This window comes from Ovis canadensis, chromosome 12, assembly GCF_042477335.2.
Source record: "Ovis canadensis isolate MfBH-ARS-UI-01 breed Bighorn chromosome 12, ARS-UI_OviCan_v2, whole genome shotgun sequence".
In the NCBI taxonomy this organism is placed as follows: Eukaryota; Metazoa; Chordata; class Mammalia; order Artiodactyla; family Bovidae; genus Ovis; species Ovis canadensis.
Window position 1 is genome coordinate 55,155,074 of NC_091256.1, and position 71,252 is coordinate 55,226,325.

General features: G+C 45.9%; 1 protein-coding gene and 2 non-coding genes across 4 annotated transcripts; all 3 read left to right on the plus strand.

The window, feature by feature from the left end:
• The first annotated feature begins 15,713 nt into the window (after positions 1-15,713).
• ENO1 (enolase 1) lies at positions 15,714-31,156 on the plus strand. Of its 2 annotated transcripts, none has more exons than XM_069545777.1 (12): positions 15,714-17,335; positions 19,545-19,638; positions 22,326-22,421; positions 23,315-23,373; positions 25,327-25,396; positions 25,856-25,989; positions 26,375-26,597; positions 27,775-27,972; positions 28,562-28,763; positions 29,161-29,269; positions 29,483-29,541; positions 30,742-31,156. In XM_069545777.1, exons 1-12 carry the CDS (start codon positions 16,817-16,819, stop codon positions 30,809-30,811), a joined length of 1,833 nt encoding a protein of 610 aa, XP_069401878.1. In that variant the 5' UTR covers positions 15,714-16,816; the 3' UTR covers positions 30,812-31,156. The 2 variants fall into 2 exon arrangements, with proteins under 2 accessions (XP_069401878.1, XP_069401877.1); XM_069545776.1 differs by lacking the exon at positions 23,315-23,373 and adding an exon at positions 23,678-23,736.
• A 12,852-nt stretch (positions 31,157-44,008) lies between these two features.
• On the plus strand, positions 44,009-44,112 carry LOC138416748 (U6 spliceosomal RNA). The gene has a single exon (XR_011247861.1). It is a non-coding gene; the product is annotated as a U6 spliceosomal RNA (small nuclear RNA).
• Positions 44,113-54,774: 10,662 nt separating this feature from the next.
• Positions 54,775-54,881, plus strand: LOC138416731 (U6 spliceosomal RNA). Its single transcript, XR_011247845.1, has one exon. It is a non-coding gene; the product is annotated as a U6 spliceosomal RNA (small nuclear RNA).
• Positions 54,882-71,252: the final 16,371 nt, after the last annotated feature.

The window sequence follows — 71,252 nt, forward strand, 5'->3', positions numbered from 1 at the left end:
CTTGCTTTGTTTCTTTTGTCCTGATTATGGTTCACAAACTTCAGACTGCTTTCAGAAAACAAAAGGATTTTTTCCTTCATGTGATACCAGTCAATAAACATTTATTAAGGTCTTATTGGGTCTTACCATACACTCTGAAAAAAGTGAAAATGTTAGTCATTCATGCCCAACTCTTTGTAACACCATGGACTATAGCCTACCAGGCTCCTCTGTTGATGGAATTCTGCAGGCAAGAATAATGGAATGGATAGCCATTCCCTTTTCCAGGGGATTGTCCCAACCCAGGGATAGAACCCGTGTCTCCTGAGTCTCCTGCCTTGCAGGCAGATTCTTTACCTGCTGAACTATCAGGGAAGACTTTTCATCTCACAGACTAGCAAAAAATAAAATACTGGCATTACCAAATGTTGGGAAATATGAACTCTGTTTTGATGACAGTGAAGTCATGGAAATTGATATGGTTGTTGCTGGACAAAATTTTGGCTTTCTCTGCCCATCAAAGCCAAATAAAAAATATCAAGAGTGTGATGAGGAACAAAGGTGTTAGGCTCTTTCTTTCTTTCTCTGGGCTTGTTTCAATGACAGTCATAGGCTGGCGTCAGTAACCCAGTAATTGAGTCTGGCAGTTTGGTGGCCCTGCAGAACTTCCTTCTGATGTGTAACTACAAGGGGAAGGGTGTTGTAAGGGTAAACACCAGATACAGGATGTATTTAGCATAGAGTCAAAGGTTAACAGGTTCGAAGTGTAGCTCCTGCATAGTTATGGGGCAGAAAAGCAAACTTATTTACAGACATTCAGAGTTAGGAGCAGTTAAAGCAAAAAAACTAGGAATGTTCAGGCCTTCTCACTGTTCTCTTTATCTCCTTTATTCCCAGGAAAAGAAAAGGAAAAAAGAACTCATCTGTCTTCTTTTTCCTCTTCACTGCAACATGGTCACCTGAGCAATGTCTGTGAAAATGCTATATATTTGGACCAATTGACTCAGCAGTTCAAATTCTAGAAATCTGCTGTACAGAAACACTTGGGCATGCAGGAGGTTTGTTGCAGCCCTACCGTAAGAATGAAAATGTGGGAACAACATCACTGTCCATTGTCAGCACACTAATTAAATCCTGAGTGACATTTAAATTGTGATATTCAGGGTAGCCTTCAGAAGAGCAAGGACAGATGAACTGCAGAGGTATTCCTCTGAAGATAGGAATGATACATGGAGGGTGTGGGGAAGACAGCAAATTGCAGAACGTGTCTACCATTATTCTGTTTTGATTTTTTTTTAAGTAGGCAACCACCTCTGTATGAATATGAATATGTTTCTTGGAACATGCATAGAAAAAAATATCTAGACTTTTAACAGTGGGAAGAAAAATAGGAAGGAAAGGGAAGGAGTATATTTCTGTTTTGAAATTTTTTATAACCAGCATAGAGTATTTCTGTTATTTTAAAAAGCAAGTGTCTGGGACTTTCCTGCTGATCCACTGGTTGAGAGTCTGCCCGCCAATGCAGGAGACACAGGTTTGAGCCCTGGTCTGGGGAGATTCCACTTGCTATGGGGCAACAAAAAACCCATGGTGCCGCAACTACTGAAGCCCACACACCCTAGAGGCCGTGCTCAGCAACAAAAGAAGCCACAGCAGTGAGAAGCCCTCACATTGCTGCTAGGGAGTAGCCCCTGCTAACAACTGGAGAAACCCTCACAGAAACAAAGACCCAGTGCAGCTAAACATAAATACATTTGAAATAATAATTTTTAAAAAAGTAGTAAGACACTCAATTGCTTCTTTTCTGCCCTTAAAAAAAAAGAAACTGGGAGCATCTTTAAAAATATAAACTGCTAGAATTTTGTATTGAGAATTGTCATATGGATCACATAACATACTACTCATACACATGCTGCCCACCCCCAGCACTTCCTTTCCCCCTGAGAACTGTTCAGTGATCTCTGTAGATTTTACCATCAACTGATCATCTATGTATTTACAGGTGTATTTTCTATTTCTGCACCAGAGTATAAGCAACCTGAGGGCCAGAACTTTGCCTTCTGGCAGACAGTTTTGTTTTCTGTTCTAACTCCAATTCCTGGTTTATAGCAGGACCTCAGTAAATATTTGTTGAATGAACCTTGACCTGCAGAGGAAGGGCAAGGTAACTTCAGGGTATGCAGCTTGCATATTTCATCACAAATCAAAAATGAAAGGATTTGTTACCCCAGCAATGACATTGTCAGGAAAGAAAACTTTACTCTCGTGTTCCGTGATTGTGTGTGTGAAAGTTGCTCAGCTGTGTCCACTTTTTGCAACCCCATGGATTGTAGCCTGCCAGGTTCCTCTGTCCATGGAATTCTCCAGGCAAGAATACTGGAGTGGGTTGCCATTTCCTTCTCCAGGGGATCTTCCTGACCCAGGGATTGAAGTCAAGGCTCCTGCATCTCCTGCATTGGCAGGCAGATTCTTTCATGTCTGAGCCGCTAGTTCTGTAATTGGTGGTGGTGGTGTTGGTTTAGTCACTAAGTCATGTCCGATTCTTTCGACCCCATGGACAGAGGAGCCTGGCAGGCTACACAGTCCATGGCATTCTCCAGGCAAGAATGCTGGAGTGGGTCCTGCAAATTAAAACTGACAAACAACAGATTAGCAAGAAAAAAAGGTTTCTATTCCCATATATAGGGGAATTTGCAAAAAAACGTAACTCAAAGTGATTAGCGCTGGGGGCTTATATACCATCTTAATAGGGAAAGAGAAGGGAGGGAAGGGAGAGTAGATGGAATATATGACAGTTTTATGACAATGTCTGTTTATAAGAGTCGATCGTCCCTGGTTAACCCTAAGGAGAGAATTTATGAAAAACTGAGTTATTTGGGGGAGGTTCTGCTTTGGGACAGATAAGAGAGTTCAGAAGAAAAAAAATCCTGTTCTCAAATGCCTTCAGCTCAAAATAATTCTCATGCCGCAGTGGTTTATGGTGGACTCCTTCAACATTTAATTTTGCGTCTACTCAGCCAGCTCAGGGCCCTGAAGCGAGGAACCATATCTGACTCATCTTAGAATCCCCAGCAGTGAGCTAGTAGGTGGAAGGTTATTTAATAAACATCACTGCATGAGAAGCTTTTCTGAATAACTCATCTGTAAGGCAAGCAAGAAAGGGGTGCTCTCTTCCCTACCTACATCTAAGAACAACCTAAAACTCTGAATATACACGTAAATGTACTTCTTTACTGGGCAAGAATCCCAAATTCAAAAGGGGTATAAAACCCTCCCTCAAAAGGTGAAAAATACCAGTTTGGCTGGTAGTGTCAACTAAAAAACTATGTGCAACACAAAAGTTGAGTTAGGTTTTATTCGGTGGGAATGTTAGGACTCCAGCCTAGAGGCAGTATCTCTGGTGACTCCGAAGAGGCAGGGGAGGTGCCAGTCCATATGCAAGTTTGCAAAAAGGAGCAGGTAATCTGAATATTAAAAGATTACTGTTAATTAAGAGAAAACGAAATCTCTCATGTGAAGAGATTTAGCGATCTTTTATGAATGGGAAGATGCAAGCATCTGGGCTTGCTGAAATCATTTCTTTCATATGCATGTAGCTACTGGGGCCAATCCTATTTCCTTTATTGTTCACATATTAATTCCTTATTAACCTTAAGAGATGGCGAATGTAGCCTGTGGCCACCTCTCACAACCCCCTAGCTCTTCAGCGCTTCCCAGGGAGGAAGTAGCTGTTGCCTTCCAAATAGCTGGCTTTGTTTCACCTGGGCTCAGAAATTTGCATTTGGAAAAGCCTTTTACTGGTAGGGCAGAAAATATTTCATTTCACAGTAGAAATTGATGTCTTTTCTTTCCCCTTTTGGCTATATTCCTCCAGCATATTTATTATAGATTCTGACCCAAAGCATTGCTGCAAATCAAATAAGCAGGGGGGTAATTCTTCCTGCTAAGAAGGGGGACCCCTCCCTACCTCCTTCCATAAGATGCTGTGCTAAGCTCCTGACTGTTTTTCAAGGGAGCAAAATGCCAGAATCAAAGACTTTGATGTACACTTAGAGCTATACACACCCTACACCCAACACACATGCAACACTTGCCTGGCACAGGCAAGGGCTGGGAGCCAGGACAACCCACGTGAGAGACCTCGCCTCCTCCTTCCAAGGACTTCTCCTGAGAAGCTGAGAGAAGAGGAGAGAAAATGAATGGGTTCTTTCAGAGGGTGTGGAGAGCTTCGCGGCTCATGTAACAGAATTCCTGAGCTTAAAGTGGAAAACTATGATGACCTGAGGTGACAGAATAGTGACAGTTTACAGAACTCATAGAAAAGTTAATTCATTTGTTCCAGTGATACAGATATGCCAAGACAGAATTAATCAGGGTGACCTTGGAAGCGGATGGGGCCATGGACCTCTTCAGGAATTTAAAGCAGAAGCCTTAGCCACAGGAAATATGCACAGCTACCTCACATTTGTACAGTTTGGGGCATTCCTTGGACCTCTGACAGCTCGTTCATGGGACTCTTGCCCAGATTAAGAAACTGTGCTTTGCAGTAAATGGGACATAGTATATTGACTCTTCTGAGGAATATGAATAAATTAAACTCATAGTACAAGAAGCACTGCCAAGACATAAGCCCCTGTCTGTGGAGCTGGTATCTATGGGTCTGGCAGGACTAAAACTCTGTCCAGTGTAAACCCAAAGACACCATTAAGATGGAACCAAGAGACGCCCTTGGCATCGCATTAGCAAGACCCGGGACCAGGTCCAGCGGGGTGGACTTTAATTGAAAACAGAAGCATCTTTGTCTTTGCTGAATCATCTTTGTCTTTCCTGGATTCAAAAAGCTGTTTGCAATGAATGGAATAAGAGGCAGGAGACTGGAATGTTAATTCTCAGCCTTGGTTTTCTTGGTGTTTTTTTTTAAACTTTTTTTAATGGTTTTTATGTTGTTGAGTTATATATATATATATATATATATATAACACATACATACATATATATAGAGAGAGAGAGATCAGCCTTGGGGTTATGTTTATCTTTTCTTTTTGTCACGCAAGTGTATGTTCCTCAATTTTTTGTCTCGTCACAACAAAGATTTGGAGAGACGAACATTAAAGCCCCCTCGGCGAGTCACAGCTCTCAGGTCTTGGATAGACTGTGTTACAGCTCTCAGGTCTCGAATAGACCATGCTATAGCTCTTAGACAAATCCGTGTAACAGCTCAGTGTTACAGCTCTGTTTTATTTAGAAGATAGCAGGAAAATCCATCTTTGAGGCGTGAGGGCACGTCGACCTAAAAACATGAGGAGAAGAGCGCCCCAGCACACAGGAGAGAAAGAGCTAGCTTTGGCTCCTCTATTTATATGTTTCTCTCTCCCTGGGCCTTTCCTATGTAAATTGGGCCAGCCAGGAGTGTTGTTTGTTTTACCTGAGGTCCTCACCCCATCCTCGGACCTTCTTTTGTTTCATTTTCGCGGGCTTTTCCCTTCCTAGTCTTGTAGCCACCACCATTTTGGACTCCTTTTCCCTGTTCTACCTACCTAACTTTTTTTTTTTAAGCTCAAAGTAAGTTTCACAGATGATTTAAAGATATTCTAAAAATCTCAAAAGGAATGAAAGTAAATTAATTTTAATTCACCTTAAGCATATATATATATATATATTTGCATACTATGGAACAAATGCAGACCCCAGACTCTCCCCAAACAGCTCCCAGTGGCAGGAACTGCATGTTGTTTTGGAATAAGATTCTATTTTGCTGTGATTCATGGGGTCGCAAAGAGTCGGACACGACTGAGCGACTGAACTGAACTGAACTGAAATGAAGCACTTGCCTTAGGCAAAAAATGTAAGAGTGCCAAGAACCTCAGAAATCAAGAGAGTTCATATTTTGAAACATCAACACCAAAAATCCACAATGAGCAAAATATCAAAATTTTAAATAAGAACTTGAGGCAAGAGGAAATATGTATAGCCCCCATTACATTTTAATGTATTCTTAATAGCTGATTTTTTTTTCCAAATATCAAAATGGTTGAAAAAAAAATACAAAAATTGGAAACTAGGTTTATTAAAACTCACATAACTTTACGTTCACATATTTTACTCAAACCAAAGAAATTTATTATACTTTCCTGGCTGTAATGGAGGCAACCTCATCAATAATCTTTTCCAAATCTTGTATTATATGCACACTATTGTTAGGAGAAGCACAGTCTGCAACTCCCCACCGTGGCCAGGCATCATAGTAACCATCTGTGTGAGCTGTTTTATGACAGGAGGTCCTGCTAAGGGACATGGAATGAATAAGCCACCACCAATTGGAACAGTTCTGGAAAGGTCAAAAGGTGATACCATGTGTCCAACCATCTCCCAGAATCCTTCTCGCAGACATCCATCCTGCCTGAGCAATGCATGCGCCACCAGGAAGGACCCTGAGTCAGAGTGATTGGTCAGAGACAACTCAGAAACTAATCCCTTCACCATAAAACCCGAGACTGTGAGCCACGTGGCAGAGCAGTCTTCCTGGGTTCCCTTCCCCTACTGCTTTCCGCCCAGGCATCCTTTTCCCAATAAAATCTCTTGCTTTGTCAGCACATGTGTCTCCTCAAACAATTCATTTCAGAGTATTGATAAGAGCCCACTCTCAGGCCTTGGAAGGAGTCCCCCTTACTGCAACAGTGTTATGAAGACCAATCACACACCCCCCCCAAGGCTTACACTGAACTAAGTTTGAAAGCAGGGTCATCGCATGGATACCCTCACACTGCAACACACAAGGGTACTGCCTCTAAAGAGGCATCATTTCCAGCACAGCCATCTTTCTTATTCTGACATTTTGATGTTTTTATTACAACTATAGAATCCTAAGATGGAAGCAAAAAGTCTCGAGGAAGAGGTGGCTTTTTGTGATCCCCACACAGGTGCCCTCTGGCCCAAGGGCAGCCCTGCTCCCATGAGTTTTTGTCCCATTGATGCCTGCTTGCCCCTCTCCTTTGATACTTGGTCCTTATCTTCCCAGTCTTATTTAGTATTTATTGATTTTATCCACAAACTCTCTTCAAGGAATCTCAGACTCTTTTTGGAAGTAGGTGGGGTAGAAATAAATAATTCTATGCTTTGCCTACATTCAGATCATCTGCGAAAACCATCAGCTCAGCTTGCAAGTACATCTGGAATCCAAACGCTTCTCATCAGGGACCAGCCCAGGAACCAGTGACGCCACCATCATCTCTCCCCTAGACAGGCCAGAGACCACTGCTGATACCAGCAGTGCTGCTACCAGCACTGCTACCAGCCCAGGGACCAGTGGAGCCACCATCATCTCTCCCCTAGACAGGCCTCCTGTTTCCAGCCCTGCCCCCATGGAAGGCTATTTCCTTGGTGGCCCCAATAAGCCAATCTCCTAGTATCCACTCTGGTAGGTAGCCCCTCCCACACTGATACTAGGCTTGACCATATGACCTGCTTCAGTCAATGGGATATCAGCAAGAGGTATCTCCATCAGCTCTTCACACTGAGACTTGTCCTTTTGATGGATGCTTCTTGGGCTACAGCTACCATCAAAGAAGTAGGGACAGACAAGGGGTGGGCTAAATTTCTCTATAAAGTTTAGATTGGGAATTGCAAGTCTGTTGCAACTACTCAGCTTTGCCACTGTAGCTTGAAAGCAGCCACAGACAATACGTAAAAAAAGGTGCATGGCTGTGTTTCGATAAAACTTTACTTACAAAAACAGATTTGGCCCACGGGCCATAGTTTGTCAACTCCTGAGCTAGACTACTGAATGAGGAGGGGCTGCAGGGAGATACCCTGCAAGGTAGGAGTTTGTACCAGGTTGCATAGTGTCCCCCAAACTTCATGTCTGCATAGAACCTGCGAATGTGACCTTCTTTGGAAATACAATCTTTGCAGATGTAATCAAATTATGATAAGGTCATATTGGGTTAAGGGGGGCTTTAAGTACAATGTGAATTGCTTATAAAAAGAGAGAAGAGGAATGGTGCTAATCCTCGGTCCACTCAGTTGTATTGAGGTGGCCAAAGCCTGACCAGTCTGTGAAGCCCTTTCAAAGGCTCTGTGAGAGTGGCAGGCACACATAAACCCCTCTAAAGGGGGCACTTTATTGGTCTGGCAGCCAGCTTAGCTGTCTGCTGCAAATCCTGAGTCAGCCCTTCACTAGGGCAGCTGTCTGGCCCAGCTCTGCTGATCTGTGAATTTACGGCTGCCTGTTCTTGCCACCCTCGTCCAGGGGCAAGCCTTCAGTCTTAGATCAGCCCCTTAGGAGACCCATGCAGCCGGGTCTCAATCCCCGCAGTCTGCATTGCTCTTCTGGCCACAAGAATATCCCAACAGACTCTGACAAATGCTGTCCTGAAATCTATTCGCTCCTCCCCACTTGCCTGGCTACCAGGAAACAAACAAACAAAAAAATATATCAGTCAGGGAATTCCAAAACAGAAGCTCTGCTGACTTCGCTTCATGGGAACTGTCAAGGGTTGGAGAAGATCAGAGTTTCTACCCTTTTGTTTAGGATGGCAGCAATGCCACCACAAGTGTGGGATTGGGGACATTTTGTAACTGGAACTCAAACTGCGATACAGTGTAACCGCCACTCCCACTCTGCAGGCTGCTCTCTTCTTCCGACTGCAAACCTTTAGAGAGAACACCACAGATATGAGGTCTTCCTGAGTCCTATTTCTCAAAACCTGATGCTGCTGTGGTTAAATTCTGTGCATGGCCATAGTTTGGAGAAGAAAATAGCAACCCACTCTGTTATTCTTGCCTGGGAAATCCCATGGACAGAGGAGCCTGGCGGGCTATAGTCCATGGGGTCACAAGAGTTGAACACGACTGAGCAAATAAACCACCACCAGAAACATGCTTATAGTCGTGGGGGGGATGTGCAAATTAAGGGAAGGATTTTTGTACTGAATGTTGTGGCATCTCATTCAGATCCAAGGGCAAGTGGAACTTCATCTTGGGAAAGCAGGATGCTGAGTGGTTGGGGGCGAAGGTTGGGAGCCAGGTTCGTCCACCGCAGCTATTCACTAGTTTTGGGTTTAGTCAGCTCAGCTCACCTCTCTGAACTTTGAAGAGCAGAAATGACCACATGGAACAGGATAATATGGGCTACAGAGTTACACCTGGCAGATAACAAGGCCTCCCCTAATGTTATCAACCACTGATAGGAGGAGGAAGCATTTTCTCATTTTCAGGCCATCCATGCAAAGCCTCCACGGAAACCCTACTGTCAGTGAATCACAAAGGGTCACTTCCTTTTTTTTAAAATTGGCTGCACCAGGTCTTAGTTGCACCATGTACAATATAATTCCCCAATCAAGGATCGAACCTGGGCCTCCTGCCTTGGGAGTGTGGAATGTTAGCCACTGGACCACCACGGAATTCCCTCCACTTGCTTCTGGAGGAAAAACCTGGCTCTTGTTTGCTGTCTAGAGCTCACATACTGCACCACTTGACTGTTACCAAGGGAAAGTTTAGGTGCTTGACACACAGTGAGGCCAAACAATACATGTTGGAGTTTGTAACAGAGGAAGGTTAGTGCAGGGCCATGCAAGGAGACAGGTGGCTCATGCCCCTCAAAAGCTGGAACTCCAGGGTTTCAGAAAAGCGTTTTTAAAAACAAGGTGAGGAAGGGGCGTGGTTAGTTGATACACTCTTCTTGGTGTAGAAATCCTTTGTTCTAGTAGTTGTCCACATAGGTCAGGCCATGATGTTCTTCTAAATGTCCAAAAAGACAAATGTTTGTCTCTATTCCGCAACTTTTAATCTCTGTATAAGTGAAAAGTGTTATATCCTTAAGGTCAGAGCCTTGAGAATGGATTAGCCTGTATATTTCAGGCTACAGACAACATTGTTTTCTTTTTTGGCCATGCCACATGGCTTGCAGAATCTTACATCCCCAACCAGGGAGCAAACCTAGGCCTTGGAAGTGAAAATGCCAACCACCAAGTCCTAACCATTGGACTGCCAGGGAATCCCCTATAGGCAACAATCTTAAAGCAAAGCAAAAGCAATAGAATATAGACGTTAAAGAAACAGATCTAATATGGAGTCAGACTTATTCTTCCCTATTACATGACTTCTCTTTCCTTCACAGTGACTGGCATTTTGGAGTCTGCCGTCCGAGGGTCCCGTACCCCAGTTGAGATGGGCCTGGGACCTGGGACCCTTGGCAGCAATGCTGCAATGCTGGTACCTGGACAAACCTCTCCTCCTCAAGCTACAAAATACAAAGAAACTATATGGTACTGAAAATAACTGTGTGCATGGGCAATTGGGGCAAATTTAGGACCACAAGATACAAAAACACAAAAAACCCAATAGCCATTTCTGAGGAGCCAGGAGCAAAAGTTGGGTGTTGGGAGCAAAAGCAGGGCACTGCACATGGCTCCTGCACACACCACCACCTAATGGGTGGGCAGAACGACTAAGCCACCACTGTGGTCAGACCCCGGGGCACACCCCTACCCTCATCCCATATAAGAAACGAGCTTGCCCCTGCGGCTGCTTTTTGCTCCCTCTTGCAGCCAGTGTAATAAAGCCCAATAAAGCCTTGCATGAATTTCCTGTCTGGCCTCTAGTCCATTTCTATTGTTTGGGGAAGGCCAAGGACTCTGGTTGGTATCACAGCCTCTAGGAGAGCCACCAGCCTGGCTGATAGATCAAGGTTTCTTCTCCCCTGGGCTGCAGCTACTCTGGGCCTCCCTTCAAGAGAAAACCTTAAAAACTGTGAGGAAAAGGGGATGGGAAAGGATAGAGATGAAAAGGGAAAACTGCTGGGGCAGGGGGCCAAATGCAGCTGCTATTTAGAGCTATCAGTGCCTTGCAGGCCTCCATTCCAGCAGTAAGCAATGATTCCCAAACGGATGATAAGAGCCACCTGGGGCAGTGACAGCTCAAAACTGCCTCCAGAGGGTGGTCTTTTCACACCCATTTCAAAGATAAAGGAGCTGAGGCACAGACAGCAGATCCTCACAGAATCGTTTTGACACAAGACAGCAATCCTCCACTGAGATTTTCTCTGGCTGGTGCACAGCTCCTCTTAGTTCCCATTTGCCTCCCCACCTTCATTAGCTGCTCTCAGTCCTCAGTCCTGGGGTTTCTTTATTTAACCCCTCTGCTCCTTACTCCCCTCATTTGGGAACCACTGATAAGTGCCTCCCCAAACATCTGCCTTATCCACACCCTACCTCCACAGCTGACTTTGGAAGGCAAAGGAGGGGCTGTGGACAGACAGCAGGGAGCCCTAAGAGATGCCTTCAAAACCATGATGGGGTAGAATGCTGACTGTAATTTACAGAGTTTACATTGGTTTCCTTAAACAAAATACTTGGAAAGGGGGTTATTGAAAATTGATCAAATTTCTAGAAAAATATTGCAAAGGAAGAGCTGAATTTTATTTTTTCCATCCAGGTCAAAACTCATGTACACTTCTGGTTGTGCACTTAAAACACGTTCACAACCTGAATGTTGAGAGTTATGCTTTCTTTAGTGGGAATTTTTAGGACTTCAAGCCCAGGAGAAGCATTTCAAATGACCCTGAGAGAACTGCTCTGAGGAGGTGAGGAGGGGAGCCAAGTTATATAGAAGTTTTGTAACAAAGGGCAAGTGATCTGAACATCAAAAGGTTATTGCTAATTAAAGAAAACCAGATATCTTAAGTTAAGGAATTTAGTCCTTTACTATGTGTGGGAAGACGGAAGAGTCTGGTCTCACAGAAATTATTTCTTTGCTGTTCACCTCAGCTCTCTGGGGCCAGTATCCTGCTTTCACATCCTGGGCTAGCTCAGGGCTCTGCAGGCAGCCTCTGGAGTCTGAAGGCTGCTCAACTGCAGGTGCTCTTTCCTTCCTGAGTCCCCTCAAGGCTCACCAGCCGTGGTGGCTGCAGCTGTCGGTGACTGTGACATCCTTGTTTGCTGACGCGGCCGGAAATAGTCCATCTCTCATGAAAACACAAAGACTTTGTTGGGTTTTGAAAAATATTTATTTACTTGGCTGCACCAGGTCTCAGCTGCAGCATGGGGGATCTTTAGCTGTGGCATGGCTTGAACCTGGGCCTGCTGCATTTGGAGCGTGGAGTCTTAGCCACTGGACTGAGGCAGGAAGTACATGGGTCACCCCATGGTAAAGCGATTGGAGATTCATTCCCTGAGGGCCCAAACTCCAAGACAAGAATAGCAGGACAATTAAGGGAGAAGGCTGGGCCGGCCTCAGACCACATATTTCTCATTCCTGAAGTCAGGAGACCTCCTTGACCACATGTGAGCAGAAAAGCTCCTTGGAGGTCAAAAGGGGAGCAACCTCTAAGGATGCTCTGAGGAGAAAGTGTTAGTCGTTCAGTTATGTCTGACTCTTTGCAATCCCATGGTCTGTCCATGGGATTCTTGAGGCAAGAATACTGGAGTGGGTAGTCATGCCCTCCTCCAGGGATCTTCCCAACCCAGGGATCGAACCCAGGTCTCCTGCATTGCAGGCATATTCTTTACCATCTGAACTACCAGGGAAGCACAAAGGATGCCCTACCCCTAGGCTTTTCTGGTAGAATCTGCCTTGGCTAAGAGGTGCATGCACACACATGGAAGGATCCTGAGATATACCAAATATGGAATGCGAACCAGGCAAGTCGAAGCGGCCGACCAAAGAAAACTGGAGGAGATGCCCCACATAAGCGATTAAACAGCCAGGATGGTGCAGCTCAGTGACTCTGTCTCTAAGTCTGCCCGTGTGTCTGTCTACATGCGCTGTACTCTTTTATTCTCCTAATAGATACTTTACTTGCTTAACTACTGTCTTTGTGGAATTTCTTTTCTGCAAAACTGAAGGGCCAGAGCCCTTGTCACTGATCACTGGCTAGGATTTGGTGCTCACACCATTACGACCTGGCCTAAGTCTCTCCCTGGGAACCCAAGCTCTGCTCCAAGCCACTACAGGCCGAGGCCACTGGAGATCAGGACCACTAGGGAAGTCTCGGAGAAGGCAATGGCACCCTACTCCAGTACTCTTGCCTGGAAAATCCCATGGATGGAGGAGCCGGGTAGGCTGCAGTCCATGGGGTCGCTAAGAGTCAGACACGACTAAGTGGCTTCCCTTTCACTTTTCACTTTCATGCATTGGAGAAGAAAATGGGCAACCCACTCCAGTGTTCTCGTGTGGAGAATCCCGGCGAAGGGGGAGACTGGTGGGCTGCAGTCTATGGGGTCGCACAGAGTCAGACACGACTGAAGCGACTTAGCAGCAGCAGGGAAGTCTCAAAAGAATACTTTGGAAAACAAAGTCCTAAGTACTTGTCCTAGAGAAACTCTTGCACCTGTACGCAAGAGATATTTGAAACCAAGTTCGTAGCAGCAATGTTGTTATTAGCAAGACAGAAAGAATCAGGAAACTCAAATGTACATTGATAGGAAAATGTGGATAGTCACAATGGAATACTATTCAGCACTGAAACAATCTATCTCCAGCACACAAATGTTAAATGGAGCAAAAAAAAATATTGTAGCAAAGGCCACAAACAGTACAATGCCATTTATATAAAGTTCAATACATATTTAAATACTGCAGAGAAAAGCCAGGTGAAAGTAAACACAAAATTTAGGATCGTGGCTACCTCTGGGGCCAGGGAAGAATATACAGGGGACACGAATGGCATTGCCAGTACCCCATTTTTTAAGCTGGTAAGTTAGGTACACAGACATTTATTATTTTTTTACATCAGATATATTTTATGCAGTCTTTGGTATATGTGAAATACTTAGTGTGTAGGATGGGAAAAATGCACTACCGAAAAGTTGAGGATTATGTTTTATTCAGTGGATTTACTGAGGACTTAAGCCCAGGATACAGCCTCTCAGATAGCTCTGAGGGACTATTCCAAAGGGGTATGGGAGATGCCAGGATATATAAGAGTTTTTGAAAAATCAAAAACAACTCAGGTAACCAAACATCAAGATTACTGCTAATTAAAGAAAAATGGGACATCTCAAGGTAATGAATTCAGCACTTTCCTATGTATAAGAAGATACAAGAGTCCAGGCTGAATGAAATTTTTCCTTTGAGATGCACCATAACTCTCTAGGACAGGTATCCTATTCTTCTCCATCCTGAATCCCCTCTTGAGTGCTGAGGTGGCTGCAGTGTCTGATGGCTCGATAGCTGTAACATCCTTTGTTGTTCAGTCGATCAGTTGTGTCCAACTCTTTATGACCCCATAAACTGCAGCACGCCAGGCTTCCCTATTTCCCAGAGCTTGCACAAACTCATGTCCATTGAGTTGGTGATACCACCCAACCATCTCATCCTCTGTCATTCCCTTCTCCTCCTGCCTTCAATCTTTCCCAGCATCAGGGACTTTTCCAATGAGTCAGCTATTCACATCAGATGACCAAAGTGTTGGAGCTTCAGCTTCAGCATCAACCCTTCCAACGAATATTCAGGGTTGATTTCCTTTAGGATTGATTGGTTTGATCTCCTTGCTGTCCAAGGGACTCTCAAGAGTCTTCTCCAGCACTGCAGTATGAAGGCATCAATTCTTCGGTGCTTAGCCTTCTTTATTTTTCAGCTCTCATATCCGTATATGACTATTGGAAAAAATCATAGCTTTGACTATATGGATATTTGTTGCAAAGTAACATCCTTTGGTTACTGATAAGGCAGGTGACATTCCTTGTCCACAGAGGTAAACACAGAAAGTTTCTAGACTGTTAGGAGGGGCGATCTGCCTAGATACCCTGAGGTCCTTCTACACTACTCTGAACTCTTATCTCCCTAGGCCTTCTTCTCTAACCCTGGATTTTCCTATCTGGCTAAAGACCTGCCTTCCAAAAAGGGTGTGCCACCTATTCCACTGACCAGCAGTTTTCAACCAGGGGTGCACAGACCACAGACAGAATCACTACGACCCAGGTGGATCACATGCTGCTGAAGATTCACCTTCCCTCAATCCTGGCATTGCCTCTGCAAATGTCATGCAGTCCCTACCTGGAGGGTAGGTATCGTCTGATAAGAGCCTTGTACACACATTTTTTCTCCTTGCCCACCAGCAAGGAGGAAAGCGGCCTTTGGTCTGCCACTGCACTGAAACTGCTCACCCAGCATACTGTCAGTGATAAATAATAACTAAACGCCTGTAACAAAGTAGACGGCTTGCAATGGACTGAAGGCACCATGAGTTCCACAGCCTGCTAACAAATCCTCAGGAGCCATGGAGACTGGCAGGGCATTTGGCAGCCTGTGAGTTTTGGAAAGGATAGGAGGACATCTCTACTAATCATTAACATTTGAGCTCCTATTTGAGGTTGAAGTGCTGGCTCAAAAACACTGGGGAGTGGCCTCCAAGAATCTTGCAATAGCAGTGGTCTGAGATCATGTTCTACATTTGATTTCCTGAGAAGAATCACTGGTTGTGGCCAGAGACCTGTTATAAGAGTCGTGTTTTTCTATCTTTATCTCTCTAACCATTTTAACAGAAAATGAGATTGTTCTGGAGCCCTTTCAGGGCCACACCTTTGAATTGCTCTGAAAATAAGAGCTGTAAGTGTCTGATTTCTGTAGAACTCTTAAGGTTTAGGACATGGTGGCTGTTGATTTAGCTGCTGAGTCATGGGGCTGGGATCTTGGTTTTAAGCAGTCTGAAACATCAGTGTATTGTTGACGAAATCACAAACTCTGCTTGCAAAATTCATATTGCAAATATTTTACAATTTCCTTGTTGCTTTTTTGCTGAATTTAATCCTAAAGTTCTTTCTTCTTAGTCAGTAGGCCTTCAGCTTTATCCAAAGCTAGGGATTAAGGAAGAAAAGCAGGTTTTGCAGCTGACAAGAAGAAATAATAATTTGAATATACACTTTGATCTCTCTATGCAATGTGTTAAACCTGAAGATGTATGACACTGTTTTAGCTCTCTGAATTACACACCAAGAGGATGGCTAAGACAGTACAAATAATTCTTACTGGAAAACAAAGCCCTCCCTTGAGTGTGTTTGGGGTGGGGTGGGGATGTACTGAAGAACTGATTTAAAACGGGAATCCGTTCATTCTTCAGCAGAGGGTAAAACAACTACATCTACCATTGTCTAATTTTTATTTGTCAGACCACTGAGGAATATTGCCTGTTTTGAATTTTGAGAAATCCCCCAGGATCTGTGTGAAATTCCACTGCCAAACCAACGCTCCCCTAGCAGGTCAGATGGTAAAGGATCCGCAAGCAATTCAGGAGATCCCGGTTCCATTCCTGGCTCGGGAAGATCCCCTAGAGAAGGAAATGGCAACCCATTCCAGTATCCATGGACAGAGGAGCCTGGTGGGCTACAGTTCATGGTGGTCGCAAAGTCAGACACAACTGAGCGACTAACACACACACACACACACACACACACAAGCAAACCAGGACAAGTATGGTTCACAGGGATGAGAAAGGGAGGGATGGGGCCTCCTTTTAAGATGCAACATTAACAAGAGGCTAAGAATGAACTAACCCTGGGCACGCACATGGAGGAGTGCTTGGGCCGTAGGAAGTGCTCAAAAAGAATGAGCTCCAATTAAGACAAAGTGAACATCCTTTCCGCTATCTTGGCCTGATAACTTATGAGTGACCGACGCACAAAGACAAAGGGACCATGTCACCTTGGCGGGCGGCCGGGAACGCAGGGCGCAGGCGCGAGTGAGCGCACGTGGCTAGGCTCCCGGCTCCGCGGCCGCCAACGTCTCCCTGGGGTCTCCAGCACCGCGCAGCCAGGCGAGGGGTGGGGCGGCCAGGGAGGACGGGCCGCGAAGGTCGTCACCAAGGTCGTGGGCCGGACGTGCGGCGCCGGAGCGACGCTGCATGCGTGCGGGACTCGGAGTACGTGACGGAACCCCGAGTCCTCATGCCGGCCGCGCCGCCCCGCCCCTCCTCTCCCCCGGGGCCCCAGAGCCACAGATTCCGCTCCGCCGGGGAGGGGGGGGGGACCTCAGCCCGACATTGGAGCAGGGGGGATTGGGGCTTGTCCATACCCCCACCCATTTGCTGGGGCAGTGGGGACGCCCCAGCCTGGTCCCGCCCATCTCCCTGGTATGTCGCCCCATCTCCCTGGTATGTCGCCCCATCTATCCATCCGCAGCGACCGCAGCCCCTCCCTTCCCTCGGACGAGAGACCGAGTGACGGCGCGCTCGGCCAATGGCAAGGCGCCGCAGAGGGGGCGGGAAGTGGGCGGGGTCCCCTCCGGGCTGGGCAGGAAGTCCTGTCCCGAGGCGCGGAGAAGAGCTCGGGGTAGTCGGAGCGCTCGGCCTTTGCGACTTAATCGCTCATCCTCGGTGTCCGCAGCACCCTCTGTCTCTCGGGCGGCGACCTCCGGCGGCCGGGTGAGAACTCGAGGAAGGGCTGCCGAGCGAGCACCCGGGCGGGCGGTGCGTGGGTCCCCCGGGCTCGCGGGCGCTCCTGCCAGTCAGACTGCGGGTGGGGGGTTCGGCTGGGATGGGGAAGGGGTGGGTCCGCGCTCGCGACTGGCCTCCCTGGCCGGACTCGCGGCTCGACGCTGGGGCACGGCGCCCGGTTTCTCCGGAGGGGGAAGTGCACCTCAGCCTGAGATTACGGGTTACGGGGCCGCGTAACTGTCCCGGGAGATCAGGGATACAACACACAGTCACCAAGACAGCAAGTGGCGAGGGTGGAAGGTTTGGAAAGCGCTCCAGGTCCAACCTGCGTGCTCATTAAAGCCAGGCGCTTAAGAAAATAGACAAAAAGGCCAGGAAAGGAGAGATTCCCGCGGAGCTGCAACTCCCCCCTCCGAGTCCCGCGCCCCTGCCTCCCGCTGGTGGCCCCCGGCCTGGCGCCTGGGTGTCCAGCCCGTCGCTGCTCCAGAATGAGCAGAAACTAATGTGGGTTTCGAAGGCGCTTGTCCTAGAACAGACTGCAGCGGAGCCGGGGAGTCATTGGGAAGCCCTCCTGGCGACCTCACCCATGTCGGGCACGAGCCGCTTTCGGCTCCCCGGGCTGGCCACCAACAGTCAAACTCTGATCTGACATAAAAAGGATGTATTTTACGAAATCTTGTTCGCTGCTTCCTCTGCAATGTGGTCTTCCTCTTGAGCGGTGAGGGCAGCCGACTGACCTGCTTCCGGGGCACGTGTAGGCCCTGGCTGCCCGGTCTGCCCATGCTGCCCCTGGTCCAGGGTTCGGTCTAGACCGATAAAAAGCCGTGCAGGCTCCCAGTCAGACACACCTTCCTCTCTCTCTGTGCTCATAGCGTTTTAATAACTTCGGAGAAAAGTTTTTCTATCCAATTTAAAGATAAGTTGAATTTTATTTTTACATCATGAAATAAGTTAATTACTTTGTCTTATATCACTAAAAGGAAACCAAAAATGAAATCTTAAAACTGTGTGATGAGGTAGTGAAATGAAGATGTGTTTAAAAGTGTATCTAAAATCTGTAAAGTAAATCAGTGGTGGCTTGAGGATGAGGGGACGGTGACTGGAAATGGCCTAAGCGAACTTTGGCAGTGATAAATGTTACACAGGTATGATTTTCCAAACCCCAGAGTTAACTAGAATTTTAAAACGAAGCAAATTTACCTTTTTGTAAGATAGATTAAAAACTAGATGTCTTTTTATTGGCTAATGAATAAAAACTCCATTGTTAGACAAAGCCACACACGTGACTTCTTGTCTAATTTTGAAACTTAAAAAGATGCCATTTGCTGCTTCAGAACATTCCAGAGAAGATACTGGAGGAGGGCCCGGCTTTTGAACAGTGATTAGATGTCTACCTCTGTCTTACACGTTGTTCAATTAGTTTATTCCTTGGAGATCCCCTGGGAGGGAAAGCAAGAAAAGGACTTTTTTTTTTTTTTTTTTTTTTTAGCTCTTGATATTTACTCTTTGTAGCTGCAACCCCCACCTTTTTTTAAAGGTGTTTTCAAAGGAAACTTCTTCACTTGGCATATCCTAGTTCTCAAAAAATCATTTCTCTAGGTACAATTAAGATTTCATAATTAAGATTTTTAGATGGGGTGACATGCCCATTGAAAGAGATACTAATTAGATTACGTTATTTTTGTGCCCTGTCTTGCTAAAAACCCAAGCACTGTGAGGTTGGAACGGCTCAGAAATTGGCAAAGCTCTCAGCACACCGACCAAGAAGCTCACTCTTCTCTTCCAAACTCATAATTTCTGATTATCCTATATCAACCCATTAAAGATCCTCCTGCTGCCTCAAGTTACCTGATGAATTGTGTTTTCAGCTTTTAATTCACTGTTCTGCTAAAAACCAAATTTTCCTCCTGTAGTTTCTTTTTTTTTTTTTAATCCCACCAGCACACATGTGGTCAGGCTTTCTTTGCTTGCAGGACCAGCCCTGAACTAGTAGGGCCTTTCAGAGCTGCCCCCCACCTACTTTTTAGGAACAATTCCCACTGCTTTCCCGCAGGCATTTTCTAGTCACCTTTCCTACATTAATTTTTAGTTATACGCAGACTCTTCCTAGTATAGAAATCCGCAGACGTGACCTTGTGAATAATGAGCTGAGGCTTCGTTATGGTTCATGGAAAACGTGAACTGTGTTTCCCTGCAGAAATTCACCATGTCCATCCTGAAGGTCCACGCCAGAGAGATCTTTGACTCTCGTGGCAATCCCACCGTCGAGGTTGATCTCTTCACCGCGAAAGGTATGTGCCACCTTTGTTTCTATAGTCTGTTTCGCCACATTCCATTTTTAAAGCTTCAAATGACAGAGCCTTAGGCAAGAAACAGCTTGTGGTCTTGAAAGCCTTTCTTTCTGATCTGCACATGTTGGTAGGCTGTGCTCCGAGGTTGGGAGGCAAGAGTCCCTTGTGCTTCTTGGTATTTAGAGCAGGACGCAGGTCAGTTCCCAGGTCACTGAGATAGGGAGGTAAGGTGATACCTTGTCCCTAAAAGGGCCCGTCACTCACAGCTTGTTGTGACCAAATAAGTAGGTACGGTGTGATAGGATGGATCTTCCTTGAAAAGGAAAGAGATTAAGGCAATGGCAGCCAACTCCAGTACTCTTGTCTGGAAAATCCCATGGAGGGAGAGCCTGGTAGGCTGCAGTCCATGGGGTCGCTAAGAGTCGGACACAACTGAGCAACTTCACTTTCACTTTTCACTTTATGCATTGGAGAAGGACATGGCAACCCACTCCAATATTCTTGCCTGGAGAATCCCAGGGACACAGGAGCCTGGTGGGCTGCCATCTATGGGGTCACACAGAGTTGGACATGACTGAAGCGACTTAGCAGCAAGGGTATATGTAGCGCTCTATGTTGGGACATTCCAGAGGCTGGTATTTTTACCTGGCTCTAAGTCCACATAGGAAGAATTTGCCCACATTTGAAAAGGATAGAATGGGACCCCCTTAAAATATCCCCTCCTTAATCTTTTTTTAATTTAAGAAAATCTGGTGCTTCCCTACCCCTTGTGTTACCTCTAGCAACATCTCAGCCATTTTCTGAATGGCCCAAGTGCGTGAAGTTGGAAAGGGAGCTTCAGGCAGAGAGGCACCGAGTGGTGCCGAGCACAGACCTGCCAGTCAGAGCTGAGTCATGGTCTGAATCACAGGCCTGGCAGAGGAACCTCCAGCCCATCCCTTCCTGTCCTGCCTTCCCCCTTGCCCAGAAAGTGAAGGCCCCTCAAGTGTAGATTCATCCAGCAGAAGTCTACCTGTGGTTACGGTGGGGGTTGCCATGAGAACACCATTGCTTCTGGGCATGTGCCTTGTGGATTCTCCAAAGATTGCAAGAATTTCCTTTCAGTTTATGAGAATGGCTCACTTAGAGAGTGGAACTTTCCACTTGGAAATTAATGGACTTTGAACAACGAAAAAAGACCCAGGATGCTAGAAGATTGTTGAAAAGGAGGCATTTTCTTTGAAATTCTTTAAAATGACTAAAATTAATGTCTTTTAACATTTAAATGAATGGAACTTTCTCTTATGTGTCTTAATCCTTTTCAGAAAGAAAAAAAAAGCCAGGAAGTCATAAATTTGTTAAGAACCTTTCATCACTTCTTTCTTTCTTAGAATTTATTTTTTAGGCCAGTTTTAGGTTCACAGCAAAATCAAGTGGAAAGTAGAGTGTTCTCATCTATCCCCCATCCCCACCATCAACACTCTAAGCTGAGCAGTAGTTAGAGTCAAACCTGCATTGATACGTTAACACCCAAAATCCATAGTTGGCCTTCTTCGCCTAGACTAACCTTTGTTAGAGTCAAGCCTGTATTGACTTGTTATCAGCCAAAGTCCATAGCTGACCTTAGAGTCACTCTTACTTCCATCGCGTCTTCACCTCGTCCAGAGCTGATGGATACAGAGAAAGCCAGGGGCTGGATACAAAGAACATGTGGCCTGCTGCTCACATAGTCGTGTGGTGACCCAAGCATGTAACCAAGTGTGACTGAGATACTTGGTTGGTTTTTTCCTCTTGAGTTGCCCTCACATCCCTGCACTTGCCAGTTCTCAGAGGGGAAATCCCTGATAGTTTCAAGAAGGCTGCCTGCACTTCCTGCTCCCCTAACCCTGTCTGCCCCATGTAACCGGATCTCGGCAGTACCTTTCCTGACCCCGTCTGTCCTCCAAGGACAGCTGCCACTTTCTGCTCCATAGTCTAGGCTTAGCCAGGCGGCCGGTTTCTGTATCTGCGGGACTGTGATTGGGTTCTAGTGTCATTAACTCTGCGCCTTTGTTGTCCTTATTCCTTTTCTCTTCCAGCCTGTCCTGTTAGGCAGAGAACCTCCAAATAGCATTCACTGCTGCCTGAGCAGAGGCACATGAGCTGTAGAGATTCCTCTTGAGCCATCGCCTTCCAAACTTGAAAGCTAGCAACGTGATCTCAGTTGTCTAAGGGAAGCTTAGCAACAGTGCTCTCTAGCAGGACTGTCTAAAATAGCTTGGTGTTTCCATGGGTTACTAGCTCCTAGAACATGACAAATCCCGCAAGTGGATTCATGGTGCTTCTGTTGGACTGTGTGGCTGGGTGTGGTCCATGGGCCAGCGGCAGGGCACCACCTGGGAGGTTTCAGAGATGCAGACTCAAATGTCCTGTCATGCCTCAGGAGCTGCATTTTAACCCACAGGTGCTGTGTGCGCATGTTAAAACTGGAGAAGCTCTGCTCCGGACCTTTCTCTTTAAACTAGAGAGATTCATCAGCTCTGCTGTAGGGTCTTCGGTATAAAGTCATAAAACCACGGGAGGCAGGAGGAACAGCCATCTGAGTCTCCCCGATGTTGGGAGGAAGTGACCATTTCCGGAGGGCCGATGCCCTCTGTGCCGGGAGGGATCTGGGAGCTATTGCCTAATCATTAGTAAACATTTTCCCCCTTCCCTTTCTCAACATCCAGGTCTCTTCAGAGCTGCTGTGCCCAGTGGTGCCTCAACTGGAATCTATGAGGCCCTGGAGCTCCGAGACAATGATAAGACGCGCTACATGGGGAAAGGTGAGCACAGACCCAGGCCAGCTCGGCGCTGGCTGATGGATGCCAGGGCCCCTGAGCCTGTAACCCAGGGCAGGCAAAAAGTTTCACTCTTCTTTCTCCTGCGATTTGTCTCCAGTCGTGAAGAACTCCTGGTTGGGCCAGGGAACGAGGGAGAAGAAGACACGTTAGCTAGTGCTCAGGAGAAGCCTCTCATCCTCCAGGAGGGCTCTGAGGGCCTTCCCAGCCGGCGGGCCTCTTCCCGGGGTGTGGTCTCAGGGGTTGGAGGCTGCCGACTCGTGATGGATAGAGCAGTCGTTGTCTCTCTAACAGAGCCGGCCTCTGGTGGTCCTGTGCCCATGTTCACCTTTCTGCAGATAGAACCCCAAACCCCAGAGGCCAGGTCGCAGAAAGGCAGATGGGGCTGGACTGCATTCTCCACGGAGTGGTGTCACCCCAGGGATGGGAATTGGTTCTGGAGAGAAGGCAGGAGCACAGGCTGTGTCACGGGTCGTGGCCCTCCCAAGGGCCACCCTGTAAGGAGGTGGAGGGCACGAGTGGGCTGCCAACTTTCCAGGGGAGGGAGCGGAGGAAAATAGTCTAGGGACACTGCATTGGAAGGGCAACAGCGAACGAGGTCAGGTTGAGGGGGACACAGGGCCAGGGTCAGAGCGGCTCCACTGCAGGCGGCAGCGTCTGTAAAGAGCTCTCCTGAGGGGTCTCGCTGGCAGCCCAGGTAGACGCCTGCCCAGGGCAGGAGGACCACGCCCCACCCCAGTTATGATGAGGACGAATGCATGGTCCCCCCGCCTTCTCCACACCTTCCTGTTTCCTCTTTCTCTCACTCAGCGTCCTTTACAAACCTGTTCTCTTCTGAGTCTGTCTTTTTTCCTTCTCTGTCAATCTCTGCTGGTCAGGTGTCTCCAGACCCGTTAAGTATATTAACGAGTTCCTGGCACCAGCCTTGTGCACACAGGTAATACACGGGGCGTCCTTTAGCCTCTGCGGCTGGCCTGTCCCGTGCATGCTCTTGCCAACTAACCTCCCTTCAGACACTGTTTGGCGGCTCTGTGTGTGGCTCTAACTCCTGGGGGTCCTAGGTAAGAGCACTCAGACTGGGCCAGAAAGCCCTCCGATTCCAGGGGGAGAGAGCCAGGGGTCCCGTTGAAGGTCTCTGGTGGGCTCTGAATATCTGGGTGAATATGGTGAGCGGTTCTCCAGCAGTGCTGCTCAAGCCTCTCTCATCAGCGTCGGTAATTTGATTTGATTATTCCTTCTAGGTGTCTCAAAGGCTGTTGAGCACATCAATAAAACTATTGCGCCTGCCCTGGTTAGCAAGGTAGGACCTGCCTCCTGATGACTAATGTATATTAATGCTATCAGAGCGCCGCCCAGTCCAGGCCGGGGGGCTTCCCTGTTTACAGAAGAGCTTATTCTGAGAGCTAAAGAAGCCGGTGGGCTTCCCTGCATGCGAATTTTGGCCTTTGCTGACCCGCCCTCTGCCTGCGTGGCCATGTCTAACAGAGCATGGAACTGGATCCGAGGGTCAGGAGGCTCCAAGAGCCTTGATGTTCCCCAGCAATGATCTTGACCTCTTGGGAGTTAAGATCAGATTTTAAGGGTGGCTCCCAGGGGTGTTGAATGTAGTACCTGTGGTGACTGACTCATTTTTCATGAGCTGTGGAATTACTTACTATATGTTTAAACAGCAGAACTCTTGTTAAATAAAATCCTATTTGGAGCCTCAATATGGCAAACAGATATAAGTAGAGTTGCTGTAGAGGAAGTGAGGCTGAGGATCTCACAGCCCAACCTGCTCAGCTATTTTTTGTCTCTTGTATCCTCTCTCCAGCCCCTCCCTCCCAGATTCCTATGGCCTAGCCTGGCCTCATGTGTCCTCCCTGGTGTGATCCCTCTCCCAGCTCCACTCTGAGTGCCCATAGCAAGTGGCACCTCTGCTGGCTCTATTCCCAGCTTGCCTGCTGTGGCTGGCCCATGTGGCCCTCTGTGATTGGTCCCCAGGCAGAGTTTCCATCACAGCTGTGCCATTCCAGCCTCCCGGCCCCCTCCACGCACCCCTGTTCTTCATTGTGCCTCGGTACCCTCAGCTGGCACGGCTAACTTTCTTGGACATTTTCTTTTATTGGTTACTCCTGGTGGGTGTTGTCCTTGAGCCAACTGCTGGGGTGACGTCTAACTTTACCCAAAGTTGCCTTGACACAAAAGTTAAAAGATGCCAAAGTGTTAACAGGGTTTGATGGACTTAAGAGATTTTTGTTTTCTTTTTGTATTTTAGTTTTTTAATAAGAAAGATGATAAATAATTTGCTGTTGTGAAGTTTTTAAAGTAATGTTGACTTTTATTTCATTACTTTGAGCCAGTTTTTAAGATGCCAATTTGGTTACTTGATACTCTCACCAAAAGTATTCATTTTGGTCAGTTATCAGACATTTTGGGGACTTCTCTGACAGTCCACACTCCCAATGCAGGGGGCCTAGGTTTGATCCCTGGTCAGAGAACTAAGGTCCCACATGCCACACACAACCTGGCCTAAAACATTAAATAAATAAAGTTGTTTTTTTTTTTTGGCCTTGTGGACTACCTACAAAACTTGTATCTCCCATCAGATACTCAGACATCCTCACTGAGGACCGCTGAGTGACGGCAGAAGCTGACTTTGATGAGCACGGCTCTTCAAATAAAGAATGAGTTCTGTTGTTCTACGGCCCCCAAAGTCACAGTGCTGGGAGAAGCACCTGATGCTCTTAAAGCCTGTGACGGGCAGTATTGTGTCTCCCTGTTTGCTCCTGACATGGATAAGCACAGAACTGACCTGGGCTTTGCTGGTGGCTCTGTGACAGGAGGGCCCAGGGCGTGCGGGTAGAAGCACCATTCCGTCCAAGCAGCTCACCCTCCTTTCTCCCTGCAGAAGCTGAACGTCGTGGAGCAGGAGAAGATCGACAAGCTGATGATAGAGATGGACGGCACAGAAAATAAGTGTGAGTGGCCCAAAGGGAACCTTTGCAGGATGGCCATAGCTTCTCCTAAAGACTCTTGAAGTCCCTTGGGGAGAGGTCATGTCGTCCCTAACGATGAGTTATGTGACCAGATAGCTGTGGTCCTTGCCTCATGTTCATAAATTACATCTTTGAATATCAGGAGTACAGCTAGCTGACAGCAGCAGGTGTGGAGGGTTACTCAGAAGAGGCCTGTGCTTTAGATAGTGTAGCAATTTGCAGAACTTTCTAGAGTTCCATAGACCAAAGAACGGGCTTTCTCTTTCGGTGAAGAGCAGATGAGTGTATGTGGGAAGGAGGCTGTTGCATTTCTGGTGTGATAGAGATGAAGAGGTTCAGAATACAATCCAGGGCTCACACAGTGGTGGTCCAGGCAGGAATGCCAGCTAGAGGAAGGCTGGTGGGTAAGATATACCTTCATTTAACTCTGTTCTGTTCCAGCCAAGTTCGGTGCAAACGCCATCCTGGGCGTGTCCCTGGCTGTCTGCAAGGCTGGTGCTGTGGAGAAGGGGGTACCCCTCTACCGCCACATCGCCGACTTGGCTGGCAATGCCGAGGTCATCCTGCCAGTTCCAGTGAGTAATTGCTTTGGGCTTCCCGTTTGTGGAGGAGGGAGTGTTTGCTTTCTCATGGGGACCCAAGAGCTCCCGCCTCTCCAGTTCATCCATATGTGACCCTCCAGCACAAGGGTACAAGGGGGCTCTGGGGGTCTCGGCTGCAGACAGCTCTGCCAGCGCCGGCTGACAGCGACCTTGAGCGGTGGCCCAGCTGCCCTGCACCCATCTCCTTAGCTGTCGATGGGAGAGGGACTCTGCACTTGCCTTGTTGGATTATGTGCACCTGTGGCGGTGGCTGCATTGCAGTGATGGCATGGGCTCCATGCAGGAGCTGGGCATTGGGGGCTGCTGGGGGCAGAGAGACCCTCCGGGCCGGGAGCTATACTCCTCTCTCTCCCCACAGGCTTTCAATGTCATCAACGGTGGCTCTCATGCTGGCAACAAGCTGGCCATGCAGGAGTTTATGATCCTTCCTGTTGGGGCCGAAAACTTCCGGGAGGCCATGCGCATCGGAGCAGAGGTTTACCACAACCTGAAGAACGTCATCAAGGAGAAATACGGGAAGGACGCCACCAATGTGGGAGATGAGGGCGGCTTTGCCCCCAACATCCTGGAGAACAAAGAAGGTAGCAGCTCCAGGGGAGCCCCAACCCTGGGCACCGCAGCACCCCTCCCACCCCCACCCCCAGTCTGCTGCTTTTCCACCTGCCATTCAAGTACCAAATTGAAAAACCCTTTGTGATTTAAGAAACTAGCACTTCCTTTAAAAAAGAAAGAGAAGTTTTCTTATTAATTTGACTTCTAAATGGCTGGATGATTTGCTTATACCATCCTTGCTCCTAAGCGATGGCAAAAGTGTGCGGCCTGCTCCCTGTTTAAGGATACTGGCATGCTGAGGTTTCAGGTCATTCAGCCGCAGTAATGCCGTACATGCTTTGTTTCACTTTGAATCCTTAGATTGAGAGTTGAAGAGAGGATACAGAAGTCTTAGGAGAAGAATTCATGGCTGAATTTTTTGTTTTAGAAGAAAAAGTTAGGGTTGCAAGCATATTTCATGGGCTTCAGGGATGGTTAGTGAAAGGAAATGTCCATCCTGACCTTTGGGTCCATCATACACAGTAGCTGACATTCGACTGTTTTAACTTATGAAAACTCAGCCATCTCATGTGGTTTGAATTTGGGCGCCTTTGCTGTGCAACAGTAGCCAGTGTCTTGGTCCGTATCCCTACAGGCAGTGCTTCTGAGTGAGGCCAACCCTGAGCCTGGACCCGGACAGCAGAGCCTCAGCGTGGGGCTCCCTGTCAGTCCACTGGGCTCCCTTTTGGATCGCAGCCTTGTCGTTCAGTCACTTAAATCGTGTCTTGACTCTTTCTGATCCCATGGACTACAGCATGCCAGGGTTCCGAACGTTCTTCACCCTCTCCTGGAGTTTGCTCAGATTCATGTCCATTTAGTCAGTGATGCTGTCTAACCATCTTATTCTCTGTCTTGGCTCTATTTAAAGCCCATTCTTCGGGACAGCTGATCTCAGCTGGTCACTGTAACTGTATCTTGGCCAGCACAGCTGTTCTTTGGTGCTAAATTTGGGAGCATTTGTCAGTGAAAAAGCCTCTGAGAGTCAATTTCCAACTTGGCCAAGCACTCGTGGCCTTAAGCAAAGGTTTCTTGCCCCAGAACATAAAAAAGTTCCTGGAATCTTGAGACTGGTGGTTGGGGCCAGAGCACCTTATCCTCCCTGTGTTACGGTTCCCACTGGGCAGAGCTGGCCTGGTCTCCAAAGCCGTCACCACCATCTCTTTCCAGCCCTGGAGCTGCTGAAGAATGCCATCGGCAAGGCTGGCTACAGCGACAAGGTCGTCATTGGCATGGACGTAGCTGCCTCTGAGTTCTACAGGTCGGGCAAGTATGACCTGGACTTCAAGTCGCCCGATGACCCCAACAGGTACATCACACCCGACGAGCTGGCCGACCTGTACAAGTCCTTCATCAGGGACTACCCAGGTGAGTGTTCCCAGGGTGGCTGCGGGTGTGAGCGGCGGGTAGCGCCCCTGCGTGGTGTGCACGCCTGTGTCACTCCCACAACAGCCTCCTGAATGAGCAGATGTGAGGCCAAGACTGCTGGGCACTCCTGCACGTGGGAGAGGGGACCCTGAGGCAGCGAGTGGGTTAGAACTTGTCAGGGGCGCTCAGCCAACAGCGGCACAGGTGTTCACACCAGGCAGTTCCTCTGAGTGCCTGTGTTTAACACTGAGCACCTTGGTGGAAATGGGACTGGAACGCACACCCCAGTATCGCCCCTCTGGGTCCACAGCCCTGTTCTTACTCAGTGGCACTAAACTGAGAACCCGCTGGGCAGTGGGTTTTCTGCCTCCACGACCATGGGGTTGCAGGATTGCAGTTACCGTGCTGCCTGTCACAGGAGGGCTGGGTAGGGCAGACTCCTTCCAGAACTTGCTTTAGGGACGGGCTGTCTGCAGGTGAGAAGGGTGAAGCCAGGTGAGCCTCAGTTCGGGGGAAGGGGGGCTCCAGCGGTGTTGCCAGTCAGCAGCCTGGGAGGCCACCCTGATGAAACACACTCTCCTCTCCTCAGTGGTGTCTATCGAGGACCCCTTCGACCAGGATGACTGGGAAGCTTGGCAGAAGTTCACTGCCAGTGCGGGGATCCAGGTGGTGGGGGACGACCTCACGGTGACCAACCCCAAGCGGATTGCCAAGGCCGTGAGCGAGAAATCCTGCAACTGCCTCCTGCTCAAAGTGAACCAGATCGGCTCCGTGACCGAGTCCCTACAGGCGTGAGTGCCCTCCCTCCGGGGGCAGCTCTTGTGAAGAGAGGGGCCTGAATCTGATGGTGGGGAGGGGGCTCCTGATTGGAACTCCAGGTGGCGTTTAAAGTTAGCGATGGCCCCCAGGGGACAAGGACACTCGGCAGTTGTGGCCTGGTCCTGACCGCTGGATGGCCGTGCGCTCACAATTTCATCTCACACGGAGAAAGTCAGGGCGCACACACACACCTCTCTCTCGAGGGGGGGCTAAGCCCACTAGGTTTCCAAACGTGACTACAGGGCAGAGAACATCCTTGGGCCTTTGGGGGAGGTGGAAGGTTATCCTGGCCCCAGCAGTTGAGGGCTTGGGAGGGGCTGCAGTCCCTGAGCCGTGGAGCCGTGCCAGCCTGGTTTCTCTGGCTCCTAGGTGCAAGCTGGCCCAGTCCAACGGGTGGGGCGTCATGGTGTCACATCGCTCCGGGGAGACTGAGGACACCTTCATTGCTGACCTGGTCGTGGGGCTGTGCACGGGGCAGGTAAGGAGCTCCCTGACACGAAGGACAGGCCTTGCTTCTCTCCGGAACACAGATCTGGGGTGGGGTGGAGAGAATGGAGTCCCCCCTTTCTAGGTCAGAGAGCCTCCTTAAGGCCTTGCTATCTCTCTGCCTGGCACCCTCCCCTTGCCCAAAGTGTCCGAGAGGCTTCATTGTCCACTGTAAGCAGCTGTGGCCTTTGTTTTCTCCTTCCAGATCAAGACTGGTGCCCCGTGCCGATCTGAGCGCTTGGCCAAGTACAACCAGATCCTCAGGTAAGAGGCTGCCCGCGCTGAGTATGGGCTTGGTCCCCAGAAGGAGCCCCAGGCGGTACGAGGTGGGGCAGGCGCCCTGGCCCCAGCGGTGTTAGGTTGGGGCCAGTCAGGCACCCGACAGCCCTGCCCTGGAGCGGGCCTGCTCCGCACCACACTGCCGGGTGGCTCCTGGCGGGAGAGGGAACCACTCCCCTCTGGACAGTCACATCCTAGAATTTGAGGGGGCTACAAGGAGGCCTTAGTGATTCTCTCACTTCACAGCCTTGTTTTGTGAACAGGATAACAGAGCTCAGAGAGAGAAAGAAAAATTGCCAAAGGGCGAACAGCGGGGTTTCCAGTGTTCAGCTCCTTCGGACACTCTCGTCTCTCCCCTTCTTGTCCTTGGGAAGCTTTGCCTCTAAACACAGGGAGACCTGCCCTTCTGTTCTTTTCTTTCATTCTTGAAGGGAAAAGGAACATCTGTTTCATAAGGCCTCCCACATTACCCCATCTTTAAAACTTTATCCTGGAAAATGCCAAACATATAAAATATAAGTGAAGAGTAGACTGTACTCCCTCCCCATCACAGGCATGCACCCGCTGTCCGTATTCCTCCGTGTTTTGTCGCCATACCCTTTTCTGACGAATCTTAAAGCAACCCCAGGCGTTTTATGGTTTCACTTGGCACATTTCAGGTAAAGTCTCCCTTTGGTTTAGCGTGGCCGCTCTACTCTGGCGGTTCCCACGGTTAGTGCTGACCTCTCAGTGTCAACATCAGGTCTGTCTGCTAGTCTGTCTCCTCTCTCGTCGCAAAGTGGCTGTTGCTTTTGACATCAGGATCCAAACAAAGTTCACACTGATGAGTGCCCCTGCCTTTTTGCCCTGTACCACTTATTAGTTCAAGAAACTGGGTTATCCTTTCTTTAAAAAAAATTTTTTTTTCTCTTTTTTAAGTATTCTAAGAAGTCACAGTCCTACCATTTCTTTATATTAGGAAGGCAGGGCAGGAAGAACAGGTGCATGAGGCGAGCCCAGATGTTCTATTCCTGGCATCTCCAAGAAGCTCAAGTTTAGGGATTAGTCGGGCAGACTGAGCGAGGGTTGAGTCCCCAAGTTCCTAGCAAGAAGTGTGTCCTTGACCACCTCTCTGGGTGGGAAGATTTGCTGCATTGACGTTTGATGTCTTTCTTTGTCTCCCTATCTCTCTTTCTGTTTCCTAAGAATTGAAGAGGAACTGGGCAGCAAGGCCAAGTTTGCCGGCAGGAGCTTCAGAAACCCGCTGGCCAAGTAAGCTGTAGGCGGGCGAGCCCCTGCAGTCACTCGTTGGCTCCTTAGACCTGCGTCTGATGTCGCCGGGCAGTGTGAGGCCCCCACTGATGCCCACAGGGGCCTCTGGTAGTTAGCTGCTCTCTCCTCGTCCTGTGACGTCCCCACTGCTTCCTTAGACCTACTGCAGAGCCACGCCTGACCATCTGGAGCCCTGCTGGAAACCCTAGCTCTGTAATCACATACTTGGCCCAAATCATTGTTCTCACCTCGCTTCCACCAAGTATCCAGAGCCACGTGTATCTAGGTTGTCATCTCTGAGGTGTCCAGTGGGTTCGTGTGCAAAATAAAAACACCTGAGTGACCCGTATATATATGCCCTGTGTATATGAAGTAGTGTCTGAGTCTGTTCTCACATCTTGGGTATTCAGGAAGCACCTCTACAAGAACCAGAGGCTTTGTGTCTGATAGAAGGAACAGGAGTTTGTGGAGGACATTGTATAAGACTTTGGGGAGAGCATGTTGGGGAAAAGGTGAGAGAGGGGTCAACCCATGCCCTACAGCAGAAGCTGGGTCGGTGCCAGGAGGCAGGGCCCCACTTCAGGACCAAACTTGTTCGGGAGAGAAAAATGCAGAGCTCTCACAGGGTACCTCAAGGGCAGCTAAATGAGTTAAGATTTGATTCATCCCTTATTTTCATCTGCCTGATCTCAAGTGTTCAGAGGCTTCATGTTGCTGATACCCACTGCCTTGAGTACTGTCTGGAGTAATGGATGAGCACCAGTAAGAGGTGAAAATACTGTGGCTTCTCTGTCCTCTGCCCCTTGATTTCTGGTGTTCTACTAATGTTTTATTTACTTCCCCTGACTTGATACAAATCCCTTGAATTGTGTTTTAAAACCCGCTGAGAGCCTCTTGCGTTGCAAGGAGAGCCAACCAGTCCATCCTAAAGGAAATCAGTCCTGAATATTCATTGGAAGGACTGATCCTGAAGCTGAAACTCCAATACTTTGGCCACCTGATACAAAGAACTGACTCATTGAAGACCCTGATGCTGGGGAAGATTGAAGGCTGGAGGAGAAGGGGATCATCGGAGTAAACTGGGAGTTGGTGATGGACAGGGAGGCCTGGCATGCTGCAGTCCATGTGGTGGCAGAGTTGACCGACCAAGTGACTGAACTGAACCCAGCGAGGCCCCCTTGTGGACATTCTTGTTCATTGCCCATCTCTCTAACCCAAGAAGCAGGACTAGAAGACAGTGTTAGTCACTCAGTCGTGTCTGACTCTGTGACCCCTGGACTGTAGCCTCAATATTGAGATTGATTGCAAGGAATTTGCTCCTATGATTGAGGGGCATACTGAGAGAGTCCATAGTCTGGCCAATCAGAAGGGAGTGTGATCGGGAAAACACGTGTTCAGGTGAAACTCCTCTCTAGTGTAATCCCTGCTTTAGGAACTTTCACCTGATTCAGGCCCACCCAGATCATCCAAGAAAATTCCTTGTTCAGCGTCAACAGTGGTTTGAATTACATCTGCAGAATAGCTTCACAGTAATACCTAGATTAATATTTGAATAGCAGGACTCCTATCTTATCAAAGCCATCACCCCTGTTAACTTGGCAACCACACACAAATGTCTGAAGCCATCCTTCATCTCCAGATAACAAGACCCTACTTCACCTAATGTGGTTCAGCCCTCCTGTGTACAGCCAAAACTGCTAACCTATCCCAGCTTTGTATGACTGGTTCCCATCTGAAAACTGATTCTACAAGGAAGTGATTGAACTGGGCCTGACAGTCTGACGACTTTGTTCATCTAAACAGATTGCTAAATTTGGTTGCATGTCAACATTTCCTATGCTTAGTCGCTCAGTTGTGCCTGACTCTGTCTTTAAGTTGAAGCCTGCCAGGCTCCTCTGTCCATGGAATTTCCCAGGCAAGAATACTGAAGTGGGTTGCCATTTCCTCCTCCAGGGGCTCTTCTGACCCACCAATCGAACCTGAATCGCCTGTGTCTCCTGCATTTCAGGAGCCATCAGGAAAGCCCGCTATTTCCTGATCAGCAATTAAAGGTATTTGTCACTCAGGTTAAAGAATAGATAGGAGCCCTTTCAGATCTGTTCCACCCAGAAGGAAGGCTGCTGGGGTCTCACTGGCCCTGGGAATGCTGAGCCCCTGGGGACGGTTGACAGCTTTTCACCCAGCAGAAACAGCACGTTGCTGACACTGAAGCAATAGAAACCATCAGCCTTTTCCTGGGCATTCTGACTGAAGCAGGACGAGCAGCGCTGATTGAAAGTTTCCAAGTGTTTTTGAAGTAAACATCTCTGGTAGCTCTTGTTAGTAGTCTCTGGACTTGTGTTATGTGTTTTCTTTTTTAAGGTTAACCTCATAATACAAACATTGGTTTTTCACCTGTGATTGTCTTCCAGCTTCGGATTCCTGTGACAAAACTCAACTGAAAATTTGAAGCAGTGTAGTTTGCAAACTTTAGTTGGCCATACCTTAGAGTCTCCCTGGGTTTTCCTGGTAGCTCAGCTGGTAAAGAATCTGCCTGCAATGCAGGAGACCCCAGTTCAATTCCCTGGTGTCTTCCTGGTGGCTTCCATGGTGCACTCAACTGAGTGTAATGTGGGAGACCCAGGTTCGATCCCTGGGTTGGGAAGATCCCCTGGAGAAGGGAAAGGCTACGCACTCCAGTACTCTGGCCTGGAGAATTCCATGGACTATAACCCTAACCCTAACCTCTTCCAACAACATAAGAGAAGACTCTACACATGGACATCACCAGATGGTCAATACCGAAATCAGGTTGATTATATTCTTTGCAGCCAAAGATAGAGAAGCTCTATACAGTCAGCAAAAAAAGACCGGGAGCTGACTGTGGCTCAGATCATGAACTCAACAGACATGAGTTTGAGTAGACTCCGGGAGTTGGTAATGGACAGGGAGGCCTGGCGTGCTGCAGTCCATGGGGTCACAAAAAGTCGGACACAACTGAATGACTGAACTGAACTGAATTGATGCAGCAAAAAGTCAGACACGACTGAGCAACTTTTCACTCACTAGAGTCTCCTCATAAGTTTTTAAAGTTTTGGCCATACCCTGCATCATGTGGGAATCTTAGTTTGCAGACCAAGGATCGAGCCCGCACCCCCTGCAACGGAAGGCAGAATCTTAACCACTGGGAGGGAAATACCCCCTCTGCCTCCCAGGCCAAGTAAATCAGAACCTCAGAGTGGAAACCAGAGGCTCAATGTTAAAAAAATTTTCCCAGCTGACTCCAGTATGCAGCTCTGAGCCTGGTAATACTCTGTGCCTCTGGCCCTGGTAATTTTATTTTAATGAATTCAGCTGAGAATGGAAGATGGCAGCTGAAGGCAGTCAACACAAGTCACAGAACTGCAAGCGGAGCCATTTGCAGGAAGGAAGCCTGGACAGGAGCCTTCTTCTTGACTTAAGAACTCCATGTCGAGTCAGCTCTCTACATGGTTTGGCACCAGGGACTGGTTTCATGGAAGACAGTTTTTCCATGGACTGGCACTGGGACTGGGGGATGATGGTTCAGGCGATAATACGAGCGATGGGGAACAGCAGATGAAGCTTCACCAGCTCAACTCTTGCTGTGAAGCCTGGTTCCTAACAGGTTCATGGACCAGTATTGATCTGTCTTGAGGGTTGGAGACCCCTGCCATAAATGGTCACATGGTGCGGGGGGATGAATCGGGAGATTGGGATGGCCATATCCACTACTGATACTGTACATGAAAGAGATAATTAGAAACAACGGTGTAGCTCAGGGAACTCTCAGCGCTCTGTGGTGACCTAAATGGGAAGGAAATCCAAGAAAGAGGGAACATATGTATACATATAGCTGATTCCTTTTGCTGTACTGTAGAAACGAGCGCAAGTTTATAAAGCAGCTTTCTTGATGGCTCAGCTGGTTAAGAACCCACCTACCAGGGGCGGAGACCTGAGAGACTCATGTTCCATCTCTGGGTCGGAAAGATCCCCTGGAGGAGGGCATGGCAACCCACTCCAGTATTCTTGCCTGGAGAATCCCCACAGAGAGAGGTGCCTGGCAGGCTATAGTCCATGGGGTCGCAGAGTCAGACAAGACTGAAGTGACTTGGCATGCATGCACACATACTCCAATAAAAATTAATTTAAAAAAAGAAATGGTCACATCACCTTAGCCTCCCACCCAGAATAGAATGAATTAGACCATCAAGTGCTGATACACTTACCTAGGAAGAGGTACATGGGGAAAGCCTGGCATGCTGTAGTCCACGAACAACAAAGGAAGAGGTCCAGGGCATAGGGAAAGGGGAAGGCGCCCTTGAGTGCTTAGAAAGCCCCTGTGGCCGTGACTGAAGAAAAAAGGGGCAGAGTTTAGAGCGGAAAGTTCATAGCAACCCTAGAGAAGTATGGGGACCCACTGAGCCAAATTCACTGAGGTATGATTTGCCTTCAGTCACAGGTACCTGTTGTTTTACTGTGTTGTCTTTTAAATATTTATTTGCTGCTCTGGGTCTTTGTTGTGGCGTGTAGGATCTAGTTCCCTAATCAGGAATGAAACCAGGGCCCCCTGCATTGGGAGTGTGGAGTCTTAGCCACTGGACACCAGGGAAGTCCGCATGTAACTGTTTTAAGTGTACAGTCTGATGTGTTTTTAAAAATGCACCTGGTAACCAGCATTACTAACACGACAGACCATTTCCAACACCCCAGGAGTTTCTTGAGCCCCTTCCCAATTAACTGCCACCCCGAAAAGCAAACAACCTAGTGGTTTTTAAATTCAAATTAGTTGTCAAGAATCTAAAACACAGATTTCTTGTAAAAATTCCAATTTCTGGGTTCTAATGGATTGACATTAGACATTAAAACTTGACAACACTGGGCCCACATTCCTAGAAGGCAGCAGTTGGCCATCTTCCTTTTTTTGACTTCACTGTGCAGCATGTGGGATCTTAGTTTCTTGACCAGGGATCAAACCTGTGTCCCCTGCAGTGAAAGGCTGGAGTCTTAATTATCGGACCACCAGGGAAGTCCACGGCCATTGTCTCCTGAAGGCAGCTGCTTTTGAATCTGCCACTCTGTGTCCACGGTCTCTTCTGCAGGCTGACATCTTCCCAATGCAGTTCCTTTCCTGTAAGAATCCTCTGTCCCCAGGAGCCCTGGGGGTTTAGGCCCTCCAGAGCTCCTCTGCTGTTGACAAGCAACCTCCTGGTGCCTTCAGGTAGCAACAACTCCCCAGACACAACCTTGAACACATCAGCCCACAAAGACCCATAAATGGGGCAGGCAGGGTACCACTTTATCCGATTCTGCTCATCAGCTCTAAGGGGGAGGCCAGCCTGGCCAGTGGCATCCCCCTCTTCTTCCTGCCCATCTTGCTGCAAAGTGTGAGGGCTGGTAATCAGGCTGCCATCCATGGGGACCAGGAATGATAGCAGACTCATTTGCATATGTGACCTAAGACAGTAATTAAACCCAGGCGCCCCAGGGGTGAGAAATAGCACATTAATTCAGGAGCAATTAAAAGCCTCCAACATCACTGTCACACAAATGCCACTTCTGAGACTGGCTCCGACTGGTGACAGTCACCTTTCAGCTCCCTTGTTTGGCCACCAGACTGCCACCCTGACTGCACATTCTTGAGGGGAGCAGGCTCCCCAGACTCTCCGACCTTTTATAGGATCCATGATGCTCTTATGGACAAGTTGCTGTGAAAGACAATGCCTCGTCTTTTGTGTGTGTGTGTGGCAAAATATACATAGCAAAATTTAGCATTTTAAAACTGTCAAGTGTACAATTCAGGGGCATTAATTACATCCAAAGCTTGCATTGCTTAAGTCACTTCAGTTGTGCCCAACTCTTTGGGACCCCATGGACCTAGCCCGCCAGGGTATTCTGTCCGTGGGATTCTCCAGGCAATAATACTGGAGTGGGTTGTCATTTCCTACTCCGGGGGATTATCCCCAGGGATTGAACCTGGGTCTCCTTCATTGCAGGCAGATTCTTTACCATCTTAGCCTCCAGGGAAGGGACTTATATACTAAGAGTAATCTTTTTTTTTTTAAGATAATGGTCTTTTAAAATAATTTTTTAGATTTTTACTTATTTTTGGCTGAGTTGGGTCTTTGTTGCCACACATGGGCTTTTTCTAGCTGTGGTGAGTGGGGGTTACTCTCTAGTTGTGGTGCATGGGCTTTTCATTGTGGTGGCTCCTCTTGTTACGGAGCACAGGCTCAGTAGTTGTCACACATGGGCTTAGTTGCCCTGAGTCATGTAGGATCTTTCCAGACCAGGGATCGAACTAGTGTCCCCTGCATTGGAAGCCGGGTTCTTAATGACTAGAACATCAGGGAAGTCCATGGTGTAACGTTTTAAAGGTTTATACACGTTGAAGCCTGTGTCAATACTTCCTTCCTTTTTATGGCTGAATAATGTTACATTTTATAGATATACCACATGTATCCATTACTTCATTAATAGACACTTGGGTGGTTTCTACATTTTGGCTTTGTGAGTAATGCTTCCATGGACATATTCTTTGGTGTATGGATGGATAACAAGAAGTGGAATTGCTGGGTTGTATGGATATTCTATGTATAACTTTTTGGGGAACTACTAAACCATTTTCCAGAGCAGTTGTGCCATTTCACATTCCTACCAGTAACGTATGAAGGTTCCAATTTCTCCACATTGTTATCAACACTTACTTCCCTTTTAAAAAAATTTTTTTAAAGATTATGGCCATTCTAGTAGGTGAGAAGTGGTATCTAATTGAGGTTTTGATTTGCATTTCCCTAGTGTCTAATGACGGAGAAGGCAATGGCACCCCACTCCAGCACTCTTGCCTGGAAAATCCCATGGATGGAGAAGCCTGGTGGGCTGCAGTCCATGGTGTCGCTGAGAGTTGGATACGACTCAGTGACTTCACTTTCACTTTTCACTTTCATACATTGGAGAAGGAAATGGCAACCCACTGCAGTGTTCTTGCCTGGAGAATCCCAGGGACAGGGGAGCCTGGTGGGGTGCCGTCTATGGGGTCGCAGAGTCGGACACGACTGAAGCGACTTAGCAGCAGCAGCAGCAGCAGTGTCTAATGATGTTGAACATCTTTTCACATGCCTTTTGGCCATTTGTTTATCCTCTTTCCAAGTCACTTGGCCATTTTTCAATCAGGTTGCCTTGTTGCTGAGCCCTAGATTTTCTTTATATTTTCTGGATTCTATCAGATATATGATTTGCAAATATTTTCTCCCATCCTGTAGGGTTTTTTTTTCCACTTTCTTGTAGTGTCCTTTGATGTACAAAAGTTTCCAAGTTTGATGAATTCCAATTTATTTTTGTCTTTTGTTGCTTGTGTTTTGGTGTCATGTTTAAGAAACCATTGTCAAATCCAAGATTATGAAGATTTGTCCTCACTTTTTCTCCTAAGAGTTTTATGGTCTTCACTCTTATTTAGGTTTCTAATCGATTTTCAGTTAATTTTTATATATGGCATAAGCTAAGCATCCAGTTTCATTTTTTTGCATGTGGATATCCAGTTTTCCCAATGCCATTTGTTGAAGAGACTGTCTTTTCTGCGTTGAATAGTCTTGGCACTCTTATTGAAAATCAACTCATTATGTATACAAGTTTACTTCTGGGTTCTCTATTCTATAGGTCTATATGTCTATCCTTATGCCACTGCCACTGTTTCAATTATTTTAGCTTTATAAGACATGACCTAGCCTTTTTTTGTTTTTGTTTTTGGCTTCCTCATGTGATTATTTGGGATCCCAGTTCCCTGACCAGGGATCAAAACTGAGCTCCATGAGCTGAAGTGCAGTCTTAATCACTGAACCACCAGGGAAGTCCCATGACCCAGCCCTTTACATTCATCATTTTATTAACTCCTCACCAAACACTATGAAGTAGGTACTATAATCATTCTTAGGGGCCTAAAATGTTAGATGTCTTACCCTAAGTCACAAAGTTGGTGGGTTGCAAGTTGCCTTTTGCAAGGTGACATTGCAAGTGCTCCCAGGTTGACAGAGACACAAAAGGTGTGAATTCTCGTATCTTTACCTTAAAAACAACCTCCATAGCTAAGTGATGTCTTGCCAGGCCTTTGGCCACTAGGATCCCAAACCAGGATCTTCCAGGAGGAAGAAAGTGATCCTGAGCAGCTCTCATCAAGGTGAGGACAAAGAGGTACTTCCTCCCAAAGGCCACAGACTCCTCCTGGAGATGGCTGCTTACAAATTCCCTTTGCTCAAAGAGCTGAAGCTGCTCTCTTTGCACCCCAGCTAAACTTGACCTTAAAAGGAGACCTAGGACTTCTCCAGTGATCCAGTGGTTATGACTCTCCATTCCCAGTTCAGGGAGTGCAGGTTCAAACCCTGGTCAGGAAATTAAGATCCTGCATGCTATTTAACCAAAACCAGAAAAACAAAAATTAAAAAAATGAAAGAGACCCTGGAGCTGTTTGGGTTTGCCTGTCTCTGGCCATACTGCTGGGCAGGTCTTGCAAGGAAGTTTACCTCTGGCCTGCTCAACAGTCTGAGTATGTCTGCTTGTTTGTGAGTTCCCTGTCTGTCAGGACACTGGGGCTATGACTCTTTGAGAAACACTTCAAGCTGAGAGGGGTGCTGCCGTCTCCCCTTAAATGCACAAGCACACACACACCTCTGCCCCCCATGACCCTCTATCCCCCTACTGTGCTGAATTTTTCTTCAAAACCAAAAACATCACTCAGAATGTTCAGCATCTGCTTTTCATTCTTCCTTCAATAGGATGTAAATTTCACGAGGATTTACTTTGCAGGAACTTGCTCACTGCAGTGTCTGGAGCCAAGAATGGAGCCTGACAGAGCAGGGCCTCAGGCATAAGCAAGTGTGTGGACCAGACACTCGGTCCATGGTAGCCACTTTCCAGGCCATGTGTGATATATGCAGCCACCTCTGCAGGGAGGACTCAAGCTCAGAAGTTTGGGTGCATGCTGAAAATGAAAAGAAAGGAGGACTTTGTTTTTTTGGCCACAATGTACAGCAGATGGGATCACAGTCCCCTGACCAGGGATCAAACCTGCGCCTCCTGCAGTGGAAGTGCAGAGTCTTAACCACTGGACCACCAGGGAAGTCCCAATATATTTTTTTTTAATTGCAGAGATTAAAAAAAAAATAGTGGTTGATGTCCAAAAGCATGACCTCAGAAGGAATCAGCTAAAGGAGAGGGCAAACCTGGAGAATGGAGTCCATCAGATCTTCAGACATTTTCAAAAGGCGGGATCATGTAAGAAGGTAGCCCTTTGGACCTGAGTGTTCCCAAGTTTCCAGATCGCAGAGGCTGGGGCCTCCCTGAACTATAAGACAAGAAATGTCAGCCTGGGTTGCTGGACCCCTCAGGGAACAATGTTTTCCAGGTTCATCCATGTGGTGGCTTGTAAATATTTCACTTGTTTTTACATTTCATTGTATGGATATGCCACCACTAACTGATCAAAGGTTTCAAAGGTTTACACCTATGTTTCTTTCTAAGAGTTTAATAGTTTTAACACTTGTATTTAGGCCTTTGACCCATCTGAATTAATTTTTGTGTAAGGTATTGTATGTAGATTTTGGGGGCTCCCTGGTGGCTCAGATGGTAAACAATCTGCTTGCACTGTGGAGACCCGGATTTGATCCCTGGGTTGGGAAGATCCCTGGTGATTCTCAATGGATGGACATTTGAGTGTCCAAGAAATGGAAACACACTTTTTGCCTGTTGTAAATAATACTGCTGTGTACATATGTGCACAGGTTTTTGTGTGGACATAATTTTTTTTTTTAATATTTATTGAAAGTGAAAGTGAAGTTGCTCAGTCGTGTCTGACTCTTTGCTACCCCATGGACTGTAGCCTACCAGGCTCCTCTCTCCATGGGATTCTCCAGGCAAGAGTGGACATAATTTTTTAAGCAGAGTTCAGGAATTCTTTTTTTTGGCTGTGCTGGGTCTTCATTGCTGCACAAGGGCTTTCTCTAGTTACAGCGAGTGGAGGCTCCTCTCTAGTTGCAGTGCACAGGTTTCTCATTGTGGTGGCTTCTCTTGCTGCAGAGCACGGGCTCTAGGGCACGCAGGCATCAGTGGCTGTGATACACGGGCTCAGTTCCTTCGAGGCATGTGGAATCATCCTGGACCAGTGGTGGAAACCATCTCCCCTGCAGTGGCAGGTGGATTCTTAACCACTGGACCACCAGGAAAGTCCTGGACATGCTTTCCTTCTCTTGGTTATATACGTAGGAATGAAATTGCTGGTTCATATTTTCACTCTGTGTTTAACTTTTTGAGGAACCACTGAAGTATTTTCAACAGTGGCTGTACCATTTTACATTCCCACCAACAGTGGGAACATAACACTGGGAATTTTCCACATCCTCACCAAAATTTATTTTCTGGTTTTTTGAACAGTGTTATCTTACTGAAGTTCTGATTTCATTTCCTTAATGGTTAATGATGTTGAACATCTTTTCAGTGTGGTAATTAGCAGTTTGTATATCTTCTTGGAGAAATGTCTATTCAAATCAGCCCATTTAAAAATATTTAATTTATTGATTTGTAAGTGTGGGATCTTTAGTTAAAGCATGCAAACTCTTAGTTGCAGCATGTGGGATCTAGTTCCCTGACCAGGGATTGAACCCGAGCCCTCTGCATTGAGACCTTGGAGTCTTAGCCATTGTGCCACCAGGGAAGTCCTGGCTCATTTCTAAATTGGTTTACATCTTTTTGTTACTGAGTTGTGAAAATTCTTTATGTATTCTGGATACTGTCAGATCTATGATTTGCAAATATTTTCCCCATTCTGTAGCTTGCTTTTTACTTTCTTGATAGTGTCTTTTGATACACAAAGGTTTTAACTTGGATGAAGTCAAATGTATTTATTTTTTCTTTTCGTGCTTGTGCTTTTGGTGTCCTATTTAAAAGACAGTTGTCTAATCCCAGGTCTTGAAGATTTACACCCCTGTTTCCTTCTAAGAGTTTAACAGTTTTGGCTCTTACATTTCTGTCTTGGATCCATTTGAGTTGATTTTTGTGTAAGCTGTGGCATGTGGATATTCACTTGTCCTAACACCTTTGGTTGAAAAGATGTCATTTTCACCTAAGTCATAACAACTGTCAACAGATCACTTCAAAACTGTCAGAAATGTGGTGTTTTTAGAGAATGTTTTCCAGTGTCATGGCCGCCCAGCACACTGCCTCACCCTTGGCTGTGCTTCTTGTTATCTTAAAAATATATATATAAACCCTTAGGGTATGGTCAGGGCTGTCAAAACTGCTGCTGTAGCTGAGCTCAAACCTAGCTAGGACTGGGAAAACAAAATTCCCATGTCAGCGTGAAAACTTCAGTCTGTCTGCTGCTGTGGAACTAGGACTCCAGACATGTAATACCTGGGGCCACAGGGGTGGAAAGGACCCCCAGCCCTCACCCAGCTTTCAGCACCCCCGGCCAGAGAGCAAGGTGACCCTCCATCCACCATCCTAGGGTGAAAGTCAGGGCTAGGATAGGGTGAGGCAAGAGAGAACTGCGGGGGAAAACTTGTAATAAGATTCTCGATCCTGCTCTCTCATCCGGTCTGCGCCATGGGCAGAAGGTAAGCTAGTAGTTCCAGCAGTCAGGTACCGATGTGAGAGTTGGCTCACAAAGAAGGCTGAGCACCAAAAATTTGATGCTTTCGAACTGTGGTGCTGGAGAAGATTCTTGAGAGTCCCTTGGACGGCAAGGAGATCAAACCAGCCAATCCTAAAGGAAATCAACCCTGAACATTCATTGGAAGGACTGACACTGAAGCTGAAGCTCCAGTACTTTGGCCACCTGATGTAAAGAGCTGACTCATTGGAAAAGACCCTGATGCCTGGAACGATTGAGGGAAGAAGTGGGCAACAGAGGATGAGCTAGTTGGATGGCATCACTGACTGAACAGACACGAATTTGAGCAAACTCCAGGAGACAGTGCAGGACAGAGGAGCCTGGCGTGCTGCAGTCCATGGGGTCACGAAGAGTTGAACAGGACTTAGCGGCTGAACAACAGTCTGGGCTCTTAGGGGTGGGCTAGGGCTGCTTTTAGCCACCAGGGGGCACTGCGGGAGCTACCCTGAGCCCCTTAGCCTCTCTGCTTGATCCTGCTTGCTGGGCCCATCCTGCTGGCTCTAACACTGGCCAGCCTCCCAGCTTTCCCCTCCAGCCCCAGTTGACTCTACTCTGTGGCTGACTCAGGAGCCCATGGTCAGGGCCAAGGTGGTCCAGAGCTCTGGGCAAAGCTTGGTGAGTGGAGCTGTCACTGGGTGAAGGGAAATTCCCAGACAGGAGGTCCCTTCTGCTCTTCCCTTGAGGCACAGATGCTGTGTTGAGGCCACTCCAGAGGCCACCGCAGAGGCTGCCGCAGCACCAAGGGGACACAGCCCCAGGGACTTTGTCCTGGCTTGTTTTGCTCTCTGAACTTTTTAGGACGCATGTCCCTCCCTTCAATTTCGTTAATGTTGAGGACTTTTTTTCAGTCTTTCCAGGGATGAAGGAAACAAGAAGGAAACAGGCTGAGAGACACGCCTCCTGTTTTGCTGTGCTTCCCCTAAAACCAAACTCTGGGGTCAAGCCGTGGGTCTCAGCTCTCCTGCCCCAGCCTCCCGGGGCCTCAGTCCAGCATGACCGTGTTGGGCATCACTGGAAAAACAGCACAGGAGCGCTGGGGTGGCTCTTTCTGGGCCATGCTGGCAGGCAGGCTGGAAAGGAGCAGGGCCCAGGTGGCTGCACAGGGAGGACGAGTCCAGGAGCACCTGCCCCCGAGGAAACCACCTGCCCCTGGGCACCTCTGTGCTCAGACGGCAGTTCGAGCTGGGAATTTCCCACACCCTGAGTGACAGCACCTGTTTCCAGGGGTGCTCTGGGGTTGGGTTTCTGGCCTTGAAGTCTGCTCTGCCCTGCTCTCTGTTCCCCTCTGATTTCATTCAGGGAGAATCAGCAGTGACTTGAGAGGCAGAGAGGCCTGGTCTGCAGAGGGACAGTCTGGGGTCAGGTGGGGTGTGGGGGGCAGTGATCATATCCTTCAGTCTCCCTTCTGACATCAGGCTCACACCTTGCCCCAGCTTTTCCAGAATGTTGGTCCCACCTTATCTGCCAACATCAGATGCAACCAGCCTCCAGACAAAAGGTGCTGAAGTACTTGACAGAAAGAGCCCGTGACATCAAAAGGTTTTTGTAGCACTCACTTTGGCAGCAAATACTAAAATTGGAACGACACAAAGATTGGCATGGCCCCTGCGTGAGGATGACACCCAAACGGTGAAGTGCTCCGTATTTGGGGGGTTATTTGTAAAGATGTAGATGGGCCTAGAATCAGTCATACAGAGTGAAGTAAGTCAGAAAAAGTAGTATCGGGTATTTAAGCATGGATATGCAATCCAGAAAACTGGTACAGATAAACCTATTCCCAGGGCAGGAATAGAGATGCGGATGTACAGAGCGGACATGTAGACACAGCAGGTGAAGGAGAGGGTGGGATGAACTGGGACGTTAGGATCGACATATGCACACCACCATGTGTAAAATAAAGAGCTAGTGTGAACCTGCTACAAAAGCACAGGAAGCTCAACTCGATGCTCTGTGATGACCTAGAGGGGTGGGATGGAGGTCATAGAGGGTTAGATGTATATATATATATTTGTATATACACATATAGCTGGGCTTCCCAGGTGGCACAGTGGTAAAGAATCCACCTACCAATTCAGGAGACTCAAGAGACTCGAGTTCCAGTCCCTGGGTCAGGAAGATCCCCTGGAGAAGGAAATGGCAACCCACTCCAGTATTCTTGCCTAGAAAATCCCATGGATGGAAGAGCCTGGCAGGCCACAGTCCATGGGGTCTAAAAGAGTCGGACATGACTGAGTGACTTCACTTCTTTTCTCTGGCCTCAGGGGAGGCTGTGTACTGGGGGCTCGCAGTTTGGGGTGCGGCCCCTCCTGTTGAAAGAAGGCCATTTGCTCAGCTTAATCCACTGATTAACATAGGATTCATGTCTCCATTCTCATGTCACTTCAAGTGACCTTGGAATACAGAGACTTAGTAATTAACCACTGACCCCAAGTGTTGGAATCCAAAATGAAATGCCCCTGCCCTTGTGGGTGTCCTTTGTCTTAACTGCACCTGCCAAAAAAGGGCAACCGACTCTGTATTCACAAAGCTTACTGCCCATTCATACAAGGGGCCAGGGAGCTCTTCAAGGTTGTTGGCACATGAGATTTGGAACAAAATCCCCTGATAAACTGCACATAGACTAGGGGTGACATGTCATCAGACAGCTCTTGAGATCTTGGGGTGCAACTTTTGCCAGAAATGATGCGGGGACTTCACTGGCTGTCCAGTGGTGAAGACTCCATGCTTCCCATGCAGGGGGCATGGATTTGATACCTAGGCAGGGAAGTGAGATCCTGTCTGCTGCACAGCATGGCAAAAAAACTTTTTTTAATTTAAAAAAGAAATGATGTCTGTTACCCACAAGCCCACAACAGAGCAGCTGCATTTGTCAAAGCAACAGTGATGCTGGAAATTCATGCAGGCACTTCCACAGACTAGCTCCCTCCATTGATTTTTTTTTTTCTCTATAATGGATTTCTCCTCCACCTCCTCTTCTTCCTCCTCCACCCCTAGACATTACGAGGAAACATCTGTGGGATAACAAAAAATAATAAAAGTTTACAAGATACCAAGCTTATAAAGTTTTGCGTATAAATCCCTGTCATGGTTCCTGCCTCCTCTGAGATGGTGGATGGAAGCTTTGTTCGCTTATCTCTAGCTGTCTCCTTCCTAGAAGGATGAGGAGCCCCCGGGGTGACTGGAGAGGAGGTGGAAGGAAACACACAGAAGGCACCCTGGGCTCTGCTGAGGGTCCCACATTCCCTGGGGCTGATTTGATCCAAAGGAGAAAGCAACGGCCAGTGCTTGTTCACCTGGCCTCTTCTTTCTTCTTCTTCTTCTTTTTTTTTAAATTATTTATTTGGCTGGGCTGGGTCTTAGTTGCAGCATGAGGAATCTAGTTCCGTGACCAGGGATCGAACCCAGGCCCCCTGCTTTGGGAACACAGAGTCTTAACCACTGGACCACCAGGGAAGTCCCCTTAGTTTTTTTAAGCACCTGGGTCAGGTGCTTAAAAAACATCACATCATAAGCCAGTGATCCCACATCACAAGGCTTGTGGGATCCTAGTTCCCAGACCAGAGATGGAAACGGGCCCTTGGCAGTGCAAACATGGAGTCTTAATCACTGGACTGCAAGGAAATTACCAGGGGCCTGATTTTTTTTTTTTTTTTTAAGACATACCTTAAAAAATTATTTATGTATGTATTTATTTTTGGCTGTGCTAGGTCTACATTGCTGTGTGGGTTTTCTCTTATTGCAGAGAGTGGGCCCTGCTCTTCATTTCAGCGCTCAGGGTTCTCATTGCAGAGGTTTCTCTTGTTGTAGAGCTCGAATTCTGGGCTGCAGGGACTCAGTAGTTGTGGTGGAAGGGCTTAGTTGCTCCAAGGCATGTAAGGTCTTCCCAGACCAGGGATCAAATCTGTGTCCCTTGCACTGGCAGGTGGATTTACTGGACCACCATGGAAGTCCTAGGGGGTAGATTTTAAAGGTAAACAGTTTATGGAGCAGAGACAAGCTGAAGCTAAGTACTATTGTATTCTTTAGTTGCTAAGTTGTGTCCAACTCATTTGCGACCCTGTGGACTGTGGCCCTCCTGGCTCCGCTGTCCATGGAATTCTCCAGGCAAGAATACTGCAGTGTGTTGCCATTTCCTCCTCTAAGGGATCTTTCCGATTCAGTGATCAAAGCTGAGTCTCCTGAATTGGCAGGCAGATTCTTTACCACTGAGTCAACTGGCAAGCCAAAATACTGCTGAAGTAGACATCCTGTGGAGGGCTGGGATGGTGCTTCAGAGGCTTGATGGACCAGCTGGTGACAGTGTGGAGTCTGGATTTAGAGTCCACTTGGTTCAGGACATTTCATTTGCAAATGGCAGTGAGCAATCTAAATGAGCTCAAACCAAAAGGAACTCTTATTGGCTTATGGCTTCAGGCAGGGCTGGATCCAGAAGCGGAAAGACTGTCACCAGTTCTCAGTAGCTCTTCATCTCTCTGCTCTGCTGTCCTCTGTGCTGGCTTTACCCACAGTCAGGCTCTCCAGGCTTGGCGGCCCCCACATGTTTGTGTTCAGCTCAGCTGCCGCAGCTTTCCTCTCCCAACTGTTCCAGCCAAAATCCTAAGTCTGATTCTTATTGGCTTGAATTGGGTCATGTGCCCATCCTTAAGCCGATCATTGAGGGTGAAATTACTGCTTGGGCCTGGGTCACAGGTTTACCCCAGATTCTGGGACCAGGTTAGCCTCACTCAACAATGTGAGCTGGGACCTCCCCAGTGGCCCAGTAGCTAAGACTCTGGACTCCAAATGCTGCTGGTCAGAGTTCAATCCCTGGTCAGGAAACTAGATTTCACATGATGCAACTAAGAATTTCCACACTGCAACTAAAGATTCTGCATGCTGCAACTAAGACCCAGCACAGCCAAATAGATAAATGTTTAAAAAAAAAAAAAAAAAGCCCACACAACATGAACTAAAATTAAGGGGCATTTCCCAAAGGAAGATGCAACTAGAAAAAGGGTGAATGGATGGTAGGCAAAAACTTCACACCCACTCTCTCAGAGCAGCGACTTCTGCCACCACCTGGCTGCGTGACTTTGTCTAGGCCCCTTATCTTCTCTGAGCCTCAGCTGGAAACTCAACTTGTTTCAGTCTTCATGTCCTTTCCTTTAGAAAAACAAGGACACGACAGAGGTATCCTGGGGCTCCTACTGTATTTGAAACCTCCATTGGACTAGATTACGAGGTGATTTATTAAGAATTCGGTTCCTTTGGCCTTGATAAGCAAAGGATGAGGAAGAGGAATGGAAACAATGATGCTGGCAAAGCCTCAGAGTTTGCTTCCCCCTACGTTTCCTTAGAAGCGTTCAGCAAAGGGAAGGACGAAGTGGAGCCTGGATGAGCAGGAGGCCCAGCTCAGGGCACAGGGGAGCAGGCAGCCCTGTCAAGGTCCTGGTCTGGCTGAATTTGTGTTAGAATCTCAGTTCACCCTCTGGGGCCTTGGAGCACTCAGGGCTGAGCACAGATGGAGTCTGGCACCTCCATCCGGCCCTCTGTTCTTCTTGGGAAGGCTTGAGCCAAGGGGTCCTTACCTGTTTGCACAGCATCTGGACAAGGTAACATGTTGGTTTCAGGGTCCCAGGCACAGCTGGTCCCTGAGCACAGTTCTGAGAGATGGCTTCTTTCCCTTGGAGCCCCCAGGGCACTGCTGGAGGCTGGCCTGTGTGCAGCTGACAGCTGACCTATTTATGAGTAACCTTTCTTTACCACCGCTCCGCGGGTAACAAGGATGGATGCACTGTGGTTCAGAAGAGGTGAGGGATGACCCATTGCTCCTTCTGTTTCCCAGTGACTCAAAACCGGTTTGCCTGGAGCTGTGAATAAAGCCCCAGATTCTTCCAGCTACTCCTCCCAGCTTCTCTCTTCTCTTCCCAGCATCACTTATAGGAGGGTTTCTTTGCTCTTATGCTTATCGCAATTTCCTACAGAGTTGTTTTTTAAAATTTTTATTGCTATACAGTTGACCTACGATGCTTTGTTAGTTTCAAGTGTACAGTAAAGTGAATCTGTTATACATCTACATATGTCTCTTTTTAAAAGTCTCTTCCCATATAGGTCTTTACAGAGTATTGAGTCGAGTTCCCTGTGCCACACAGTAGGTCCTTATTAATGATCTATTTTATGTATTATAGTGTATATATGTCAATCCCAATCTTCCAATTTATCCATCCCCTCTCCCATAGAGTTTTATTCTCAAAGTGTATCAGTGTGACCTTTCCTGAACAGTCATTAGCCATCACACGCATGCACGATGCGTGCTACGTCGCTCAGTCATGTACGACTCTTGTGACCCCATGGACTGTTGTCAGCCAGGTTCTTCTGTCCATGGGATTCCCCAGGCAAAAATACCAGAATGGGTTGTCATTTCCTCCTCCAGGGGATCTTCCCAACCCAGGGATGAAACCTGTGTCTTTTCTATCTCCTGCACTGGCAGGCAGGTTCTTTACCTCTTGCGTCACCTGGGAAGCCCCTAAGCCATCACACTACGACTAAAAATGGAAGAGAAAATACATGGAAACATGAACCATTATTCAAGAGGAAAAAACTGACCACCCTTCTGGTTCCAGTTACTAGGGGGTCTTTGCCCTGCTGAGCTCACGGTGTCTGTTCCCAGAGGACTCAGCCTACCGACCCTCTAACTGTTGGTCTTTGGGACCCACTTCACGGCTTTCCATTTGTTGCCTCCCACCAACTCTCTGCCACCTCAGTCCTCAGTCCACAGCTGGGGGTGGGGGTGCAAGGTAGTAGCACCATCCCTGAAACAATGTGTACAAGTCAGATGGTGATCGCAGCCATGAAATTCAAAGAAACTTGCTTCTGGGAAGGAGAGCTATGACAAAACTTGGCAGCAAATTAAAAAGCAAAGACATCATTTTGCTGACAAAAGTCCATATAGTCAAGGCTGTGGTTTTTCCAGTAGTCATGTGCAGATGTGAGAGTTGGACCATAAAAAAGGCTAAGCGCTGAAGAACTGATGTTTCCAAATTGTGGTGTTGAGAGTCCCTTAGACTGCAAGGAGATCAAACCAGTCAATCATAAAGGAAATCAGTCCTGAATATTCATTGGAAGGACTGATGTTGAAGCTGAAGCTCCAATACTTTGGCCACCTGATGGGAAGAGCCAACTCACTGGAAAAGACCCTGATGCTGGGAAAGATTGAAGGCAAAAGGAGAAGGGGGAGGCAGAAGATGAGACAATTAAACGGCATCACTGACTCATTGGACGTGAGTTTGAGCAAACTCCAGGAGTTAGTGGAGGACAGGGAAGCCTGGTGTGTTGCAGTCCCTGGGGTTGCAAAGAGTTGGACACAACTCAGCGACTGAGCAACAGCATGACTTACCTTTGTTCAGATATTGACAGGACACAAAGCTCATTCACTACACTACCTGTTCTACTTAGCCCATCAGTAACAGTGGTGATGGTGGTGGTTTAGTTGCTAAGTCGTGTCTAACTCTTGCGATCCCATGGACAGAGGGGATTGGCAGGCTACAGTCCATGGGATTCTCCAGGCAAGAATACTGGAGTGGGTTGCGATTTTCTTATCCAGGGGATCTTCCCAACCCAGGAATCAAACCCAGGTCTCCTGCATTATAGGAGGACTCTTTACCAACTGAGCTACAAGGGAAGCCCACCGGTAACAGTGGTTCCTACCATTTTAACTTCTTTTTCCTGGAGGATTGGCTGAAGGAATTGATTGACAAAGCAGTTGAATTAGTTACAAATGGGTTAAAGTTTGTGATCTCTGTAGTTCCGCCTTTGGGTGAACAGGTCCACTAGTTAAGGAAGCAAGATAGGATCTTGAAAGTCTCGAACTATTTATATCTGCACTTTTCTTTTTCCGGCTTCCTTTGCAACTCCTCCCTTAAGAGAAGGCATCTGAGTTGCTGGAGGCACAGTAGGAAAGCAAATGCAGAGGAAACAATCAATAGCCCCTTGGGCTGGACTCAGCAGGAAAAAGCTAGGGAAGCAGCAGAGTCACACTGAGAGACTCAGGAAAGAGGATGCAGAAAGAAGGCTCCCCCTTAGGTATGCCCAGACCATGGGAGAGTCCACCGGGGCTTGGGCAAGAGGGAAGAATGGGGCTGGGGGTGACCTGCGCAGAGGTGGTGGAACAGAGGTGCAGAGCAGGTCAGTCCCCGGGAGACCCTCCTTGCAAGTATTGGCCATCCCCTACTCACCCTCAGCTGACAGTGTGACGCATCTGGTATTGAGGGGGGGCCACCAGTAGTTTTCTGGGGCTGCCATAACAGATGACCACCAACTGGGTATCTTCAAACAAAACAGATTGTCTCATAGTTCTAGAGGCTGGGAGTCTGAGGTCAAGGTGTCGGCAGGGCTGTGGCCTCTACCTCAGGCTCTGGGGAGGATGCTTCCTGGCCTCTTCTACATGCTGGCTTCCTCGGTGGTCCTAGGCTTGCAGCTGCATCGCCCACACCAACCTCTGCCTCCATCATCACAAGGCCCCCTCCTTCATGGACATCTCTAAACCTCTCCTTAGAAGAACACCAGTCATTGGTTAAGGCCCACCCCATTTCAGCATGACTTCATGTTTACTTTCATTTTTTTAACGTGTTTTTATTTTATTTTTTGGCCTCATCGAGAGGCATGTGGGAATTGAAGTTCCCTAACCAGGGACTGAAACTGTACCCCCTGCCTTGAAAGCATGGAGTCTCAAATATTTATTTTTATTTATTTATTTATTTGTTTGGCTGTACTGGATATTAGTTATGGCATGCAGGCTGTTAGTTGTGTGGGATCTAGTTCACTGACAAGGGATCAGACTAGGGCCTCCTGCACTGGGAGCATGGAGTCTTAACCACTGGACCACCTGACCTCATTTAGAAAAAAAAATTTTTAAGACTTTTACAAATTGAAATATTTTTGATGTACAATATTATATAAGTTACAAGCGTACAATGTAGTGGTTTGCAATGTTTTAAGTTTATACTCCACTTGCAGTTATTATGAAACATAGGCTACATTCGTTGTGTTGTATAATATATCCTTATAACTTATTTGTTATATAATAGTTTGTATCTCTTAAGCCTCTGGGGCTTCCCAAGTGGCGCAGTGGTAAAGAATCTGCCTGCTAGGAGATGCAAGAGACGTTGGTTCGATCCCTGGCTTGGGAAGATTTCCTGGAGAAGGAAATGGTAACTCACTACAGACTTCTTGACTGGAAAATTCCATGGACAGAGGGACCTGGTGGGCTACCCTCCATAGAGTCTCAAAGAGTCAGACATGATTGAGCAATGGAGCATGTACCATACCAAACCCCTACCTCTTGTTGCCCCTCCCCCTTCCCTCTTCCCACTGGTAACCACTGGTTTGTTCTCTATGTCTGTGAGTATGTTTCTTTTTTTGCTATATTCACTGACTTGTTGTATTTTTTAGATTCCACACGTAAGTGATGCTATATCATAGTATGACTTCCTGTTAACTTGAATGTATCTGCAAAGAGCCTATTTGCAAATGAGGTCACATTCACAGGTTCTGGGGGCTGGGACTAGGTCATGCATTTTAGGGGAGGGAGGGACACAATTTAATCTACACCAGGGCCCTTCAGGGCCCTGCTGAAGCTGAAACTCCAATACTTTGGCCACCTGATGAGAAGAACTGACTCATTGGAAAAGACCCTGATGCTGGGAAAGATTGAAGGCAGGAGGAGAAGACGACGACAGAGGATGAGATGGTTGGATGGCATCACCGACTCAATGGACGGAGTTAGAGCAAGCTCTGGGAGTTGGTGATAGACAGGAAAGCCTGACATGCTGTAGTCCATGGGGTTGCAAAGACTTGGACACAATTGAGAGACTGAACTGAACTGAGGGTCCTTCAGGGAGAAGATGACAAATGCCAGTGTCCTGAGGCACCCAATCTAACAGGCTAGGATTGTGCGAATAACACCGTGGAGGCCAATGTGGCTGGAGCAAAATGGGCCCAGATGAGAGAAGCTGGGAATGAAACTGGAGGAAAAACACACGTAGATCAAGGAGCACTTTGTAGGCCCCTGGTTAATCCTCTGGGTTTTCTCTGACCTACTTGGAGGCCAGTGGGGGAGTTTATTGGAAGGACTGATGCTGAAGCTGAAACCCCAACACTTTGGCCACCTGATGCAAAGAGCTGACTCGTTGGAAAAGCCCCTGATGCTGGGAAGGATTGAAGGCAAAAGGAGAAGAGGGTAACAGAGGATGAGATGGCTGGATGGTATCGCTGACTCAATGGACATGAGTTTGAGCAAACTCTGGGAGATAGTGAAGGACAGGGAAGCCTGGTGTTCTGCAGTCCATGGGGTCACAAAGAGTCAGTCATGACTGAGCAATTGAACAACAAGGCAAAATCTTACTAAATTTTTAAACCATCCACCTTGTGGCTCTAATGAGGATAGACTGTCAGAGGTGAGGAGACAAGTATGAGGAAACTAAACCAAGATCCAGGTGAGAAATGGCAGCTTCTGGATGAGGGCAGAAGCCCTGGAGGTTGTTAGACATGCTCAGAGCCTGTTTCTATGTTCAAGGCAGGATTCACTCACAGAGTCCACGTCGGGTATGTAAGGAAGGGAATCCCTGGTGGTCTGGTGGTTAAGACTCTATACTTCCCCTGCAGAGGGTGCGAGTTTGACCCCTGGTTGAGGAACTAATATCCCACATGCCTCAATACACGGCTGAGGGGAAAAAAAAGAAAAGAACAATTCCAAGAGATACTATACTGCTTTGGGAGACATCTCCTATGTTCTCTTTGCTGCAAGTAATAATAAACCCTTCTTTCTCCTGATTAAGAAAAAAAAAAAAAAGAATGAGTTCATGATTCTTGCCTTGAACAATTGGAAGGATGGAGTAGCTATCAAGTGAGATGAGGAAATGCAAGAAAGGAGAAGCCTCGAAGAAATGAAAGCTTAGCTTGATCTTGACCCTTGTAAGCGTAAGATGCCCATTTGACTTCCATATAGGCATATATGGGTCTCCAGTTCTGGGCAAAGGTCTGGGCTGGACATATACATTTAGCAATGGCTAGTGTATAGTTTCATTTGTTTCTTTTCCAGCCATGCCTTGAAGGATCTTAGTTCCCTGACCATATATCAAGCCCTTCCCCCCTGCAGTGAAAGCCTGGACCCCTAACCACTGTACCGCCAGGGAAATTCCTGTATATTTTCATTTACAGTTCTAAGTACAGACGTAGCACCCAAGTTGTGAGTGTAGAGAGACAAGAGAAGAAAGCTGAGGTCTGGGCCTTGGGCAATCGGAGGTTTGGAGATGGGGAGACTGAAAAGGAAAGCAGTTCCCAGATTTCCCCCCAGTTTAAATATTTGTATTTGTTATATTTAACTCTTTAAATAATTGAAATTGTATTTTGTGCAGGCTGAGAAATAAGATTCCACACTGATTTCTACCTCTCTGCCCCCTAGAAGGTCACAGTAAATAACTTTCATCTGGAAGGACTCTTCCAGGTCTAATCCCCCAGTTTAATAATTATGGATGGGCCATTCTGCCATGCATCCATGTCTTCACTGGCAAATTGCAGTACTGGACCAAAGTAATTCAAGACGACCCATTCAAATCTGTTCTCAGAAATGCATTGCAGCTTATTTACCAGCCTCAAAGGAGTGCCATGCAGTTAGTGAAATGCCAAGCATCAGCAGGCTTCCAAGGTACCTGCTAGATCCTAAGTGATGCTCTGCTCCCAGGAAAAAGGCTGGTATGGAAAGGGAACAAATATTTGTGCAATAGACCAATTGTTACAGATGGTTCAGACATTCTTATCTTTTATGAATAAGTAAAAGTTCTGATTTTGAGTTAAGATGTGAATAAAGAATGCTCTTTATCTTAACTCTTAAGAGTTAAGATGCCCTTTTTAATGAGCTTCAAAAGTCGACTTGTGTTCCTCCATAAGGGACGGGTTGACAAAGGGGGATATCAACCAGAATCTCAATAATCTGGCTGATGTATCCCTTGTGCATTTCCTCAGAGCAAGAAACGATCCTATAGATGTTAACTGCACCTTATTCTTTTGGATAATTTGTTGCATTTATATAATTCCTTTAGAATTTTTGTGCTTTTGATTGATTTCATTAGAAACACAAAATATTTTACTACAGAAAATACCTTCTAAGATTTTTTACATTTCTTTAGCTTTCTTTCTTTTTTTTTTTATATGAAGGCTCTTATGAATGTACATTAATGACAAGGAGATGCAACTTGGATTATTGATTTCTGAGGTTTATATTGAAGGTGCCATGATTTTAAACATCAGTTTGCCACATTAGAATGGATATAGCAGTGCTCGCTTCGGCAGCACATATACTAAAATTGGAACGATACAGAGAAGATTAGCATGGCCCCTGCGCAAGGATGACACGCAAATTCGTGAAGCGTTCCATATTAAAAAAAAAAAAAAAGAATGGATATAGCATTTATCTGAAAAGGTGATAATTATTTGAAACAAGGAAATGCTGAAGGGTATCTGGTTAAGAGTCAGGCATGACAAGCAACCTTGCACACATCTGGTCAAACCAATGAAGCATTTGTAATCTGAAGATTCCATATCCCGAATCAGATCTTTGTCAACAAATAATGGTAACACAAAGATATCTGTGAAATTATTTATAAATTAGCCAAGTTAAGAGTGAGCCAAATGGTCCTATAAAGACTATAACCTTTTAGATAAGCACTATTAAATAATGAACTGTAAAACAGAGAGAAACATAATATATAGATGGGTAATGATTATAATGAACATTCTTAATAGTCTTGGCATCCATCAGAAAACCTATAACTTCTATGACATAGTGAAGAGACTGTTTTGGACTCAAACCAAAATACTTTAATTAAATGGTAATATTTTACCAGATAAAAACCAAGAATGAACTACTTTTTATTGCTGCGAGGTATAAACAGAATTCATAAGAAGGGATTTTGAGGAATGTGCAATTAAATCTCACTCGGGGGAAAGAGCTTCATTGGCTAGAAGCAGTTTCTGCATTTGTGAATTTGAAGGTGAACCAATACACTTTTTGGAAGAGACGTTTCCTTTTCCAGAAAGAGCCAGGACCTCTTTTTGTTGTGCCACCAAATATACAAAAATAAGAGATGAGTTATTTCAAACATTTGTTCAATTGAAGTTTTTTAGAAAAATGTTTTCATGCTGCATAGTTTGGCATTTAGTTGAGAAGTCAATCTGCTAAGTTTCACTGCTCAGAATCCTCTAAAAATAACGTGATTTGGGAAAGTGTAGCTGATTAATGAACGTGAACTTGCAAAGACAAACAACTGATACTTGATTCTCATGAAATTGAACATCAGATAGTTGGAGGGAAAACAACAACATTTATAAGTTTCATATCTTCTTTAAAAAAATTCATTTATTTATTTACTGGGCTGTGCTGGGTCTTAGTCGTGGCATGTGGGATCTAGACCCCCGATTAGAGATTGAACCTGAGCCCCTGGCATTGGGAGCATGGAGTCAGCCATGGGACCACCAGGCAAGTCCCTGTAAATTTTGTGTATTCTACGAATATAAATATATATATATATATATTTACTGTTTATTTCCAATTAGAAATATCTTAGTTACCTAGAGCTGAATTTAGTCCAAGAAGATTTATCCAATATGTGTTCAAATATTAAAATACTTAGAATTGTATATGTCATTGTTTCAGGGTTCATGTTTATATGAACATTTGGTGATTCTGGGGAAGAGAGAAAGAGCAAAAGGGGCAGGGTCTCTGTCTCTTGGTGCCCCCTCCCTCGCCTCCAGCCCTAAATTATTCTGTAACTTGATGGCTACTGCAGGCGAGGTCATTTTTCATATGACTTTTTAATGAATTGGCTGTTTCACGCACAGCTGTTTTCATGTCATGAGACAGTGGAGTGAAAGGTTCAAGGCTGAGGGAGGTCCCATCCACTCATCAGCAGAGTCATGCAGAAAGCCTTGTCCTTGGCAGGAAAAAGAGAAGCAGCTTGATTTCAAAGTTCTCACTCAGCAGAGAGAGTAGGCCTCTAAGTCAGCACCCCTTGGATGACCTTTCCCTCATGCAGTAGTGTGTCACCCTTTTCTGAATCTTGGACCCCCTTTGAAAACCCAGGCATTATAGAGCCACCTAATGTGAACAGCCAACTCACTAGAAAAGATCCTGATGCTGGGAAAGTTTGAGGGCAGAAGGAAAGGGGGGCGACAGAGGATGAGATGGTTGGATGGCGTCATCAACTCAGTAAGTTTGAGTTTGAGCAGACTCCAGGAGATGGTGAAGGAAAGGGAAGCCTGGTATGCTGCACTCTGGGGGTCTCAAAGAGTTGGACACCACTTAGTGACTGCACAATGACTACAAGAAAGTGCGTATGTCAGGCACTCACACAGACACACACACGCAGGCATGCATGCACACACACATGCACATTCGCATTTTCTTCATATAGTATCTGGGGCTCTGTGACATCAGAATCAGAGGTTTCCAGGCTTCCCTGGTGTTCAGTGGTTCAGAATCGCCTTGCAATGCAAGGGATGCCATTTTCGTCCTCGGCTGGGGAAGATTCCACATTCCATAGAGCAACTAAGCCCGGGTGCCACAACCACAGCAAAGCCCACAGGCCACAGCTACTGAAGCCCACGTACCTAGAGCCCGTGCTCCACCGGAGAAGCCCCTGCAAGGAGAAGCCCGTGCACAGCAACACATTGCAGCCCCTGCTCACCACAGCTAGAGAAAGACTGCATGTAGCAAGAAGGACCCACCACGGCCAAAAATGAGTAAATAAATATTTTTTTTAAACCACAAGCATCAGATATTTCCTTAGATGTTGAAGAAAAGCATTTGTTCCTGGCTTAAAATGTGAACCACACTCTTGAAATCACTTTTTAAAATAAACAAGTATGGGACTTTCCTGGCAGTCCTGTGGCTAAGACTCCAGTCTCCAATGCAGGAGGCCCTGGTTTGATCCCTCGTCAGGGAACTAGATTCCATGTGCTGCAATTAAGACAGAGTGTGGCCAAATAAATATATAAAATATTTAAAATACACGAGTGCTGTGCACAAGCCCAATTAAAGGACCTGTGCTTGACTCACAGATGTGGAAAACAGACTTCTGGTTGTGGATGAGTTTGGGCTTAGCAGATGCAGTCTATTATATATAGAATTGGATAAAAAACAAGGTCCTACTGTATAGCACAGGGAACTATATTCAATATTCTGTGATTAAACCATAATGAAAAGAATATGAAAAAGAATATATATGTGTAACTGAATCACTTTGCTATACTGCAGAAATTAACACAACACTGTAAATCAACTATACCCCTATAAAATTAAAAAAAGAAAGGACCTGTGCTTAATGATGTTACAAAGTCTAGACCAGCATCTAGTCTGAATTAATAGGTGGTTTCACACCATTACTTGTATTTTGCCCTTCTGTAATCAACATTTGTTCTGTGGCTCTGTGATTCTAGGAACACTCACCAGGGAATGGGGAAGCTGATGAGAGAGGCCAATTCCCCATCGCTGAGCCTCAGTTTCCTTATCGAGAACAAAGACAAAATTTGGATTAGTCAGCAGTTCTTGAAGTGAGGTCTGGGGACCCTTATTGGGATCTGTGGGGTTAAAACCATTTTTGCAACAAACTAGGATATGATTTGGTTAAACTCCAGGAGTTGGTGACAGAGAGGGAGGCCTGGCGTGCTGCGATTCATGGGGTCGCAAAGAGTCGGACACGACTAAGCAACTGAACTGAACTGAGGATATGATTTGCCTTTTTTCAGTCCCATCCAATGGGCAGTATGCAGTGGAGTTTTTCCCAGAGGTTATGTGACCTGTGATGATGCTATTGTCCTGACATCTAAGGAATGTGCATTTGTAGATTCTTTGAATTCAAATTTTCTTTTAATATTTTGATTATCTATTTGGCTGTGATCTTCCATCTCCATTGCGGTGTGTGGGATCTACTTTCTTGACCAGGGATTGAACCCTGGCCCCCAGTATTAGGAGCATGGCATCTTCACCACTGGACCACAAGGGAAGTCCCATATTTGTGTATCCTTATGTTTCAAAGACACTGGATACAATTCATATTGGAGAGAAAAAAACCTATCTAAACAAAAGTTCTTAGCATCACTCTAGTAGTTTCCTGGGACTGTTGCAACAAAGGACCACAAACTGGATGGCTTAAAATGACAGATATTTATTATCTTGCAACTCTGGAGTCTAAAAGTCCAGTATGAAGGTATTGGCCAGGTTGGTTCCCTTTGAGAGCTGTGACAGAGACTGTTCCATGCTTCCCTCTAGCTCTGGTGACTGCCAGCAATCCCTGTAATCCTTGGCTTGTAGATAGAGCATGAGCCATTGGCCTCCATCCCCCTGACATTCTCCCTGTGTATCTGTGTTTTCACATGGCCATCTTCTTATGAGGACATGGATCATATTGTACCAAGTACACACCCTACTCCAGTATGTTGTTCAGTCACTATGTTGTCTGACTCTTTGTGACTCCAAGGACTGCAGCATTCCAGGCTTCCCTTCCTTCACTATCTCCCAGAGTTTGGTCAAATTCATGTCTGTTGAATCGGTGATTCTAACCATCTTATCCTCTGTCATTCCCTTCTCCTCCTGCCCTCAATCTTTCCTAGCATCAGGGTTTTTCCAATGAGTAGGCTCTTCACATCAGGTATACAAAGTATTGGAGCTTCAGCTTCCGCATCAGTCCTTCCAATGAATATTCTGGGTTGATTTCCTTTAGGATTGATCAGTTTGATTTCCTTGCTGTCCAAGGGACTTTCAATTGTCTTCTCCAGTATGACAATTAGAAAGCATCAATTCTTTGGCACTCAGCCTTCTTTATGGTCCAACTCTCACCTGTACATGACTACAGGAAAAACCAAAGCTTGGACTATTCAGACCTTTGTCAGCAAAGTGAGGTCTCATCTTTTTCTTTTTTCTTTTCCAGGAGAATGATTTATTAGTACTTACAGCAAGTAAGAACTCTACCACCGCAGAGCTTTTCTAAAGCAGTGTCTTGCAGTATGACCTCATTTTAATTAGTTATCTCTGCAATGACCTTTCTTCCAAACAAGGTCACATTCTGAGGTGGCAGGGGTGAGGATCTCAATATCTTTTCTGAAGGACACAATTCAACCCAAAACAGTCACTGATAATATTTAAGGTGCTGAAACCAGAGTCTGATGAGGTGATTATGGGGGTTCTACAGTCATGAGGCATTATGAGATTCTAAGATAAATTTTCATGTATTTGAAATACTTGGCTTCTGTTAAGTTTGTACTTTTCTCACCTTGCTTATATGCAGAGCACATCATGCAAAATGCCTGGCTGGATGAATCACAAGCTGGAATCAACACTGCCAGGTGAAATATCAGCAACCTCAGATATGCAGATACCACTTTAACAGCAGAAAGTGAAGAGGAACTAAAGAGCCTCTTGATGAAAGTGAAAGAGGAGAGTGAAAAAGCTGGCTTAAAACTCAGCATTCAAAAAACTAAGATCATGGCACCTGGTCCCAACACTTCATGGCAAATAGATGGGGAAAAAGTGGAAACAGTGACAGATTTTATTTTCTTGGGCTCCTAAATCATTGCAGATGGTGACTGCAGCCATGAAATTAAAGACACTTGCTTCTTGGAAGGAAAGCTATGACAAAACTAGACAGCATAATAAAAAGCAAAGACATCACTTTGCCAGCACAGGTCCATATAGTCAAAGCTATTGTTTTTCCAGTAGTTGTGTACAGATGTGAGAGCTGGACAATAAAGAAGCCTGAACCCTGAAGAATAGAGTCTTTCAAATTGTGATGCTGGAGAAGACTCTTGAGAGTCCCCTGGACATCAAGGAGAGCAAAACCTAAAGAAAATCAACCCTGTATATTCATTGGAAGGATTGATGCTGAAGCTGAAGCTCCAATACTTTGGCCACCTGATTTGAAGAGCTGACTCACTGGAAAAGACCCTGGTGCTGGGAAAGATTTAGGGCAGGAAGAGAAGAGGGTGACAGAGGATGAGATAGCATCACGGACTCAATGGACATGAATTTGAGCAAACTCTGGGAGACAGTGAAAGGCATGCTGCAGTCCATGGGGTCGAAAAGATGGGACAGGACTTAGTGACTGAACAACATCTTGCTTTTAAGGATACTTGTATGTTTACATTACCCTGAGGATATAGTTCAGTACTAACATCCTTGACTAGATGAGACAATTGCTGTTATCATTCATAGGAACCATTTAATTGATTTGTAGATGTTTATATTTACCAAAATATCAGTTAAAAAAAAGTGACATAAACTTAATATATAGCTGTCAACAGTGCCCCAGGTGATTAGAAGCACTGATACCAAAGTCTTTTCAAGGGGATTGAAGTCAGATAAAAGATTCTCCACTCTGAACAGGGGTACATTTCAAAGGCGCTCTCCAGGTGGCTCAGTTCAGTTCAGTTCAGTTGCTCAGTAGTGTCCGACTCTTTGAGATCCCATGGACTGCAGCAAGCCAACTGCTGGAGTTGTCCATTGCCAGCTCCCAGAGTTTACTCAAACTCACGTCCATTAAGTCAGTGATGCCATCCAACGTCTCATCCTCTGTCGTCTCCTTCTCCTCCTGCCTTCAATCTTTCCCATCAGTGTCTTTTCAAATGAGTCAGTTCTTTGCATCAGGTGGCCAAAGTATTGGAGTTTCAGCTTCAGCATCAGTCCTTCCAATGAATATTCAGGACTGATTTCCTTTAGGATGGACTGGTTCAGTGGCAAAGAATCTATCTGTCAATGCAGGAGACCCAGGTTGATCCCTGGGTCAAGACCCCCTGGAGGAGGAAATGGCAACCCACTCCAGTATTCTTGCCTAGACAATCCTACGGACAGAGAAGCCTAGTGGGCTACAGTTCATAGGGTCATAAAGAATTAGACATAATTCAGTGACTGAGCAATACAAATAAAACATTTCAAAGAGCTGGTTTCTAAACTGGATCTTAAATCCCATTTTCAGCTTTGAGATTCTATCCAAAGCAAATGGAACCTTTGTTTACTGGGAAGGGCACTTGACACTTCTCTTATCTGTTGCTGAGCTTATCTAGACTGATGAAAAGATCTTTGTAAACTGAGCACCAGGATTTGTGTTTAAAAATGTGGAGAAGAAAGAAAATGGCTTTTCCTAATACTATGAGGAGTGTGTGATTACCTTAAATTTAAAAAAAAAATTGAACTATAGTTGATTTACAATATTGTTTTATTTTCAGGTGTACAGCAAAGTGATTCCTTGAATATTTTTTAAAAAGCTTTTTGTTAATACAGGAGATAATAGATTTTGAAAATTTTTTTTTCTTCATATTTGCTTCAGGTTTTTGTTCTGTTTCATTTGTTTTTGTCTTTTTGGTCACTCAGCTTGTTGGATTTTAGTTCCCGGCTTCCCTGCTGACTCAGACAATAAGGAATCTGCCAGCAATGAGGGAGACCCAGGTTCAAGTACTTGGTTGGGAAGATCCCCTGGAGAAGGACATGGCAACCCACTCTAGTACTCCTGCCTGGAGAATTCCATGGACAGAGGAGCCTGGTGGGCTACAGTCCAACAGGGTCAAAAAGAATTGGACACAATTGAGTGACTAACACTTTCACTTTTCCCCAGGATAGAGGTGGTGATCAGTTGTTTCAAATACTGCTGATGGATCAAGAAAGTGGAGGACAGAATCACCTCTTCTTTCTAGTAATGTGGAGTTCATGCTGACCTTAAGAGGAAAAGTTTTGGTGCAGAGGTTGAATCAACATGAGATTGGAGTGGATTTAAAAGAGAAGGGGAGGGACTTCTCTGGTGGTCTCTAGCAGTTGGTGATGGACAGGGAGGCCTGCTGTGCTGCAGTTTATGGGGTCACAAAGAGTCAGACACGACTGAGCAACTGAACTGAACTCCCTGGTGGTCAAGTGGTTAAGAATCCGTCTTACAATGCAAGGGACATCGGTTTGATCCCTAGTCTGGGAAGATCCCGTATGCAATGGAGCAACTAAGCCTGTGCATCACAACCACTGAAGCCTGCATGCTAGAACCCATGCATCACAAGACAAGCCACTGCGATAAGCAGCTCACACAGCACAACTAGATAGGAGCCTCTACTCGCTACAACTAGAGAAAGCCCACGCACAACAACGAAACCCAGCACAGCCAAAAATAAATAAATAAAAGAGAGAGAGAATGGGAGGGACTTCCCTGGTGGTCCAGTGGTTAAGACTTCACCTTCCAATGCAGGGAGTGTGGGTTCAATCCCTGGTTGGGGAGCTAAGATCACACATGCCTCCTGGTCAAAAAAAAAACAAAACATAAACAACAGAAGTAGTATTGTAACAAATTCAATAAAGATTTACCAAGTAAATTAGAGAGAATGGGAAAAGAGGAGCTGAAGGAAGCAAGTATAGGTCATTCTTTCAAAGGTGTTTTGCTTCCAAAGGGAGCAAAGAAATGGGGGAGTACGTAACATGTTAAGTGTGGTCAACAGAAGGCCTAAGGTGGAAGAAAAAAAATCTTAGCTTTATTCTAGTGAGAATGAGCTAGCAGACAGCAAGAAATTGATGTAGCAGGGAGAAGGGTAAGTTGCTGAGTGATGATGTTGTTCAGTTGCACAGTCGTGTCCAACTCTTTGTGACCCCATGGACTGCAGCATGCCAGGCCTCTCTGTCCCTTACCATCTCCTGAAGTTTGCCCAAGTTCGTATCTATTGTATTGGTGATGCATCCAGCTATCTCATCCTCTAACGGCCTCTTCTCCTTCTGCTTTCAGTCTTTCCCAGCATCAGGGACTTTTCCAATGAGTCAACTGTTCACATCAGATGAACAAAATACTGGAGTTTCAGCTTCAGTATCAGTCCTTCCAATGAGTATTTAGGGTTGATTTCCCTTTAGATTGACTGGTTTGATCTCCTTGCTGTCCAAGGGACTCTCAGGAGTCTTCTCCAGCACCAGTTTGAAGGCATCAATTCTTTGGTGCTCTGCCTTCCTTACGGTCCAGCTCTCACAAGTGCACGTGACCACTGGAAAGACCATAGCCTTGACTATACAGACCTTTGTTGATAGAGTAATGTCTCTGCTTTTCAACACACTGTCTAGGTTTGTCATAGCTTTCCTGCCAAGAAGCAAACATCTGATTTCATGGTTGCAGTTACCACCCGGAGTGATTTTAGAGCCCAAGAAGAGGAAATCTGTCAGTACTTCCACATTTTCCCCTTCTATTTGCCATGAAGTAATGGGCCCGGATGCCCATTAGTTTTTTTAATATTTAGTTTTAAGCCAGCTCTTTCACTCTTCTGCTGAGTGATATCCTTGAGTAATGATGGGGGATGGGATCAAGGCCAGGAGCAGAGGGTGGGGCTTTGACAGGACCACTGATGATGCATGTGTAACAGCTGGGAGGAAGCCAGATGTGGGGGCTTAGAGAAGGATAGATGGATAGATGTGGGGAGGGGACAGTTTGCAGAGTTTCTCTACTAATTGCATCCATACCCGAGATGAACCTGGAAAGAAGGAATGAGGTGTTGGAGGTTTTAGGAGACAGGAGAGGATGTGAAATCACAGGCAAGAAAATTGGGAGAGCAACGAACCTGGGTTAGTATTGTATGATTGCCAAGGGCATTAAGAGGCCATTTGAGGTTGGTGGTTATGAATTTAAAATGAAAGCAGGCGGTGTGATGTCAGCCTCATTAGGCTGGACAGGTGCAGGTGCCTAGTAGGCAGCAAGTTGGAATCATCACCATGGTTTCAGTTTGCCCAGGAAACATTAGGAAGCAAGAGGGGGGATATTGCTGAGGATACATGCAAGGGAGAGGGTCGAGGGATTGACCATGGAATGTAAACAGGATGGGGAGGAAAGACAGCATGAGGTCACTGGAGATATGGTATTAGGACTGATCCAGATTTGGGTGTGAAAGACAAGAATCTGAATTCTCAGACACACAGATATTTGCCATTACGCACACACAGCCTAACCACAAGGTCTCGGAAAATATTTAAAACAAAAACAATGCCCAGCTTCCCTGGTGGGGCTCATTTGTAAAGAATCCACCTGCTGATGCAGGAGACGTAGGTTTGATTCCAGGTCCAGGAAGATTCCACATGTTGCAGAACAATGAAGCCTGTGTACCACAACTATTGAGGCTGTGCTCTTGAGCCCACGTGCCACAACTAGGGGAGCCCGAGCACCCTAGAGCCTGTGCTCCGTGATAAGAGGAGCCACCACAATCAGAAGCCCGTGCACGGCAACTAGAGAACAGCCCCCACTCATTGAAAACAGAGAAAAGCCCGTGTAGCAGTGAAGACCTGGCACAGCCAATAACTTAATTAATTAAAAGAAAAAATAAACAATGACTGTAGCTTTGCATACTTGGTATTTGTATGTCTATTTTAACCTATAGGGCAAAGCACTTATTTTAGATGAGATAGAAAATGATTCAATGTATCCTAGTAACTTTAGTCAAGTAATTATGTTTGTTCTCCTACATTAATTACAACAGTTTAAAAGGTGAGGAGTTCCTTGGTAGCCTAGTGGTTAGGATTCCAGGCTTTCAGTGCAGTGGCCTGGATTTATTTCCTGGTCAGGGAACTGAGATCCTGCAAGCTGAGCAATTCAGGCGGGGGGCGGGGTGGGGGTGGGGGTGGGGTGGGGAAGGTAAAAGAAATGGGCAAATAGAAATGCAAGTGAGCACAGACTGTTTATATGGGTCAACTCTCTAGATTCAGAAAGGGGTAAGTCCTCCGTTTAAGGACCTAGAATGTCCTTAAAAGTGAAGAGATGGTAGGATCAATGGATTAGATATCCCATTGGAGTCAAAGTATTGTTGGAATGGGATAATAGAGGAATGACAACAGAGCTAGAAGGAGATGTTTATAGGATGAGATGCCAGACACTAAAATTAGGTGGAGGTGGCAGCGTTTGGAAATATAAGGTTTGGGACAAAGAGCATTGGAGGACAGAAGTTCAAGAAGCTAAGTGGTTGGTATCACCTCTCACCCACTAGCAGGACTGCTATTAAAAAAAAAGAAAGAAGACAGAAAATGACAAGTGCAGGTGAGGATGTGGAGAATTTTGAACCCTGATACACTGTTGGTGGGAATGTAAAATGGTGCAGCTACTTTGGAAAATAGTATGGTGTTTCCTCAAAAAATTACAAATAAAATTACCATATGATCCACCAATTCCACTTCTGTGTCTGACAGAAGTTGTGTCTGACTCCTGCAACCCCTTGAACTGTAGCCTGCCAAGCTCCTCTGTCCATGGGATTTCCCAGGCAAGAACACTAGAGTGGGTTGCCATTTCCTTCTCCAGGGGATTTCTCGACCCTGGGATTGAACCTGTGTCTCCTTTATTACAGGTGAATTCTTTACCAATGAGCCACCAGGGAATCCCATTCCACTTCTGTATATATCCCAAAAGAAAGGAAAGCAGGGTCTCAAAGAGATAGGGTGTTTGTATGCCTATATTCATAGCAGCATTATTTGCAATAGCCAAAAGTCCAACTAGATGAAGCAACCTAAACATCTGTTGACCAATGAATGGATAAACAAAGTATGGTAAGTATATACAATGGAATACTATGCAGCCTTAAAAAGGAAAATTTGACACATGCTGCAACATGAATAAGCTGTGAAGAGTGCTATACACTGAACTGTGTTCCCTAGAAAATTATATCATCATATCTTGAAGCCCTAATCCCCTATGTCAATGTATTTAGGGATCGTGCCTTTTGGAAGTGACCAAGGCTAAGAGAGGTCATTAGGACGGGGCCCTAATCCAATGGACTGATGTCCTTACAAGAAGATGAAGAGGCAACAGGGATGTGTGCACAGAAGAAAGGCCACCTGAGGACACTGGGAGAAGGTGGCTGTCTGCAAGCCAAGGAGAGGCCTCATGAAAAACCAACTCTGCCAGTACCTTGATCTTAGACTTCTAGCTTCCAGAACCTTGAGGAAATAAGTTTCTGTTGTGTAAACCATCCAGTCTGTGTACTTTGTTAGGACAGCCCTAGCAAATCAATATAAGGGCATTATGTTAAATGAAATAAGCCAGTGACAATAAGACAAATACTATTTGATTTCACTTATGGAAGATACCTAAAGTCAATAGACCTGGGACTTCCTTGGCAGTCTAGTGGTTAAGACTCAGTGCTTCCACTGAGGAGGGCACAGGTTACATTTCTGGTCAGGGAAATAAGATCTCACATACTACATGGAGGAGGAAGTGGAGAGTTATAATTTAATGGATATAGAGCTGTAATTTTGTAAGATTTTCATTTTGTAAATGGGGGCTGGTTGCACAACAATGGGAAGGTATTTAACACTCCTGAGCTATGCATTTATAAATAGTTAAGATGATAAATTGTTTGTTAGGTATGTTTTACCACATACACGCACAAAAGAAGCTAAGTTGTTAGATCATCTATGTGTATACTGAAACTATTAAGACAACAAGAATTAAGATGTGAGAGATTGAGAATCTTTTTATGTTTATTGGACTTACAGATTCTCCTGTAGATCTTATCCTCTGCCCACTTTTCTACTGCTTTTTTTTTTTCTTTTTCACATATACTTACAAGCTTTCTTTATATATTCCAATCACTAATCCTTTCATAGTAATGGAAATTACAATGATCTAACCAATCTGTGTGTATCACTTACTTTGATACAACATCATAAAGTCTTTATATTATAGTCAAATGTGTCTTTGAACAGTTTCTCCTTTTTGAGTCTTGTTCAAAAACTTCTCACTTATTTCATTTCAAAATTTCTTAATTTTGTATTTCACATTTGAGTCTCTAAACCATATTATTTGATTTCTATATTGGATTTTTGATCAGTATGAAAAGGCAAAAATATATTTTTGATATTCAATATTGAATTTGGCTTCTCTGATAGCTCAGTTGGTGAAGAATCTGCCGGCAATGTAGGAGACCCTGGCTTGATCCCCTGGAGAAGGGAAGGGCTACCCACTCCAGTATTCTGGCCTGGAGAATTCCATGGACTGTATAGTCCATGGGGTTGCAAAGAGTCAGATACGACTGAGCAACTTTCACTTTCATTGAATATGTATTTAATATAGATAATCTATATTGAACAGTATGAAAAGGCAAAATGATATGACATGAAAGATGAACTCCTCAGGTTGGTAGGTGGATAATATGCTACTGGAGAAGAGTGGAGGAATAACTCCAGAAAGAATGAAGAGATGGAGCCGAAGAGAAAACAATGCCCAGTTGTGGATGGGACTGGTGATAGAAGTAAAGCCCGATGCTGCAAACAATGTTGCACAGGAACCTGGAATGTTAGATCCATGAATCAAGGTCAATTGGAAGTGGTCACACAGGAGATGGCAAGAGTAAACATCAACATTTTAGGAATCAGTGAACTAAAATGGACCAGAATGGGTGAATTTAATTCAGATGACCATTATATCTACCACTGTGGGCAAGAATCCCTTAGAAGAAATGGAGTAGCCCTCATAGTCAACAAAAGAGTCTGAAATGCAGTACTTGGATTCAGTCTCAAAAATGATAGAATGAGAATGATCTTTGTTCATTTCCAAGGCAAACCATTCAACATCATAGTAATCCAGGTATATGCCCCAACCACTAACGCTGAAGAAGCTGAAGTTTAACAGTTCTATGATGACCAATAAGACCTTCTAGAACTAATATATCCTTGTTTGTATTAGGGTGGCGAGGTTTTAATAAGTTGTCCTGGGCCTGAGCTGCATGTTTCCTTATGGGGCTGTTCTAATACCTTAGGATATCCTAAGGATATCCCAAAATATGCTTTTCATCATAGGGGACTGGAATGCAAAAGTAGGAAGTCAAGAGATACCTGGAGAAACAGGCAAGTTTGGCTTTGGATTACAAAATGAAGCAGGGCAGAGGCTGACAGAGTTTTGCCAAAAAGAATGCACTGGTCACAGCAAACACCATAGCATACCAGCAACACAAGATATGACTCTACACATGGACATCACCAGATGGTCAATACCGAAATCAGACTGATTATTTTCTTTGCAGCCGAAGATGGAGAAGCTCTATACAGTCAGCAAAAACAAGACTGGGAGCTGACTGTGGCTCAGATTATGAACTCCTTATTGCAAAGCTCCAACTTAAATGGAAGAAAGTAGGGAAAACCCATTAGACTATTTGCATATGATCTAAATGAAATCCCTTATGATTATACAGTGGAAGTGACAAATAGATTCAAGGGATTAGATCTGATGGACAGAGTGCCTGAAGAACTACTGACAGAGGTTTGTGACATTGTACGGAGGGCAGTGATCAAGACCATCCCCAAGAAAAACAAATGCAAAAAGGCAAAATGGCTGTCTGAGGAGGCCTTTACCATAGCTGAGAAAAGAAGAGAAGCTAAAGGCAGAGGAGAAAAGGAAAGATATATCAACCTGAATGCAGAGTTCCAAAGAATAGCAAAGAGAGATAAGAAAGCCTTCCTCAGTGATCAGTTCAAAGAAATAGAGGAAAACAATAGAATGGGAAAGACTAGAGATCTCTTCAAGAAAATCAGAGATACCAAGGGAACACTTCATGCAAAGATGGACACACTAAAGGACAGAAATGGTATGGACCTAACAGAAGCAGAAGATATTAAGAAGAGGTGGTAAGAATACACAGAACTATACAAAAAAGACCTTAATGACCCAGATAACCATGGTGATGTGATCACTCACCTAGAGCCAGACATCCTGGAATGCGAAGTCAAGTGAGCCTTAGGAAGCCTCACTACGCAAAAGCTAGTGGAAGTGATGGAATTCCAGTTGAGCTATTTCAAATCCTAAAAGATGATGCTGTGAAAGTGCTGCACTCAATATGCCAGCAAATTTGGAAAATTCAGCAGTGGCCACAGGACTGGAAAAGGTCAGTTCTCATTCTAGTCCCAAAGAAAGGCAATGCCAAACAATGTTCAAACTACCACACAATTGCACTCATCTCACTCACTAGCTAAGTAATGTTCAAAATTCTCCAAGCCAGACTTCAACAGTATGTGAACTGTGAATTTCCAGATGTTCAAGCTGGATTTAGAAAAGGCAGAGGAACCAGAGATCAAATTGCCAACATCCACTGGATCATCAAAAAAGAAAATGTAAGAGAGTTCCAGAAAAACATTTACTTCATCTTCACTGACTACACCAAAGCCTTTGACTGTGTGGATCACAACAAACTGTGGAAAATTCTGAAAGAGATGGGAATACCAGACCACCTGACTTGCCTCCTGAGAAATCTGTATGTAGGTCAAGAAGCAACAGTTAGAACCAGACATGGAACAACAGACTAGTTCCAAATTGGGAAAGAAGTATGTCAAGGCTGTATATTGTCACCCTGCTTATTTAATCTATATGCAGAGTACACCATGTGAAATGCCAGGCTGGATGAAACACAGGCTTGAATCAAAATTGCAGGGAGAAACATCAATAACCTCAGGTATGCAGATGACACCATCCTTAAGGCACCACCCTTATTTTGTGAAACACAACTGGGTAACTACCAGCTTCGGTTTTTTTCTATCACAGTATCACCTTCTGTGGAGATACTTGGATGTTTTTCCCTCTGCTGGACGTCTATGAGCCTGTTGTTTTCATTAGTTTATTTCTTTATTTTTAATTATTATTTTTAACTTATTTTGTAATTTTATTTGGCTGTACCAGGTCTTATTTGGGGCATGTGGGATCTAGCTCCCTGGCCATGGATCAAACCCAGGCCTCCTGGATTGGGAGTGAGGAGTCAGCTACTGAACCACCAGGGAAGTCACTTTAAAAAAAAATCAAAATTGTCTTTATTTTTCATAGGACTAACATTTTAAATTGAATATTTAATTTATTTATTAAAAGATTTTTTATTGGGATATAGTTGATTTACAATGTTCTGTTAGCTTCAGGTGTACAACGATGTAAATCTATTATACTTACACATATATCCAGTTTTTAAAAGATTCTTTTCCCATTAGCTTCTTTTCCCTCCATTTTATTCTTAATTATTGGGGCTTAAATTCCTTTTTTATTTGTGGTAAAAACAGCTTGCCCAAAGGTTTTATGTCATTTTGTTACCTCTTGCTGGCTCAACTAAGCCCGGTCTCTCTTTCACGCTGGGATGAAAATTAATCACACGTTACCAGGTCAGATGGAGTAGACGGTGCTTCAGTGTACAGTGAAAATCTGTCTTCATTTTTCTTGGCTTTCTGTTTCTTTGAGTGATTAGAGTAAGAATTTGCTGTCAGTCTGAAGGCCGTGGGCTCTTTGGCAGGTTGGCTGGAAGGTCTTTGTTGGGGTGTGCTCTGCAGTCACTCTCATGGAATTTCTATCATTCAGTAGAACACGAACGTTCTGTGACTTGTGGTCTGCTCCTTTCGGGTTTTTCTCTATCAGGAAGGCCAAATGTGAGACTTCTTCCCTGGTGGTACAGTGGCTAAGACTCTGTGCTCTGAATACAAAGGGACAGGGTTCAATCCCTGGCTGGGGAACTAGATCCCACACACTCTGACTAAGACCTGGTGAAGCCAAATAGAAATAATAATTTTTTTTAAAAGACCAAATGTCCCTTGTAAAAGGAACTATGTAAAAAATGTATTGAATTACTTAGTTGCTAAGTAACTTAATTCTAGTCTTTTTTGCCACTCACCATTCCAAAAGCATGCCCTGGGTGTTAGGCTTATCTGGAAAGCTGCCCCTCTCCCCCCAATACACCCCCTCCCCCAGGCCCTTCCAAAGGGAGGCTGCTCAGCCACAGCTCCTGGGGTTTTTCCTGCCATCCTTCA

Excerpts from the sequence above, each read along its gene's own strand:
- ENO1 (XM_069545777.1), top strand. The coding sequence starts at position 16,817 with ATGCGTGCGGGACTCGGAGTACGTGACGGAACCCCGAGTCCTCATGCC. Across the intron at positions 17,336-19,544 it reads CGGCGACCTCCGGCGGCCGG|AAATTCACCATGTCCATCCT; the intron begins GTGAGAACTCGA and ends GTTTCCCTGCAG. Across the intron at positions 28,764-29,160 it reads GTGACCGAGTCCCTACAGGC|GTGCAAGCTGGCCCAGTCCA; the intron begins GTGAGTGCCCTC and ends TCTGGCTCCTAG.